The 71,908-nt window shown below is 44.1% G+C and overlaps 4 protein-coding genes and 1 long non-coding RNA gene across 6 annotated transcripts; 4 read left to right on the top strand and 1 right to left on the bottom strand.

Annotated features, from left to right (window-relative positions):
- Positions 1-30,407: 30,407 nt before the first annotated feature.
- sema4ab (sema domain, immunoglobulin domain (Ig), transmembrane domain (TM) and short cytoplasmic domain, (semaphorin) 4Ab) lies at positions 30,408-41,761 on the bottom strand. The gene is made up of 15 exons (XM_079748972.1): positions 41,517-41,761; positions 40,973-41,141; positions 39,781-39,941; positions 39,447-39,506; positions 39,175-39,273; positions 38,839-38,941; positions 38,346-38,459; positions 37,191-37,318; positions 36,705-36,886; positions 36,477-36,621; positions 35,477-35,666; positions 34,891-35,006; positions 34,039-34,202; positions 33,705-33,799; positions 30,408-32,064 (listed from the first exon to the last, which is right to left on the bottom strand). The coding sequence occupies exons 2-15, from the start codon at positions 41,067-41,069 to the stop codon at positions 31,253-31,255; spliced, it is 2,466 nt and encodes an 821-aa protein (XP_079605098.1). The 5' UTR covers positions 41,070-41,141; positions 41,517-41,761; the 3' UTR covers positions 30,408-31,252.
- Positions 41,762-44,034: 2,273 nt separating this feature from the next.
- LOC307085250 lies at positions 44,035-48,453 on the top strand. Of its 2 annotated transcripts, none has more exons than XR_013812355.1 (10): positions 44,035-44,070; positions 44,807-44,855; positions 45,106-45,146; positions 45,315-45,405; positions 45,851-45,893; positions 46,610-46,686; positions 46,981-47,026; positions 47,642-47,701; positions 48,037-48,102; positions 48,348-48,453. It is a non-coding gene; the product is annotated as an uncharacterized lncRNA (long non-coding RNA). The 2 variants fall into 2 exon arrangements; XR_013812356.1 differs by having other exon boundaries at positions 48,037-48,098; positions 48,348-48,442.
- Positions 48,454-49,748: 1,295 nt separating this feature from the next.
- On the top strand, positions 49,749-54,178 carry s100v2 (S100 calcium binding protein V2). Its single transcript, XM_079749016.1, has 3 exons — positions 49,749-49,874; positions 51,789-51,914; positions 53,198-54,178. The coding sequence occupies exons 1-3, from the start codon at positions 49,866-49,868 to the stop codon at positions 53,369-53,371; spliced, it is 309 nt and encodes a 102-aa protein (XP_079605142.1). The 5' UTR covers positions 49,749-49,865; the 3' UTR covers positions 53,372-54,178.
- Positions 54,179-55,887: 1,709 nt separating this feature from the next.
- thap7 (THAP domain containing 7) lies at positions 55,888-59,391 on the top strand. The gene is made up of 5 exons (XM_079749954.1): positions 55,888-55,897; positions 56,448-56,527; positions 56,682-56,819; positions 57,431-57,541; positions 57,864-59,391. The coding sequence occupies exons 2-5, from the start codon at positions 56,448-56,450 to the stop codon at positions 59,365-59,367; spliced, it is 1,833 nt and encodes a 610-aa protein (XP_079606080.1). The 5' UTR covers positions 55,888-55,897; the 3' UTR covers positions 59,368-59,391.
- A 957-nt stretch (positions 59,392-60,348) lies between these two features.
- On the top strand, positions 60,349-61,384 carry LOC307084599 (ras-related and estrogen-regulated growth inhibitor-like protein; the record flags this gene model as incomplete). The annotated part of the gene is made up of 4 exons (XM_079749035.1): positions 60,349-60,523; positions 60,623-60,676; positions 60,766-60,842; positions 60,941-61,384. The coding sequence occupies 4 exons, from the start codon at positions 60,349-60,351 to the stop codon at positions 61,382-61,384; spliced, it is 750 nt and encodes a 249-aa protein (XP_079605161.1).
- Between the last annotated feature and the right edge of the window lie 10,524 nt (positions 61,385-71,908).

Below are 71,908 nucleotides of genomic sequence, written 5' to 3'. Positions count from 1 at the left end.
TGTGTAGCCACACGTTCGCCCCTTCTGAACTTAAACACGCAGTTAATTTCCTTTCCTAGCTCCTCTTGTTTATGTTGGTAGCTTAGCCATTTCATGTGACGTTGTCAACATTGGATACATGGAGCAGAACATAGTGGGTCATATGTCCGATGCTTTTTGGAAACGTTTTCTTCATAAAACGTGCCAGACAGTTTTTGTATACATTTTAATCTTTAGTAATTAGCTACATGGGTATGCCGTCTTTCAGAACATTTCATTACCTGCAGTAAAGAGAGAAAAAAAGAGTGCATCCTCATTGTACCCAGCACTTCTGAAAATGCACTTCCGTTGAAGTATAAATGTTTTTTCAGTAACACAAAAACCGACCGTACAAAGATTTGTTATAGGGGACATATTATGAAAACAACACTTTTCCTGGTATTTGGGGTGTTGTTTTGGGTCTCTGGTGCTCCCACACGCATGCAAACTTTGAAAAAATTCCATACATGATTCTTTGAGTGAGATATGCATTTCTGAAAGTACCCCGCCTACAGTTACTAAACGAGCGAGTCAGTTTCGAGTCAGTTTCGAGGCAGTCCGGCTGCTCCGGCGGGTGTACTCCGGGAGCTGAACTGCCGCCGAAGCTGGCAGGTCTGGCGGGGGTAGGTCTCTGCGGCAGTCCGGCAGCTCCGGCGCGGGGAGCACGGCGGCAAGTCCGGCAGCTCAGCTCCCGGAGTACAATCCCTTTCTCCTCCATGTCGCGGTTCATGGACTTCAGAGAGTCAAGGCCAAAGTTTGTTTCCCCCAATTCCTCTCAACCATGGCTTTTCTAAATACTCAAAGATGCTTTACAAATAAGAAAGGAATACATACAGACTGTACAGACAATCAAACAAAAGGGAAAAAATAAACAACACCACAACAATAGGCAACACATTAAGAGAGCGGGAGAGAGTTGAAGATGGCAGAGGATGATTTGTCAAATGTTGTAGGTGGTCCTGAAGAGATAGGTTTTAAGTTGACTTTTGAATGAACAGTGTATCAGAGTTTCGGATATCCAGAGGGAGGGAGTTCCAGAGGGTAGGGGCGGCGATGGTGAAGGCTCTGTCCCCCAGGGTGCAATACTTGGTCTTGGTGATGGAGGTGAGAAGGTTGGCATCAGTGGAGCGTAGGCACGAGTGGGGGAGTGGCGATGGAGGGGATCTGTTATGTACAAGGGTGCAAAGTTGTTTAACACTTTGTAGGTGGTGAGGAGGATCTTGAATTTGATGCGTTGTTTTATTGGAAGCCAATGAAGTTGACGGAGGATGGGAGTAATGGGTTCTCTGGAGGGGGAGTTAGTAAGCAGTCGGGCAGCGGAGTTTTGTACATATTGCAATTTTTGAAGAATAGTGGAGGGGAGGCCATACAGAATGCTATTGCAATAGTCGAGTCTGCAAGTGATGACGGCATGGATTAGTGTTTCGGCAGCTGAGGATGAAAGAGTGGGTCAAAGGCGGGCTATGTTAAGGAGGTGGAAGAAGGATGTTTTTATGACGCTGTTTATGTGTGACTTGAAGGAGAGCGTGGGGTCCATGATGATGCCGAGGTTTCTGACCAGGGGGGAGGGAGTGACAGAGTGACCATCGATGCAAAGTTCTGGGAGGTGGAGATGATGGTTTTTGGGCCGAAGATGATCATCTCAGTTTTATTGCCGTTGAGTTTGAGGAAGTTGTGGTCCATCCAGGTTTTGATGTCAGTGAGACAGTTGGTGAGAGTGGATAGGATGGCAGGAGCAATGGCTGTGGTGGTGATGTATAGTTGGTTATCGTCGGCGTAACAGTGAAATTGAAGACCATGGCGGCGGATGATGTGACCTAGTGGGAGCATGTAGAGGATGAAGAGGATGGGGCCAAGCACTGAGCCTTGGGGACTCCGTGTGAGACAGGGATGGTGTGGGATTTGTGGTTGTTGATGGAGATGTATTGGAATCTTTCAGACAGGTAGGAGGCGAACCAGGAGAGGGCAGAGTCAGTGATGCCAATGGATTGCAGACGGCTGAGGAGGATGGAGGGATTGACATGTCGAAGGCAGCACTGAGGTCGAGGAGGAGGAGAATGGTGAGGGAGCCGGAGTCAGAGGAGAGTAGGAGGTCGTTGGTGACTTTAAGAAGGGCTGTTTCAGTACTGTGGTGGGTTCGGAAGCCGGATTGGAATGTTTCGTATGGGTTAGTGGAGAGGAGGTATTGCGAGTTGTGTTGCGACGGCTCTTTCCAGTAGTTTTGAGGGGAATGTGAGGTTGGAGATGGGTCTGAAGTTGTTCGGGTCGTCGGAGTCAAGGCCAGGTTGAGTCAAGGCCAAGACGGCTGGTCAAAAAAGCTTTTTAAAATAGGAAAGGAGCACCAAAGATCTTAAAAATAATGTTGAAAATAATGTTCAGAATGGTGTTCAGAGCGAGAAGCCGGTGAGCAGCGGCGACCCAAACGCACCAGCTTACTGTCAAGCAACTGTACGACTCCACTCATAAAACACGTAAAAAAAAAAAAAACTGGCGCACTTACAATAGGGAAAAGTGACCATATATAACTAGTAAACTTAGCTAAACTACTATAGACAAAAAAATAAAAAATGTTCAATGCATTCGTGAAAAATATTAAAAATACTGAATAAAAACAAGCCAGGCAGAGCGGCGTTAGACTCGCCAGCGTCCCCGTTACACGTCCCCGTAAGACGCAGTCTTTATGATTCATAATATCATCTGAGGCGCACATAGCTTTTGGCCGTGATATTAGATATAATATTATATAAATACCCATATATAATTGCAGCAACCCTTGGCATCAAAATAACCGGGTGCAACTTTTTATTCCGGCATTCTACTGGCGATATAGCACCGTGAAACTAGAAAAAGTAACACAAAATGGTTGCACTATTACACAAATATATTGACATCAGTGCAGTTCAATTTCCATGTTCACAAATTAAAGAAAGTTACACTAGTCTCTTAATGTTAAGATAACATTCATATTTGTGCAAACTGCGTAAACATCTGAAAGACCTTTACAATATTCACTTAAATTCAAACATTATTCCAATACAGGAAATAATGGAATGACAGAAAACATATTTCAGCTCAGCAAAGAAAACTCGTGCATTATTTGCTTCACTTTCATAAAGACACCATACTTAAACATAATCACACTTAAAGCTTACAATAAACTAACATACCTCGCTCCGCTTGCCAAGGGTGCAAGACGAGGGAAAATCAATACAGGTTGCATTCACCGGACATTCATGGGTCAGCTGCTAGCTTGCTTCACACAGTTTTCGACACGACTAGGCGCGAGACACGCATCGCCGTGATAGCTGCTGTGCGCTTCTAAAAAGGTACTGGGCAAAACATAAACAAAAGGTTCTGGGGCGCAATACAGGTGAACACACAATAGGTCTGTTACAATAATATTATTATTATTATTATTATTATTATATTATTATTATTATTATTATTATTATTATATGATATAGATATAGAGCTCCAGGATTCCGCAAATGGCAACAATCCCTTCTCCTCCATGCTGTGGTTCAGTCTGACAGCTCATTGGTCAATGGGCAGCAGCTCATTTGCATTAAAGCTAAAGACACCTGAAACAGCGCATTCTGAAGGGACTGAAACAGAGGGGAATAGCGGTGGGCGAGATATATTTATATTTATTTTTCTATTTCCAGCCAACAGCTTCAAAAACATGTTTACTGGAACTCAAATACTATGTTTACTTGTTGGGAAAACACCATAATATGTCTCCTTTAAAGCTTTTTTCACTTTTTCTATGTGCAATAATAATTTACTTCCATTATTGTTTTTTCAGCCAACTCAAACCAAAGCCAGAGGAACACTTTGTACATCAACATGATCAGGGATCGAACACGGCTCCTTTTTTCCCATTGACATAACTTGATATTGCTTCACATTGTTGTCTCTGAACAAGCTGTTGTATTTGTAATAAGATTAGTTCAACACAATGTTGTATATGTATGTTAATGTACGAGTATATTTTTGAGTATTGAGTAAAACAGAATTTACATGTATAACTGTAAATTCAACAACTGGACAAAAGGTTGTTGCAGTGTCAGCATATTTATTGTATCACATTTTTTTTAAAACTCTAGATTAGATAAAACACAATGGGAATCATAGGTGTCAACAGTTTCAAGGCCCACCCTCTTTGCCAAGCCCATGTACCAAACTAGAGGATATAATCATTCAATGGAAACACCCTATATTTGATAATATATTGTCACGTATCAAGCACGGTTCCATTCCCTGGTCTGACCAGATTTCCTTCTAACTGGCAATATTTGACTGGTTTTCTACAAGATGGGTCAACTATCGAGATGGGTATGGGGGGTCCTGCTATGCCTTACCATTTCTTCAACTCCAGGTGAGAATTTTTTTAAATATAAACGGACACAGGCTTAACTGTTGTGATATGAAACGTCTTTTTTATCTTAAAATCAAATACAAATATAACCAAGTCTCATGTTAAAAAAATGTATATGGTCTTGCTTTTCATTGCAGACAACAAAAAGACACTAATGATGATTCACAATGTTTGTCAATTCGATTGCTTTTTTTAGATTTCTTTAAAATATTTTATGATGAACCATCAATTGTTCTAGTACAGAATAATTGATGGTGATCCAATTATATTCCATCCTAACATGGGAAAACATTGAATCTATGTTGGGTTGGCAAAGTTTGGCACTGAATTTATGTTTAGTGTCTTCAGACTATAACCTCGAACAGTACACCCTTTTTACAGAGCTAAGCAGTATCTATCATAAAGCCATACTTGTGTCATCGTAGGACAAACACAGGAGCTGCACATAAAACCGTATGGCTCTGTTCCATTGATGTACCAGTGCATGGGGCAGTAGACCAAACTAGTGAAGTTAAGTCTACTACCTGTGTCCTGGTTCACAAAAGGAGCAGATCCATAAATAGTGCCTGAGCGACACCTGGGTTCGTCCTACGATGACACCTCTGGGAAAAGGGTCTATCTTTCTTGTAAAAGGTTCTCCCATGGAATGTATCATGTTGAAAAACCCAACAGAAAATCAAGTGGAAATGTGACTTCATTCTATGATATGATAATATCTCACATTCAAACCCCTCAGGTTCATCTGCAGATTTAGGAGACACTACGAACATGGCTTTGGCAATCGAGATCACCAATGTGGGCTTCGATGCCTCCCTGCTGAATAGTGAATCAGAGTTCTCCAAGAGGTTGGACGCAGAAGTGGCGACGCTGGTAAAGCCTCTAACAACAACAACAACAACAACACAGTTCTGAGATATCAGGACAAATAAAATGTCAAAAACAAATAAACAAACTCATCCATTTCGTACATTTAGAAAAAAGATACAGAGTAGATATTTAGAGACAATTATAAAGAAAAATGTAAAAGCTATGGTTCTACACATCAGCTTGTCAAATTCAGACCACATTGTGATATTTATAAGGGGATACACCGGAAGCAGAATGGTTTGAACTAGCATACATACTTTCATACGTCACATTTTTGTTCCAAATGAAAAGGTAGCTTAATTTTATCAAAGGTTCTATTGGTGCATCTTACAGCTGGATGGAATTTACAACTGTAACAAATGCGATACAAAAGCATCCTACGGAGGTGTTGAGTGCATAACCTACAGGTATTGTGACCCTCAATTATTATGTTTTTGTCTGGCTACCTTGGTTATGCTTGATTTGTGTTTTGCTTTGGTTCTATGTTGATATCTCATATTTATAGACAAAGCATTACTTTTTGATTACAAAAATCGATCAATGTAATTTTGAATTTCATTACCATTAAATGTTTTAGATTTATTTATTATTTTTATACTTCACAGCCCTGGACTGATAGCTAATGCATCTATCATCTTCAACACACCTCAAATCAACCAATATATTGTCCGTGCACTCTTTGGACAATATATTGCAACAGCCCTACTCCGAACGGAACTCAGTGTGAACAAGGAATACACAAGCAGTACGACCTTTATTTTGACACAATCTTTTGTCGACAACATCCATATATTTTGCAAATCACTACAGCTGCATACGTGTTCAGTGTTCAGTTTAATAACATTCTTACTTCTTTTTATTTGTTCTCAAGACTCCCTGCCGATCATATTGGATAAAAATTTGTGCAAGAGAACAACTTAAACTCCTGAGCCAACTACAACTCCTGAGCCAACTTCAGCTCCTTTAACTAAGTTTAAATTTTGCAATCTAGTTTGAGTCATATTTTAGTCGTCTGATTTGTTTTAGTTTTAGTCTAGCTTTAGTTGACTAAATATCATACAATTTTATTTGACTAAAATCTAACGGGTTATATTGGAAAGCATTATTTAAACTATTCTCTAGGATTTCCAAACTCATAAACTACTATACTCCTGAAACATATATTAACCTGGTATTACGGAATGCTATTAAGGTTTAACCATGCAATAAAAGACACAGACTTAACTGTTGTGATATGAAACGTCTTTATTTATCTTAAAATCAAATACAAATAAAAATCAAATACAATGAAAAGCCTTGCTTTTCATTGCAAAACAAAAAGACACCAATGATGATTCATAATATCAGTAATAATGTAATTCCGATTGCTTATTTTAGTTTTCTTAGGAACAGTCAGCCTCCAATCAACTGTATCAATCATTAAAACAAAGTCCTCATCTTCCATCATTTTGTCTGGTTATCCTGTGTCTCCAATCCATTTTTCTATGGCGTCCTCCTTGGTCTGTTGTTCTTTAGAGTCACATGAAGCGCTTAGAAGAGCTGTTTAAATATTCTGCAGGGATGCACTAGCTTTACTTGCATTCAGCGGCCCATCTTTGTTGGAGGTCTTCTGTATCTGTGAGGTAGAATAAGGGTGGGGGGGGGGGGGGGGGGATTCAAATTCAGATTTCTCTGTCTCTCATCCATTCCCGTCTCTCACTCATGCATACACTCACAACCAGCTCTATACTACATTGCTGCACCTTTCTCCCGTCATAATAACGTTACTGTATGTAAGAGTGGCTCTCTGTGGGTTGGCTTCCCTACTAAGTGGGGCTACGGCCCTATAGTCACATTAGTATGTTTAAACATTACTATTTAAAAAGTATTTCTTATGTCACAGAAACCACATAGAGTGAATCCTGTGATTCTGTGCCCCGCTGTGGTGACGACAGCATGGATCTCCAGTAACGTTGCAGGACAGCAGTGGTTTCGTTCAGCTTGTATTGTGTTTAACATTTAGCGAAAACACACCAGTTCGTGTTAGCTGATAAAATAACATTAGGTTGAAAGAAAAAAAACGTTTAAGTGTGCTTACCTTTGCATGACTTTTGGGATGACTCGTCTGCAAGAGGCGCTTCAAGTTTGTTATGTTTTTACCGGTGAGTCTTGCTCCACACAGTGGAAGTGTCAATAGATTTCATCATATCTTTTGTCATCATGATTTGATTTTTATTTAGTTATCTGTTTTTCGTCTGTGAAGATGACAACTATGATGAAAAGTTATTCGTCAACAAAATGAACACTGCTTCAACTCCTGTGCCAACTTCAACTCCTGAGCCAACTTCAACCCCTGAGCCAACTTCAACTCCTGACCCAACTTCAACTCCTGAGCCAGCTTCAACCCCTGAGCCAGCTTCAACTCCTGACCCAACTTCAACTCCTGACCCAACTTCAACTCCTGAGCCAGCTTCAACCCCTGAGCCAGCTTCAACTCCTGACCCAACTTCAACTCCTGAGCCAACTTCAACCCCTGAGCCAGCTTCAACTCCTGACCCAACTTCAACTCCTGAGCCTCTTATAACTCCTGGGACAACTACAACCCCTGCACCTACTTCAATCCCTAAGCCTACAAAGACCATTGACCTTACCAAGACCCCATACCCTAAAAATACTACTGACCTTACCAATACCCCTGACCCTACAGTGACCCCTGACCCTACCAAGACCCCTGACCTTACCAATACCCCTGACCCTACAGTGACCTCTGATCTGACCCGTGGTGGAGGAAACCGTGACGATAGAGACTTGGTGCCCGGATGGGGCATTGCCCTCCTGGTGTTAGCTGCAGCCATCCGGTTGCTTCTCATCATCCTTTTCATCCTTTTGGACAGTAATCCAGTAATCCAGAAAAGTTATTTACCGTATTTCCCGCACTATAACGCCCACCGGATTATAAGGCGCACCTTCAATGAATGACCTATTTTAGATCTTTTTTCATAAATAGGGCGCACCGGATTATAAGGCGCATAGCATAGAAGATACTGTGAGTGTGATACTGTGAGATACTGGGACTGTGAGTAAGCGCAGTAAAATGCTGTGTGCACTGACTACGATAGCCGTAATGCTGCAAGCGGTGTGGCTTTATCGTAGTCGTAGTGAAACATTTTATTATTATTATTAAATTGTTTTTATTGGTTTTTCATACTGAAACATTTTGACAGAGCGCCGTTTACAACCAGTATGGATCAACCAATTAACCAATTGATCCATATATAAGGCGCTCCGGATTATAAGGCGCGCTGTCGTTTTTTGAAAAAATTACCGGCTTTTAAGTGCGCCTTATAGTGCGGAAAATACAGTATTTTCTCATTTTTGTATTCTACTATGTTCTTATGTTCTGGTTATGTCTGGTCATCCAGCTTTAGGCGAGAAAGCAAGTAGATCAAATTGAACAGTTGGTAATCGGGTTAGAGCCACCAAATGGATAATCGTGGACTCTAACTTGCTCTCAAGTGTCCTAGACCCCAAGGTAACATGCTAACTACATCACTTCCTGTATGGCTACAACTCCCATGTTGATGATTGTAACAGTCTTTTGAATTTTTTATTTGATTGATTGTATTTATGCATTAAAAACCTTAAAAGTGGTAATTTTCTTTCGTTAATAACTTGCAATGCAAAATGAGTATGCAAAATTAACCGTTTCAAATAGACTTTTTGGCTCATATTGGTCTTTTGGGATGTATTGACAAACAACCTATTTTAACAGAGGTCAAGTGTGGTGGTTATATGAGATCACCACTTGGAGTTATGCACAGGATGAAGAGAAGGAATAGCAGAAGGAAGCATGTTCATAAATTAGTATTCAATAACTTTACTTCTCGTTGAGCAAACAAACCTACCTTTAAAAACTATGAAATTACAGGTGACAATTATAATTCCCCCACTAACTATAAATGTAGGTTCATTAGTGTCTGCAGATGCTTCTTGACCCTGAATTAATGTGAACTGAGTTTATATGTAATTTACCTTCTCAGGCCTTTAGAATGCTTAGCTTTTATTCCAAATTAAAATGTAAATCAAATAACAGGTTTTCTTGTAAATTTCATCATCATGTTTACACATGACAGCTTCAGATAGATTGATGAATCTGGCAGTACATCGGATTCTTCCAGGATTTTGGACTTTCAGGTATTTTAGGTCTCGGAATTCTATGATCTTTACGCATTGTTGAGCAGTCAGTTTACGTATGATGAATTCCTAAAGGTCTTGTGGACATGGTCTTGGTAGTCATGTTTTGTAATTACCACCACAACCAACTGTACAAAGATTTGTTCAAAGCTTTTGTCACTTTTATTTGTGCAACAATAATTTACCTTATGATCTTTCAGATAACAGAGGAACACTCCTTTGTACATCATAAGGGTCAGGGATGGAACATGGCTCCTTTTTTCACATTGACATACATTTATACTGTTTCACATTGTTGTCTCTGAACAACTTACTGTATTTGTAATTAGATATTTTCAACATGATATATATATATATATATATATGGCAATGTATCTAAAAGGCTTTGCAATAACTATAAATTCAATAATGGTACAAAGTGTTTTTGCAGTGGGTTACTTGTTTTTTTCACTCGTGATAAGATAAAACACAATGGGAATCCAGGCCCATGGCAATGAAGGTAACTAAATCCAGCCCACATTGTCTTTAAAGAGCAAAGTCAATAACCAGGTTATAGATGATGCAAAGATAGTTAATTAAATTACTGTGACTAAAAACCAATATAGAATAGTTGTCAGTAGTTTCAAAGGCCAACCTCTTTGCCAAGCCCATGGACCAACCTAGAAGATAAAATCCTTGAAAGGGAACACTATGCAACATTTGATCACATATTGTTCAACATCAACCACAGGTCCATTCCCTGGTCTGATTGGATTTCCTTTTAACTGGCAATATTTGACTGGCTTTCTACAAGATGGGTCAACCATCGAGATGGGTATGGGGGGTCCTTCTATGCCTTACCATTTCTTCAACTCCAGGTGAGAATTTGTTTAAAATATCTAATAATTAATTTAGTTCAGAACAATTGAATGTGATCCAATTATATTACATCTTAGAAATTGACTTTATGTTGGGTTATCAAAATTCTTCTATTTTTGTAAAGTGTCTTGAGATTATAACCTCGAACAGTACATCCTTTTTACAGAGGTAAACAGTATTTGGGTCTATTGATTCTTGTAAAAGGTGCGCCCATCTAATGTATCGTGTTGAAAATCCAAACAGAAACCTAACTCATGTGGAAATGTAACTTAATTATATGATGCGATAATATCTCACACTCAAACCCCTCAGGTTCATCTGCAGATTCAGTAGACCCTGCCACGTTTGGCACTACGACTATGGCTTTGGGAATCGAGATCACCAATGTGGGCTTCAATGCCTCCCTGCTGAATAGTCAATCAGAGTTCTCCAAGTGGATGGATGCAGAAGTGACAATGCTGGTAAAGCCTCTAACAACAACAACAACACCATAGTTCTGAGATATCTGGACAAATAAGATGTCAAAAAGAAATAAACAAATCCATGACTTTTTAAAAAAAAATTATTAAACAAAGATACTGAGTAGATATTTCGAATTCCAGCAAAAATGTAGTCACAATTGTTCTACACAGCTTGTCTACCTCAGACCACAGTTTGACATTTATAAGGGAGTACACTAGAAACAGAATGGTTTGAACTAGCATGCATACTTTCACGTGTCATTTTTTGTTCCAAACGAGAAGTTAGCTTAATTTAACTATTGGTGTATCTTACAGCTTGACGGCATTTACAAATGTAACCAATGCGATACAAAAGGATCCTACGGAGGTGCTGAGTGCATAACCTACAGGTATTGTGACCCTCAATAATTATGTTTTTGTCTGGATACCTTGGGTATGCTGGATTTGTGCTTTGCTTTTTTTCTATGTTGATATCTCATATTTATTGACAAAGCATTACTTTTCAATTACAAAAATCGATCACTGTCATTTTGAATGTCATTATAATTTAATGTTTTTAGATGTATTTATTATTTTTATACTTCACAGCCCTGGTCTGATAGCTAACGCGTCTATCATCTTCAACACAACTCACATCAACCCAAGTATTGTCCGTTCACTCTTTGGACATTTTCTTGCAACAGCCCTACTCCAATCGAATCTCAGTGTGAACAAGGAATACACAAGCAGTACGACCTTTATTTTGACACATTCGTTTGACAACATCCATTTATTTAGAAAATCACTACAATTGTATTCATGTTCAGTGTTAAATTACATTCTCACTTCTTTCTTTTTGTTCTCAAGACTCGCTGCCGATCATATTAGATAAAGATGCGTGCAAGAAGACCACTACAACTCCTGAGCCAACTACAACTCCTTCAACTCCTGAGCCAACTACAACTCCTTCAACTCCTGAGCCAACTACAACTCCTTCAACTCCTGAGCCAACTACAACTCCTGAGTCACCTTCAACTCCTGAGCCAACTTCAACTGCTGAGTCACCTTCAACTCCTGAGCCAACCTCGACTCCTTCAACTCCTGAGCCAACTTCAACTCCTTCAACTCCTGAGCCAACTTCAACTCCTTCAACTCCTGAGCCAACTTCAACTCCTTCAACTCCTGAGCCAACTTCAACTCCTTCAACTCCTGAGCCAACTATAACTCCTTCAACTCCTGAGCCCACTACAACTCCTTCAAATCCTGAGCCAACTACAACTCCTTCAACTCCTGAGCCAACTACAACTCCTTCAACTTCTGAGCCAACTACAACTCCTGAGCCAACTACAACTCCTTCAACTCCTGAGCCAACTATAACTCCTTCAACTTCTGAGCCAACTACAACTCCTGAGCCAACTACAACTCCTGAGCCAACTACAACTCCTTCAACTCCTGAGCCAACTATAACTACTGACCCTACAGTGACCCCTGACCTGACAAATAACCCTGACCCTACAATGACCCCTGACCTTACCAACACCACTGACCCTACCAAAACCCCTAACCATACAGCAACCCTTGACCCGGCCAATGGTGGAGGAACATCTGGCTCTCCCAGTGGTGCAGAAAACCGTGACGATAGAGACTGGGTGCCCGGATGGGGCATTGCCCTCCTGGTGTTAGCTGCAGCCATCCTGTTGCTTCTCATCATCATCTTTATCCTTTTGGTTAGTAATCCAGAACAATTATTTATTTTTTCATTTTTGTTTTCTAGTATATTCTTAAATCCTGGTTATGTCTGGAAATCCAGCCTTAGGTGAGAAAGCCAAATTGAACACTCCAGGGAGCAATGCATAAGCCTTTTTTTGAAATGACTTTGACCTATTTTCAGTGTGTTCACTATTGCCGCAAGCGCCCATCAGAGGACCCCATGGGGAAGAACCCTGACCCATACTATGAGCAGAACAAGATGCCTCCTCAAGAAATGGTGCCAGTATACTATCCATCAGCACCGACAGCAGCGCCCTCAAGTCCAATGCAGACAGAGATGGTTGTTGTAAGTACGATTTGTGTTGGTATTCCTAGATTGTCATAATGATGACTAGTTTGCAGCTTGGTTAAGAGCACTAGTGTTAGCGTCGCTCAATAAGGGGAATTCATCAGCCGAGTACTCAATTTGACAGAGTTAATCTTAACTAAAAGTCCAACTCTGTCAGTTAACTGAGGCTCATACACCATTCCATATTCTGAAACCTAAAGTTATTTTAGCAATTAATTAGTCTGTTCTTTTGTTTTAAAATACACTGTTTACAAAGAGACGACTGAAATCATTGAAATATCTTTACTTTATTCTATTGATTTAACCTGATCAAAGGCTAACTTGTTGGAATTCAACTATGGTTTGATTAAGAAAATGACATGCCAGTGGCCATCATTAACCTTATGATTTACACCTGTATTTACTAAACTATACCTCTGTAATAAAATCTAGTAGTGACCACAAACATTATACATAACCTATAGGCCTATATGTATTTGAACTGGTTTTATGTGATCATCTCAACATTGTTTTTCAACAGGGTGACACACCCAAAAAGAATCGGACAGGCTTCTATGCTGTGAATCCTTGACATGAAGGCAAATTAGCATGTTTTGCGGATTCAGGTAAGAAATGGAACCCTCTGTTCATGTAGGTTGTTTATTTTACTGAATTTATCTATTCATAAGTATTTATTCTCTCCATTGCTCACTGTCAGTCCAACTTCAAAAAAAGATCAGCCCCGGTCCACCTTTTCTGCATGTCATTAGCGTTGAGTGGAGGTGGCAGGCAGCACTGAGATTTCCTAACATGCAGCCTGGCTCTCTTTTGTACGAAAGTAGCAGAGGGGGATGGTTCCCCTTTAAGTAATATTATTACTTATCTGCATTTAGCTCACTTAAGGTAATTCGAGAGCGGGAGAGAGCGGGAGAGAGAGATAGAGAGAGAGTGAGAGAGAGAGAGAGAGAGAGAGAGAGAGAGAGAGAGAGTCTGCATCAAATTCAGCTCCAGGCAGAGTAAAGTACTGTAACAATTGCTTGAACAGCTTAGATTTCTAATCAAATCAAATGTGTGGCCTAACTAGTTTTTAGTAACTTTTTAGCTGTTGTTTGTCTTAACACCAAGTGTTAAAATTCCAATTCTATACTTGTACTTATACTTGTACTAATTAACTCCCTACTTGTACTTGCAGGTCCACAAAAGATGACCAATGAAACCTGTGTGAACAAGAGAATAGGAGGCCTTCGACCATACTGTTGATTAATGCATCAAAGGAATTTGATTTGCATGAATACTATTTATTACAGTGTTAACCATTCTGTATTACACAACTTTATTCATAGCGGAAATATATATTTTAATCGTTGTATCCTATTGTAATTATCTGTCATATATCATATTACTCATTCATGTCATTCTGTTTATAGTTTCCTGCTCATGCCCCATGTCCATGATAGGCTGGGACAGAGCTCAGAGTCTGAGCTCTGTTTGTCAAGGAGACCCATAAACGGGAATAGCTAGTAGAATAGGCGGTCAATTTAGGACCTTGTGTGCTGAGAATTCACCCACAACCACCCAGCCTCCACCTACTCTGGTTCTGCTCTGTGTTGTGTGTAACCACACTACGGTTTCCAATACCTGATGAACCCCTTGGGGGGTCGTGCTCCCTGTTGTCATGTTGGTTTGCTGTAAGTGTTCTGCACCTGGCATCTGTATGTGACGCTTTAATCCTACAGCAGGGAGCACCAGAAAAGAGTGGAACCATACCTCCAAACTAAGTTGCATTACCCTTTTATGAAATAATTGGTTCAATCTATAACCAGAGTGCTTATTGACAGGCCTACTTGTATTGTGCCAGTCCAGCGCTCTGCACACTGGCTGAAGAAAACAGCAATATATCACTTGACTCAAAATGATTGTCATTCCTTTTATTCTCAGTGGAAAATGCTACAGTTGAAGATAGCATTATAATGCATTTTTACACATAGATCAGTAGTTGTATATTATGTATAGTTCAGTATGTTTGTTAGTTAATGCCAGACCCCAGGAAACACCCAAGTGTCCTTGACACCTAGGTCATCTACTAATTGCATTACTTCTTTCAGGGATAGAGCCTCCAAATGGATAATTGTCATAGACCTTAACACCCTGATTCTTATAAAAGAGTGCAGACATCTCTGTCTTTCTCCTAAGTCATTCCATACCCCTATGGTGTATTTTTTTATTTTCTGATGACCTCTTGGTGAGGGATTGTATCACTTCTTTTCGGGTTACACAGAAAACAGACTCAAGGTCTTGAGTTGAAATTGTGGCCATCAAATTGAAATAATAAATACACAGTTTTGCTTAATAATAATACCTACAACGTAATAATTAATTAATATGCCACTATGGTGGTCTCTAACCACTAAAATGACATTATGTCCTGACTACGTTATCTTAAATGAGCAGCTGTCAGTCCCGCCTAGTGCCTTGATCAGTAGTCTCCAAGAAAGCTCTGGAGCCAACGTTATCATAGACGTGGAGCTTTTGGAAATAACTGCTTCATATGCAAGTTGTAATAAAATCGACTTTGCCTCTTAAAAGCCATTGGTCCAATTTTGGACCAATTGAGAATTCAAATCCTATACCAAACATCTCAATGGGCCAACATCAATGGCATTTTTGTGGAAACACAGTTAATGTTGAAGCCGGCTTTTTCCTCACCACGTGTGAAGGACTATTCTATTATATTAGAAAAATACCTGAGTGTGACAGTTCCCCTATCAGGCAGAAGGTCTCTGGGTCTCAGGTCTCTGGTTGCCCTCCTATCCGGTAGCAGATCAGCCGTCAGCCTCCCGCTGGGCTCAGGAAGGGGCAGGGCAGTAAGTCACCCAAAAAAATCATCATTCATAAACACGAGGCCCGATTTAAACACGCAAACGGGCTACCCAACCAAAAGTAAACACCTCAAAATGAATACATCTAACACGCCTTGCCCTTACCACGTTTGAGTTTAATTAATCACCTTTAGAAACAATCTGGGAGTACAATTCCTCTGTCCTTATGTAATCAGTCGGAGGCGGAGATCCGGAGATATCCTCTGAGCACGGCCCCCTTGTGTCCACATGAGAGGGCAGCCCTCATGTGCTCTGACACACATGGTGGAAAAGATGCAACCAGGATTGAGGTGAAACGGTGGACTGAAATCTGCACTCATGTCTAACTGGTTATTTCACTTTAAAGGCTTCCTTGTGGACTTCTACTTTTTATTACCTACTTTAATGTTTGTTTCGCTGTAATCAAATTACAATTAAAATACATTTTCCTTTTCAAAAAGTGTGCAACATAATCAAAATTGTTTCATTGTACAAGACTTAACCCTAATAACTACTAACAAAGCAGGTCTTTAGCTTCAAAAAGACATCCAGCTACTTCTTAAAAATCAATAAGCCTTTGGTTATCAGCAGTTTATATGGAAAAAAAAAGAAAAAAAATGTAACCTTTAAATTATACTTTTAACATAATTGTATCGTGAAATGGTAGCATGTATGAAGCTATAGCTATAGCCTAAAAAAATCCAAACACAGATTGGATGATGGGGCCTGGTGTCTTTTCAGCTCAGATGTTGAATCACTAGTTTATAAATGTAGATGTTATGGCGATTTATGATGAATTTGTGTTCATTTAGGTCCTTGGGAGACCCCAGATTTCTCTTCTGGGTCGCGAGGTGAAAGGTTCTGAACCCCAGCCCTCCTTCCCTCAGTGTGCAGCATCGGATCGTTTTGGATGCCTGACCCGAGATGTTTCCTTCCCCTTCTTATCATTGTCCTCAGTGTGATTAAGCGCTCATTAGCTGCTGCCCCACAGTGTTGTGCATCCACCCCTCCCTTCAGTTTCTATGGCAGCGGCGTGTCAGTGTCAAGGACTGATGGATGGGCTTTTAACCACAGGGAGCGAAGAACAAAGGTAATAGGGACACAGAGGGCAGGTCGCCTTCATAATAGAGGGAGTAACCAAATACCGATCTAATGTTAATATACACAAAGCCAAGGAGAAACAAAGAAGCATGTGTACAAACATGTGCAAACACATACGCACACACACACACATAAACAATAGTAGTACTACTTAATACACACTCTCAAATATCAATTTTTTTTGCCCATCCAATTGACCAGTTCATTTAAAGGAGTGGGAGTTGTTCCTACCACAAACAGTATCAGTGCACACGAACACACACACACACACACACACACACGCACACACACACACACACACACACACACACACGTAAACACACACAATCAAAAAAGCACAGACGTGCACGCACACAAACACATACACACACACACAAACACACACACATATACAGATACAAACAAACCGATACACACACACACATACAAATATACTCAAACACACACCAGCACAAACACATACACACACAACTAAAAATTGTGTGCGCATGAATATATTACATTACATATACATTTAAAGACACAATCACAGAGGCCATAAGATGTCATTAGGCAATGATTAAACATTTTAGAAACCTATTTTTATAAACTCCCAACTCCCAACCTTAAAACACTGACAGATTAATGCAATCTTTCTCTGGTGTAAAACACTTTCCCGCACACAGTTTAGGATGAAAGATGTTTGTTTACATTGGCCATACAAATCGAACAGGACATCTTTGAACAGACCATTTTCACCTCGCAGTACAAACACAGGTCAAAGGTCACATTCACAGCACTCACTAGGGTCTGTTCCTTTATGTACCAGGAAACGGATAGTAAACCCAACTAGTGAAGATTATATGTGATTATATGATAATATGTCATGGGGTGGTGACATCTGCATAGCAGGTGTCCTCCCAGCTCAAGGTACAATAAGATATACAGATGCCGAGCAGTTTTATTTTAATATTTTCTTATTTGTCTTATACTTCGATTTAATACTGTAGAATCATGTAAGAGGTCAAGTGGGCAGCGCAGAATACAGAGTTATGGCGCGTTCACATCGATGGGAATTACGGGGAAAAAAATTTCACGACGTCGGAAAGTTCTCATGAACAACACCTCATGAAGCACTAATGACTCTTCTTCCATTCTGCAACTGGGGCCAGATTTTGATAACAGAGTTGCCCAGCTGGTGACGTATGATTTACTAGTGATGCCCATGAACATGGCAGAACATGAATGTTTTACTCAATATAAAAGATTCAACCATCATATCACATACTTTACTATTGATTGACGTTAACGTCTGTTGGCATCGACTTTGCTCAGTTTTAAACGTTGTGTACTGGTAAACCAGCTCTGGATAAGGGCAAGTGATGCCTTCCATACAGTGGCAATACAATGTGCTTCTCATAAATAAAAGCATAAGGATAGTAGGTGATAGGCTACAAGGGAATAAAGGCCTTCGAACTTGAAACTGATCGTACTAAGTTCTATTTAGTTCTGACTGGTTTTTATCTGATTAAAAAAAAACTTGCAGTGAAGAACTTTTAGATTCCCAATGCAGTGCACATGAACGGTCGATGTCGGGAACACACGTAAGCGTGACGATGAACGCACCTTTAAGTCAATGGGAAACCCGAATTGAAGGTTGGGGATTAATAACACACATCAGTTTGACAGTATGTGAAAACATTTTTACGACAAAGGAGTTTTCCATTCTTCTCCGAGATGGAGAGAGAGAGCGCGAGAGGGAGAGAGAGTGAAACATGGAGAGAGAGAGACAGAGAGAGACAGAGAGAGAGAGGGAGAGAGAGAGAGAGAGAGAGAGAGAGAGAGAGAGAGAGAGAGAGAGAGAGAGAAAGAGAGAGACACATTGCGAGAGATAGAAGGAGGGAGAGAGAGGAAGAGAGAAAAGGGGAGAGAGAGGGAGAGAGAGAGAGAGAGAGAGAAAGAGACATGGCGAGAGATAGAAGGAGGGAAAGAGAGGAAGAGAGAAAAGGGGAGAGGGAGGGAGAGAGAGAGAGAGAGAGACATGGCGAGAGATAGAAGGAGGGAGAGAGAGGAAGAGAGAAAAGGGGAGAGTGAGGGAGAGAGAGAGTTTTAAGATATATGACCAATCCCGTCATTGGTCCCGCCCCCTGTCACTCCAAATGTATAGCAGCACGGTTCCTTATCCTCCCTAGGGTAGCCTACTACCCGTGCCAGTTCCGTGCCTACTCCTATGTTTGTACTCGAATGACGCTCTTGGAAAGGGTGTATTGACCAAGCTATATCTCCAATAGAATGTGACCTACGATAATAAAATAAAGGGCGAGGATATCTGGGCTTCATTAAACTGCATTACTCATAGTCGGTCAGCTCAAGGGTAATGGTGATCAAACATCAGCACCATAGCATTGGCACTACTCATAGCACAGTGCACAGTGAACTCTTCCAGCAGGGCGTGTGTTGATATCATTATATCCATGGCCTTGCTGAAAGATGTGCATGGGGTCTTCCAGAGACCAGAGATTTAAAGGGCCAGCGGCGGGGTAGAGGAATACACAAGAGGGCTTGAATGGTGACCCTCATGGAAAACTCTTAATCTCTCTTTCTGCTGTCTTTTATTGAACACTATAGCCAGCAGCAATGCATTTGTAACCCTATGTTAACCTTATGCAATCCTAGTCACGGATACCATATTATATGAAATCACCCTATTTAAACGGAACTATTTTCCTATTAAAACTCTATACACTTAATAGTGTAATTAGGTGTGCCGTGTAAACAAAAGAATTGGCTTACATTGAGACCAGCAGATATTTCCTTTTAAGATTAATTTATTAGTTAGAGATAATCTCACGTATATAAGTCTTATAAGTGAAGGTGTCCAACAGTTGTGAAATCAATAAAACAAACTACAAACAAAACAATACATGGAACATTGGTATATAAAACATTGATCTAAAAACATGTCCAAATGATTTGATCTGTGCAGGAATGGAAAATAAATATGCCCAATGGAAGTGTTTGAATCTCTCTCAGTTTTGCTAGAAATGTTTAGCACCATGCAACATAATAACACTGATGAACATAATGGAATCAAAACATAGCTTATGAATAAGTTATGTTTGTTCATGTGGAATTAATAAGGAAATGTATGATCACGTATCCAGGGACACTAAATGAGTTGTAAATGGTTCCTCAGGTGAGCATTACTCTGAAAAGGGCTTGACATGTGGAACCTCATGTTCTGTGGACGATGAGGATGGTTGTGTTCCAATGAAGACAGGGTCCTTCAGCACATCTTACATGCTTAGCCTAACAACTGCTGTGACTGCGTCTGCATCTGACGTTAAATAGGGAGCTCCAAAATAGCAGATACAAGAAGGTATAAATATTTACCTAGCAACACTAGCATACAACATGAACCACAGCAGTGCGATATATGTGTGAGTACACACTCAGTATGGAGCAACATGTGTACCCTAGGTTGAACAATGTGTAACACATCAGGTAGCACCGTTGTAAAGTTAGGGTAGGGAAAACAGTCGTTGATACTGTTTTCAGTCATTTGCTACTAGCATGTCACAAGTATGGGGAACAATTTCTAATTTCATTTTGGTTTAATTAAGCTTAACTTTTCTGTTTTTATGCCAAAGATTTGCCAAACAAGACTTACGTGTGACGGAATTGATCCCACATTCCTAGATCCCAAAATGGTCATTCACACAACATCTATAAACCACTTATTCACTAATTGAATACTGATTATGTGAAATGCTGTAAAAAAATAACATAAATAAAAATGGATTAATCCCACAGCAGGGACTCTGCAGGTATTAAGAAAGAAAAATGGTTCCCTCATCTACAAATTCCAACCTAGTCGTAAGTGGAAAGATATCCTACCAGCACACGGCTTGGCTTCGACTTCCACCTTGCTGACATGAAATGGAAGCACATACATGTGTGTCTGACTCCTGCCCCCTTGACAGGGTTAGATCAACGCCTGATAAAATCAGTAATTCTTGAAATATTTACTTCTAAACAGCCCTGTCCTACTCACAGAGGATGTCTGAAATGTTACAAAGAACGACTACAACAACCAAATTCTTTTTTTTTTACATTGTCAAAAATATTGAAATAATAAACAAGGAATCAGCAGTCCGGTATAATTTGATTCAAATCATTTTTCCAAATTCCCTTTTCTTCTTAATGAGGGCCCACTCTAAGAGCTATATACCCTGTGAGGCCGGTAGTAATTCATGAATAGGTTGACATAAATCTGACAGTGACCCATGGTGTTATATCCCCCCCCACCCCCCCCCCCCCCCCCCCCCCCCCAACATGAAGAGAGAAAGCAGGCTGGGTTCACGGCTCCTCGTCAGCACTGAGTATCTCGATGGGCACCACCTGGGGTTCAGTGAGGGGCGTGCTGAGGTCCTCCTCCACCTGCTCCGACTCCGGCTCCGTCACCACCACCGCCACCTGCTGGAGGGTTAAGGAACAGACAGCCGACGGATGAAGAAATGAATCATACCTGAATCCATTCTAAGAAATGCATCTTCAATTAATCTCTCTTAATCCACGGCCTGGTCCACTCTGTGACGCTGCAGTATCAGCGGTGTTCCCCGTATCTGGGCCCCGGTCTGTGAGGTACCTGGGGGCCGCTGTGGGGGACCGCGGCTACCACCGGCAGCGAGGTGGGGGCTGCAGGGACCTGTGTGATGTGCACAGGGGCCGCAGGGGGCTGGCTGTGTGGGTAGACGGGCCTCTGACCCGCGGACTGGAACAGGAAGAAAGAGAACACCATTCTTTACATCACAGAAAGCCCAATGCAGTAAAAGCTTGCATCTGAATCACCGTTCCCAGATGTATTTATGCTACCGTTGTTCTAGCCGCCTGCATTCTTTATCTGTATACTAATGTACAAGTTGAGCAGCGTTCATTTGGAGGTCAGCTTGTATCTGAGGGTATTTGAGGGAGTCAGCGAGGGGTGAGCTCGCTGGTTCTATGGCCCACTAGGCTCACTTTATAATTCAAGCCATGAGGAAATAGAAACGGTTATTGTTCGCACTTCTTTGCATTTTTGTACACTTATAAGAGGGAGAATCGTGGATAACATGCAGAAAAAAAAGATCAGAAAACGATCTATGCATCATCGGAAAAAGTGCAGAAATAAGTCTGTTGTGCATGGTTTTATATTGCATTCTGGGTAAGTTGTGCATCTTTTAGGGAACCCGATTAGGTACTAGCAGTACAAAAGGAGGACGCCCCGAATCAAAGAGTGCAGTGTACACGGAAAGCTGAGTTTGGGCCGGGGTGTGGAACTCACCTGGCTGCCTCCAGCCGACAGCACGCTGAGCCCGAACAGCATGGCTGTGATGCAGATGAGAAGCTCCAGCACCAGGAAGATCACCAGGGTGCCCAGGATCCCATCGATCAGCAGCTAGCCCGGGACAACCCACAGCAGCAATCAAAGAAGAGTAGGAACACAACGCTGCAGTACATGATAGTGATCATAGAGACACATGAATGAAACATGGTACATCTATTAAGGAGGATGGACAGCACATCTCTGGAAACATAATAAACATGGCAACTTGAATATGTTGGGAGACAGGGAGGGGGAGACAGGAAGGGGGAGACAGGGAGGGGAAGACAGGAAGGGGGAGACAGGGAGGGGGAGACAGGGAGGGGGAGACAGGGAGGGGAAGACAGGGAGGGGGAGACAGGAAGGGAGAGACAGGGAGGGGGAGACAGGAAGGGAGAGACAGGAAGGGGGAGACAGGGAGGGGGAGACAGGAAGGGGGAGACAGGGAGGGGGAGACAGGAAGGGGGAGACAGGGAGGGGGAGACAGGGAGGGGGAGACAGGGAGGGGGAGACAGGGAGGGGGAGACAGAGAGGGGGAGACAGGAAGGGGGAGACAGGGAGGGGGAGACAGGGAGGGGGAGACAGAGAGGGGAAGACAGGGAGGGGGAGACAGAGAGGGGGAGACAGGAAGGGGGAGACAGGGAGGGGGAGACAGGGAGGGGGAGACAGAGAGGGGGAGACAGGGAGGGGGAGACAGGGAGGGGGAGGGGCTTAAAGACACTATTGGTTCTGGCTTATAGTAGATAAAGATGAGTCATTAAAGGATTTATTCTAAATTACTATAGAGATGGATGTCCTTTTAAGATAATTAACAGTTTGTTTTTATCCTGCTCCAAATCGTTTTTTTGCTTGTATAATAATGAGTTCTGCAAAATTTACTGAAGAATTTTCTGACCAACATATTTACTGGGAACAGACTTTACACTACTTACTTTACACTTTTGCTCGATTAGCCCAGTGCATTTCCTGAAACAATGTTGCTGCCATGGACAGTAGACAAAAACACAATCAGAGATAATGATATTTCAAAAACATCATGTCATGTATTCTGATTCCTCAGAAGGAAAACGTACTTGGTCTTGGTCTTATTAAAGAGGTTCATTTCAATTGCCGTTTCTGATGTCTGATTGGCTCAAATGTCAATGACTTTTGAGCCATTATTATATGAACAGGAATTTCCATGGGGGTTTATTTTAGGATTTAATAGAAAATGTGTTGAATATCCTTTTACATGCTGATCACATAGAGTTAAAATAACGCCAGGTTTTGATAAAAAATATTTCACATAACGTATTTAACAAAGCTCCCCACATTAATTATTGTATACATAATTCATAGTTGCATAAGGCAATGATGCTGAATCTGTGGTCAAAGATCTGCCATTGAGACTGGAATAGATTCTTTAGTTATGTGCCTCACTGCGGAGATATTGTCTTCTGTAACTCCCATGTCTCATCAATGATACACACCGTGAACTGCTAAAATCTAATTAAACACCTTTTGGTGTTTGTTTTTGCTCTTTACAGCAACTACAAGTAAAGAGAGCAGTATTTAGTCTGCTTGTTTGAAGCAAACAACAATAACTGTATATATTGTCATGCTAGTATGAGTGGGAGCAATGTTAAAATTCTACAAACGATAATAAATGACCAAAAGCAAAGCATTGGGGAGGCTGTGGCGTAATCTGATCTGATATAACAAGTGACCATTCATATCACTCTTTTAAAAAGACCATCAGAAACACAATAAAAATTCACATGTGTGGGTTTGCTGCCAGCTAAAAATTAAGAAGTGCTTCATTTATTATAATTGTTGATGATATATTTGAGAAGAGTTAAAGGGGCCCTATTTTACCACCCTTACCCATTACAAACCAATTCAAAATCTACATGTGGCAGCATCTCCATAGCTGTACTATGGATAGATAACCCTGCCCACTCAGCCTTGTGGACAGATCGATCCAGCATACATCTAGGTGGACTCTCCCACAGTGATGGCACCAAGTCACAGGGCACATTTTGAAACAGCTTGAATTGGCTCATGGTGATCAAATAGTGGCCCTTTAAACGGTCCATATATTATTTTTGTTCATACTCTTGATGAGTTTTTTCAACTATGTGAGCCAAGATCAGAATTGCATGTGTTAAACTATTGGTAGGTTTTCGATAAGCTCACAATTATGGTCTTAATTTGTAGTGACTCTTTCATCTCTAGAGTTGATCGCTGTCGTGTGCAAACATTGTTTCATTCCAGCACTAGGCAAATGATGCATCATGCGTTTTAATCATAAGAAAGAGTGATTTAGTATACACTGATGAGACTTTTAAATTAAACCGTATCAAGTCTTTACCACCCATGAAGGCAATAATAAAGATACCAAGAACAAGAGAGACAGCAGGACGGCTAAAGTCCACATCTTTGACCACAGTAGCAGTATTAATGACACCTCCCATTCCATTAGACTTTGTGCGTTCCACCAAAATTTCTCCCCTAAAGACATCAATGAAAATGCGACACATATTCTATATATTTTGGGGAGGAAGCTACCAACACCGGCTTTAAGTGGGCTTAGACCTTTTCCAGAGTTAGTTTAACTACCAGCATCAGACCGTCTTCCCATGTGGCTGATATATACTTAGATAGATAGTTTACAATAAGACACGAAGAGCTCTGACAGGATGTGATGAGAACATAACGCCACCGAACAACACAAGCTCATATGTCCCCGTTACCCTACCCTCCGCTCCCTAAGAGGCCTGCTGCCCCCACATGACGCGTATGAACCGTCCAATCACGGAGCACCCTGATGAGGCCTCCCCACAACCTAGCCCCATAGAGCGCCCCCCCCTCGAAGTAGCTACCACAGCGTGCAGCTCCAGGCGCCGGCAGTGCTCGCAGTGGTACGAGTCCTGGCGGTAGGGCAGGTGCTTGGACATCAGGCCCAGGGCGGCTGTGGCGAACGCAGCGCTGATCAGGTGCAGAACCAGTGAGCATTTGATCTACAGAGGAATGGGAAGACGGCTCACTGAACATAACATCATGGTGTTGGGAGAAAGCTGATGCTGGTGTTCCTGATTTGCTTGAGGAGCTGTGACTTACCCAGAAGAGAGAAGGCTTCCTTCCACTGTGGACCAGCACTGAGCCGGACAGGGTCACCTGCAAGGACATCGAGCATTACAATTTCTTAAGTACTTCAGTATGATTCCTAAGAAAGAGAATTACATATATCAATGATGTGCAGGATAAACACGGTCAATTCTTAGTCAGTTAACATGTTAACACAGTTTGAGACGGTGGCATCTCGACGCCACACACCCCCACTCCATCACAACCGTTTTGGACTGCTTACTGTTACTTGAGATGCAAAAGTCGTTGATTTGTGTTAAATGAGACTCTGTAAATGGGATGGTGATTGGGAGAGGTCCTGCTGACGGTATGATGGTATGGTCACCTGGACGACCACGATGAGGAACAGGAACACGTCTTCAGTGAAGTGGACCTCGTGGATCTGGAGCACCGAGGCGCTCAGACAGAGGATCAGGGCTCCGATGATGATCTGGATCGCCTGAGGAGGAGCCACAACACAAGCAGATCCAGTCTCATTCCACTGTGTGATCAGTGGAATGATTTGACACCGGAAGCGAACACAGAGTGCCTTCTAACAAGCGGGGGGCTGGAGATATGTTGCACGTCAGTCGCTGTTTAAGGTAATTTGTGTGTGTATATACATGTTTACATAATCTAGATTCTCACATTCTTTACCCCAACAATAAAAAAAAAAGGTTCCTCTTCTTTTGACACACGCAGTCTCAACCCAAAATATTTATCTACTTTACCAGCTGGATAACTGACAAGAGTGCCAAATTGCGGTCGGTAGGGTTGCATGGTAAAGGCTATCTGCACCTTACCGATGGGACCTTTTGGATTTCTAGAATAATGAACCCCTTCCCTGTTTGTGGTTTGCGGAGCATATTCGTGAAGGGCGCGCGTTGTTCTTTCCCACACAAGGAGAGCTCACCCCCAGGGTCTTTGGCTCCATCTTGTGGTAGGACTCCACCTGCCCATGGTTGAGGTTCCCCGTGGGGGGCAGCGGGTCCTGGCTGTCGATGCCCATGATGGTCGGCTGATGTCTACACAGGATGGACCGGACAAGTACCACTAAGCATCTTCTGCTGCGTGACGTTCAGAACAATCTTACAGTAACACAAAATGCATTGTCTCGTACTCCTAACCCCGGGAAATGTGCGATGGTGTTTTATTGTCGCCAAATAGTGTCTGAAAAAATTATGACATGTATAAATATACTTTCCTTATTCAAATAATGTCCTATCTTTAGTCTGTATCTTTAGCTTTTTTTTGCAGAAATCATGAATTGTAGCCATGTAGCAATTTTTTGGAAACCATACATTTTAAACAGCTATAGAGGAATTTCAGTTTAGGAATAACACATTTACTAACCAGTATCAATTAATCACTACTAAGCGTAACATCTAAATCTACGTTATTATAAAAACATCGGTTATGTTTTTCACAGTTAAAATAGGTCCAAATATGACATCAAATGTATGTTTTCCTCCCAGTCTCTCATCACAGCAGATGAGGACACCAATACATTGTAAATCGTTACACCCAGAAGTTTACAGCATTAACAGCATCAGCCATGTCTCTTGCCAGAAATATGATCCTACATGATATCTATTGGAAGAGCAATTCGTAGCTGTGTAGCAATTGTGTGATCCATTTATATTTCAACATATCGACCCGAGGCCTTTTTAGGCTTTGACCAACCACACTCAGCACATGATCCATCCGTGGGTTTAATCACGTCCATTAATTGATCCCTGCATTGGAAGACATCAGGGGCGGCGGAACCTATGAGGCCGCGAGGCCAATGGCCACCCCACTTTTCGTGGAAAAAAATTATATATATTTTTTAGCCTGTATTGATGAAATATTTTGTTTCTTAGTAATGTTTTGGCCTATTATTGTTACTGGCCTGCTGGAGGTGGTATAGTGGGGTTAGCAGTGGGGAAACAAGTGACCGAGTGGATGATTGAATGACACGCTGAATTTTACGCTCATCTGTGCGCCAGTGCACTATAGGGAACGGAAGACGCGCGGAAGGGAAAACCTTCAGAGCACATAGGACTACAAAATATGTAATTTTTGACACTAGTCAAATCACAGGTGGAAAAGGGTAAACTTTCCGAACTGATAAGAGCTGCTGTGGGCGAGCTGTCATCATGCATTAACAAAAAAATAGCATCTGGCTGTAGCCCAGCCTGAGCCTTCTAAGAAGATGTCCTTCGTTTTGTAGGCTACGAAAGGTTAAATTAGGTATTTGGGTAAAGCTAAAGTGAGGGAGGCTGGGTCCTTTGTGCTTTATTAATTTCACCATGTAGCCTATCTGCTCCACGGAGAACGTAGCCTAAAATAGGCTACCAACTAGTTAAGTTCATTGCGCCCGGTTGAGATGGGAGATGTTGGTTTAATGCATGTTACGCCCAAAACACAGCTATGACTGACAATTGATTGTAAAGCATTATTTCTTATGGCAAAATGAATTCCATCTAGGTCAGGCTATAGTGGCGGCAGGCATGTCGCATTGCAATTTGGGGATGAATAGGACTACAGGTAATTCAATTAAAAAACGTCTTGGAGACTCCGACCCACCGCAGCTTCAGCTGTCAGCTCAGATAGGAGACTTCAAAACGTATAAAGTGCATACCTATGTCTTACATTTTGAGTAGCAGCTTGCCTAATCGGCTGATGCTTTCTCTAAGTTTTAGTAGCCTACGGACTGAGACAGTCACAAGCATCAAGAACCGAATATATAGATCTCTTTCACTTAACTCAAGTCCAACCCCCCTTTAGTTTGCGGAAACTAATTGACTGAAAGAACTGGCAATATGTTTGTGTTGGTATGCTACGCCCGAGAACGACACCAAACTTTTTTTTTGAAGCGCCCGTCCTAATGCAAGAGAGGTTTCCCCGAGGATTACTGGGCTAGTCAAAACCTCTGTTCTAGGATCATTCATTGGTCAAAACATTCTCACAGTTGGAAAAACCATGGCACTTAAGTCAGGGAATTCCCTCTCGGCATCAAAGTATCACACTGATCATCTCAGACCGTAAACATGTAGGCCTAGGCTAATTAGGCCCGGGAAACGAACCGATTGAATTATCATAGCCTGATGAGGGGTCACGCGCTGTTCGACGCATTCACCACTGGAAGTCATTAATACAAGTATTAATGATACTAATGATATTAAGCATCTGGATTAAGATAACACTTAATCACTTAAATTTAAGTGATTAAGTGTTATCTTAATCCAGATGCTTCCTTTAGTTGATTTGGAGCAGTTATGGACAACATTGAGCTGCTGCCATAAAGTTTGTCCTGCGTGCGTTCAGGTCGTTTGAAAGACGAATCTGATTTGAAATGTTGAGTAAATAAAGTATGAACGTGCTTTTCTCTTTGCGAAGCCCTCTAGGGACGACGGGGGGTGACGGGCCAGACCCGGTCCACAATGCACAACACGCCTGGCCTTGTAACCCTGGATATAACATAGGACTAATGCAGGCCTCGTCTGAAGGATCACCAGTTTTATTTTAATAAAACAAATGCCTTTAAAATCCGCTATCCAAATATCCCAAAAAAAATCGGGTTCAGGGATAGCTTTAATCATGCAATAAAAATACATTGATTCACGATGAAGACCACTGCCAGTAAACGTTATTTTCTGTTTGTCAAACGGAGGTTCTTTAGAATAAAACCAAAAGTCGTTTCAGAGACACACACAATCTATTCCGCAGCGGCTAGCCTACATGTATGTGGCCTTGCAGAAGTTCAGAGAGCAGGCGCAGCTCCTGGCGCGACTCCAGGCGTACTGCGGCATCAAGTCAGACTACAGTGATCCGCACCCTGCATCATGCAGGTACCAGACAACTCCAACATCAGCATCCACCAGACACCTCCAACATCAGCATCCACACACTCAGCATCGCATGCATGCTGCACTACCGAGCCTCGGGTGGACCTGGGTGTCATAACAGCTGTATCTCGATAAAAACACATCCACTACTCCCCGGTACCTGATATCAAGGGTAGGCTAGTCATCTCAGAGGACGTCACGTCCCGTCACCGCTCGCTATACTTTTCCATGCGGGACAACACGGGTCTTACCTCCACCTGGAATCGACCGTCGTCCGATTTGTTTGTTTTTTTACGATGGCGCGCTCTTATCCGACTTGTTTGGTTTGATTTGGGCTCGAAATTACGATGGAGAGATGCGGGGCTTGTAGCCGGTGTGTGGGGCGGGCCGGGCTGCAGGGGAACGGGAGACGCGCGGAGTGCAGCAGGATGCTGCTGAGGACGTCTCGTGACTCAGGACTATTTTTGCTGGCGCTGCAGTGCCGACGCAGCAGACCCACTCACACCTCAAACACATCACAGTCCATGAAATACATTGGAACGGCGCCCTCATATTACAATACGAAAAAAAATGAAGTGGTGGATTCATCTGCAATGTTGCACCCTTTTTTTTTTTTTTACTGTATGACCATTGTGATTGTGTCATACTTAAATAATCGTGTACTGTTCAAAATATGCTCCATGCTGTAAACTTTGCACATTACCATAATCTATTAACAAGAAAGCCTGTATGTCTAGTCCAAGTCATCAATTGTGGGTCAAATAATATTTGATGGTGCTTTTAATAAAAGTAAAGACTGTTTGAATTGAAATAGTATGTTAAAGTAAAAAAAAAAAAAATTAATTAATTGAATCAAAAGTAATTGATTCAATTAAATGCAGATTAGGTCATATTCAAGGTTTTATGCATTGGATACAGAGAAATGTAACCGGTATCTGAAAAATACATGGATTCGTTTTCACAGGGACTTAATAATACAAAGGATATGCTCTGATTGACCGAGGGGATTCCTATGAGACATAAAACATGTTATTCCCTCAATGTTATTGTTCAAAGGCTCCCACTTGTTTATGACAGCAAAATAGCCAATTATAATGAAACAGTTGTTCATAAATCTATAATCCTAATCAATAACTGCATCTAGGAATTAAGCATAGTTAAAAAACAAATGTAAAATGAAAGTTAGCTATTTAGGCGCCAAATGCTGTGTAAAATTTACCCAATTCTTAATTCTTACGTCTTAACAAAGCCTTGATGCCAGCGATTACTGCACGACTAATACAGAGCGACCTAAAATGTTGGTAATTTTTATTTATTTTTAAGTGGCATCCTAGCTAATGCAAAATGTTGCAACCTGTAATATGATCAACAACACAGGAGGACAACGTTTATGTGGAATGTCATTTATTTGGATTGTGCAAAAGTGACCGAACTGGCTAGCCACCACAGGCGGAACAGAACCATGCTGATTGGTTAATGCCAGCTTTGACAAGTCGTCATCAGACACGAGCTGTAAAAGGTAGTTAAATTCACATTTTTTATACAATATTATTTTTCGGCACACTTTGATCTGTTGAGTAAGAACATTATGACTGGGGATGAGTTAACATGCTGAATTTACATCTCGTGGGTGCATTGTTCTTTAATGGTTTCTACTCAAGCACTACACATGGTCAATGTGCACACAGCGGTACGGCCAATGGGAAATGGATGTGACTGCGGTCCAGCATGTCTGAAATCCATCTCCCAGTCTAACCTGAAGCGTCTAAAACAACTAAATAACAACATGGTAGTGGTCATAGATCAGATGAGTAGTGTGGTGGTTCATCACTAGTGAAATGCTTCTGGAAAGTGGTTGGTCCATTGTACATTCATGGGAATTGGAATTTCCTTAAAAAATGCCATTTAAAAATAAAATGATATATATATATATATTTGTACCACCTTTGTCAAAGAAAATACCATGGAAAGCCTCTTCCTTTATAAAATCCCCGTCTATTCAGTGGATCCCCTTTTGGAAATGTGGACAAATTCTTTTTTATAATAGCATCGTTCACTGTGTTGACCGATATGTACACAACAACATCACGTACGCGTACCGTCAGAGAAGCAGCAAGTCTTGGTTTGAGTACCGCTTTCCCAAGGGGGAAGGAAGCATTGGTCCTTCACAGGAGCACGTACCGTGTCCCCCGACAGGAGAGTGTCCCCACACCGGGGGGGGGGGGGGGGGGGGGGGGGGGGGTGCTCAGATGGGCGTGTTGGGAAGGTGACCGTTGGAGCCCTTGGGCGCGGCGCTGCCCACCTGCCCGTTGCTCTGGCTGCCGTGCGCTCCGTGCCCGATACAGCGTTTGCCCTTGGCGCGTGGCGAGGGCTCCCCGCGGAGAGCCTCCCTCTCGCCCGGGCCCCCCCTGCCGTCGCAGGCCTGGGGGGCCGTGCGCTTGCGGCAGCGCTGCCTGATGCCGAACAGCGCCACGGTGAGGAGCAGGCCCAGGCACAGCGCCAGCAGCACCGACACCACCACCAGCTCCTTCAGGTAGCTGGGGGGCCGCGCCAGCAGCAGCCGGTCCCCGTCCTTCAGCCCCAGGTCCCGGGGCCAGCCGCCGAGGCCCACCGCCCCGGGGCTGGCGGGCCGCAGAGCCTCCGGCGCCGTGCTGGGCGCTGACACGTCCTCCATGTGCCGCCTCACCTCCGCACTGATCTCGGACCACAGCCCCGTGGTGGAGGCCAGATTCAGTCCTCCCGGCGTGACCGCCGTCGAGGTGGGCGGGGCTTGGGTGGTGCGGGGCCGGGCGGGGGCGCTGGGGGTCGGCGGCGCGGTCTTCTGCCTGACGTGGTAGACGGCCAGGGTCTGCTGGTGGCCGCTCTCCGTGGACAGGCAGAGGTACTTGCCCAGCGTGGCCGGGGTCACCACGAAGCGCAGGCTGCCGTCCCCCAGGTGCAGGTAGAGGTGGGCGGAGATGCGGCTGTCGGGGCGCTCCCAGGTGCGCTGGGCGTGGCGGGACGTCCCGGGACACTGCAGCTGCACCACCTCGTTCAGGGACACGGACACCGTCTCACCTGGGGACGGGAGGGTTGGGTCTACACTTCAGTACGATCAGCTGGCGGTTGGGAGCCAGCGCTGGAGGAGCATGCTGCTATGGATGCTAGGTTAGTTGGGACAAATGTTACAACTAGGGGTGTTAACGGTACACGAGAGTCACGGTTCGGTACGCACCTCGGTTTTTAAGTCACGGTACGGTACGGTTCATAGTCAAGGGGATTTTTTTTTTAAAAAACTGCTTGTTTGTCAACAACGGAGAATGGCCGTAGATCAGCAGCAATGAAAACACCAATAAACTTGGTTATGGCATTTGCATTTCTGAATTCCCAGACTTTCTGAATTCCCAGATTGCCGTTTTTTTTTTTTCCACAGCAACAGTGATAGTAACACCTGGATGGTGCCTTTTCAAACGCTAGGGATGTGCATTTCTGGCAAAAATACTATTCGATATTCGCTGAGAAGTATTCGAATAATATTCGAAAATCGCTCAATCAAGAACCCCCCACGCACGCACGCACCTCGGATACACGCACACACAATGACACAGGGAGAGGCTTTTATGATTTGTACGTGTGGGGGGACGTGCGACGTCTGGCCTGCAGGGGGAGTATGGGCAGGTTGGGAGCGCACGGGATTGGCTGGGGGGATTGGACCTGATTGCGAGCAGGTGTCTGCACTCAGGCCAATCAGGGAGTGTGTACTTATGTGCCTGCTTTGTGTTGTAGCGGGAGAGACCAAAACCCAGGAGTGAACGGACCACGGAGGTCCGGAGCGAGTGGAACCTACCCCGATCCACCGAGAGACGGCTCTGAACGGACCTTTTTGTTGTACTTTGAGTATTTCTGTTCCCAGTTAAATCGAATAAACCGATCTCCCGCTGAGAGAACGACAACCCTGCCTGCTCGCATTACACCGAACCCGTTACAGTATGAAATCCATCTGTTTATTTCAACAACTGCGCCATCAACATTCAACAACAAAAATATTTCAACGTGGGCTTAGGCAGATAGACCTACATGCGCCGAAAACGGATCGCTATTTATTTTATTTATTTATTTTACTGAACACAGCCTGCATGACGGTGAACTAGACACGTCAAAAATATAACTTTGCACGGTGTGTCTTTTTACAATTTATTTGTTACCATCATTCGTAGTGTTGATCAGCAGAGAAATAGTCCGCCAAAGACGTTGACGTCGCTTAGCAACCGAGGACGCTATTCACCACTGGAAGTTGTGACGGCCCATGCAAGTCAACGGAGCGTTCAACAGCATTGAGAAGAGCCGTGTAATAAATAGCGATAGTCACATTCATTATTCGATATTCTACGTGACTCCAACTATTCGACTATTCGACGATCGTTGCCCGCTATGTACGCCACATTTACGTACACCTCTGTAACCGCTCCGAAGTGCCTGTGCCATGACGGTTCCGTACAAATACGTGTACCGTTACACCCCTAGTTACAACATTAGAGTTTGTTTTATTTTTGTCAGGGAAAATAAACAAGGTTTTAGCCCTGATTATCCATCATTACAAAATGAATTGAGGGGGGCGGTGGAAGACACCGCAAAACCAAAAGAATCCATGCATGAGTTTCCGCGTGGTGGAAGTCTATTTGAAGCCTGTTTGAGGGGCCGGCTGCAGGCGAACCCACCTGTCGTCAGTTGGTCCAGTCCAAAGCGAGTCCTTGGGGATAAAGATGCTGTACTGCAGACCTGCTCCACGTTTCCCTCATCCACATCCTGACCTCTGGGGGGAAAACAATAAGAAACAATAAATAAAACGAGAAACAATAAATAAAAAGAGATGGGAACATATCAAACCTTCAATAATTAAATTCAACTCCTCCTGCGCTCCCATCCTGTTGTCCAAGGACAACAGGATGGGAAGAAGCCCAGAAGCCCATTCACCACATTCACCTTAAAAGGACGGTGTCCTAGTTTGACCAAGCCTTATGACTTCAGTCCGAGAGGTGCTGCGGTACTTACAGGCTGCCCGGGCTGGCAGAGACCGCCACACAGGCCCTGCCCAGGTGGTCCCAGCCGCAGAGGGGGTCCCGGGCGAGCACACACTGGGCACAGCTCGGGTAGAAGGAGCAGTTGGCCACCGGCACCCGGACCACGCCCTCAGACGTGCCCACGAACACCACGCCCTGTGGGGGGGCAACACGCTTTAGAGGCCATCAGGAGGACTAACCGTAACACACATGCCCTACCAACAACAAGCTAGGGATGCCTTGTCTTTTATGTATAATAATTATAATAATAATTATTATATCGTGTTAGTCAGGTTCTCGGTGAGCTACGCATGTTCACCAAAATAAGCAACATTTAACATACTTATTTCACTCTCTTTCTGCATTGACCACCATATACACAAGGACACAACAATATAAAGCAAAAACAAAAGTAAACATCACAAAGAAGTTAATTATCGTATTTGAAGGTGCTTACTGTAAGTCACTTTGGGGAAAAGCTTAAGCTACATGAATGCACTGTAAAAGTGTAGAATAAAACAAAGCAGGCATGCTGTTTCAAAGAAGAAGCAAACCCCAAACACCGGTGGCCTGGCCTGCATCAGGGGACGCCCTGGCTAGGTGCTGCCCTGACCTGAGAACCGCTTTCAGATGGAGCGTGATGCACGGGGGTCATATAGCGGCGATATTAACTGATCCAACTGATCCTAGAATAAGATGCAAATATAGACTCACATCGCCCTCTACAGGTTAAACACAAGGCTGATGCATGCGTTTACTCTCACACACACACTCACACACGCACGCACACACACACGCGCGCACACACACACACACACACACACACACACACGCGCGCGCACACCTTGGAGACGGAGAGCTGCATGCCCACGGTGGACTGGTGCTGCTCAAAGACCTGGACCTCCTCTATGATGTGTGACCCCTGCTCCAGCAGCACTGCCTTGTGGAGGTACCCCGAGTCTGGACGGGAGGTCAAAGGGATCAGGGTTAACACCGGCCTTGTTGAACACCGACCGGCCTTGGTGAGGTGATCATCGAAAGAGTGATGTTAGCGATTTGAAGACACTAATTATTTCATTCAAATTTTTGTGGAAAAGCAACATTGCTGTGGAAAGGCTCTAGAATAAGGTTACCATACAATAGTTTCCTTCCTCATGAGCCACTATAGTTATCTACCTGTAAGTAGGAGCAGTATTGTGTAGTCCCTGTGGTTAGCTACCTGTGAGTAGGAGCAGTATTGTGCAGTGTGGTTAGCTAACTGTGAGTAGAGACAGTACTGTGTAGTCCCTGTGGTTATCTACCTGTGAGTAGAGACAGTATTGTGTAGTCCCTGTGGTTATCTACCTGTGAGTAGAGACAGTACTGTGTAGTCCCTGTGGTTATCTACCTGTGAGTAGAGACAGTACTGTGTAGTCCCTGTGGTTATCTACCTGTGAGTAGGAACAGTACTGTGTAGTCCCTGTGGTTGGCGGCCCGGACACGCTGGGCAGCGAGATGGCTGTATTTCTGGTCATGTGACACCATAGTCAGGCTCCTCCCAACTGGCTGTACGCTGTCGTCTGCTAGGAAGTTGTCTTTGACAAAACGAAGCGTGTTGTCTGATGCATTGTGAAGACCACACTGTGGGAAACGGGCCGATCAGAGCAAAACGCATGAACCAAAGAGCATGAAGGTGGGCAGGCAATTAACATCATTAATCCATTATTATAATTATGTCCTACCTTATCTCCTAAACGTTGCAGGCCTATTCTTTGTAACCTCTCAAAGAAAAGCATTGCTTGTTCCGCCTTAATATTTGTTCAACTTGATAGGCCTGCTAGACTCCATCGTGATTTACAAATATGACTGTAATGTTGGTCAATCCAAAGTCAAAATCAGCCATGTACTGTACAGTACTAAAAATAATGCTTTGCCAGCAGTCATAACTATTTCATCACTACACAACTTGCAAATAAAATAACCGATAAGAAGCACACCACAGCATGCACGTCACGGTCCAATGAGGGAGGAGGTGGAGCTGGGTGGAGGTGTCTCCACGGGGGGCCCATGTACCTGCAGCACACTGGTATTCACACAGTTCAGCCCTCGCACAGTGTGGGCCACACGATCATTCATTCACACAGAGAGTCATCCCCTTCCTAAGATGAGTGGATGTTTTGGACCACCAAAAGTATGTAATGTAATGTACGCACTTATTGTGCGCACTTATTTAAAGTACTTAATTGTGTAGCATCTGCAGTAGCTGCTATCACTGCTGTACACAGGGAATGGGTTAGCCTAGCGGTTGCTAGTACTTGCACTTGGTTCTCTGAACATCTTTACTGTACTGACTTCTTATGACAAATGTACTTATTGTAAGTCGCTTTGGATAAAAGCGTCTGCTAAATGCCCTAAATGTAAAATGTAAACGTAAAAGGAAAAGCCACGTACCTCTCCTGGATTGGCGACCTTCTCCTGGACCCGTGTGCTCCAGCGGAGGGTGTCCCGGTTCAACACCTTGTAGTTCCTGGAGAACGTCGCCTTGATGTCGCCCAGGCGGAAGGCACACACTGCCGATTGGCCAGAATTCACCGACCTAACAAACATCAACAATCACTTTGATTATTCCTAAAGTGTGAAGCTCCCAGGAATAAAAACGGGGCAGTCTGATCGACCGACCATTGGGAGGTAAAGATGCCGTAGAACAAGGTGTCGTCTGCAGGGGCTCCCTCTGGTGGCGGGAGGTCGATGATGTCCTGGACCACGTTGTAGGGGAGCTCGCTGCTGGCCTGGCACAGCAGCTGAGCTTTAGCGAAGGTGGTCCAGCGCCGCTGGAGGGTCCTCTGGCCGCCTACGTCGCTCTGAGACCAACCAGGTCCATAAGAAGAGACACTTAGGACCAGACAACACCACTACTACTACTGATGCTTTGGGCTCAAAGTTCATTCATATTACACTTTTCAGCTACTTGCATGTATGCAAAATGAAATTACTTCACGAGTCTATCTTCCTTTGCACACCTCGATAATTAATACAAACTGAACTAATCAACAATGTGGGGCAAAGGAATTGGTTAAATGAACTGTAGATGGCTGCATGCCAACAAAGCTTCCCCTCTATGCATCATACAAGGAATGATGGTTTCCTCATCACACTGCCCCTTACCGTGCAGATCTGAGCCACGCGGGAAACGATGAATTTGTCGATGAAGTCGTACTCTCTGCCCACTTCGCTGAAGAAGAAGTAGATTTTCTCCTCGCTGGGGATGAAGCTGGAGCTGACAAAAGTGGGATCTAAAGAAAGGGAACAGAAATGAGATATAATCCATTCATTTGCCTCTCGCTTAAAGCTTGCTTGATGGTTCAGAAACTGTTGTTGTCCCACAGATTCAAAAAAGTTCAAAAGATCTTTATCGGTCACATACACAGAGTATATAATACAATGTGTATTGAAATGCACCTTAGGCCCTCCTAGATCAGTTTAAAGCTTGTTAGATTTAAAAATAAAAACAGATAATGTTTACAATGTTAGTGGAAAGTGGGGCTGGCCAAAAGGTTTTCTACCTCGTTGATTCAGGCCTTCTGGTTGCTTCAGTGATAAGGCCCTTCCAATACGGTGTCGTCTGCACACTATGACGGAGGTGGTGGGGTGTGTGGTAGGTGTGTATGGAGTTCAGCAGGGGCCTCAGGACAGACCGTGGGGGGCTCCTGGCTGACTGTGATGCTGCTAGAGGGGCACCACACCACTTTCACCCCCCTGAAATCAGCTGCTCAGGAGGTCTAGGACCCAGTGGCAGTGGGAGTGGTTGATACCACGTCCCTGAGCTTGCTGGCCAGACTGAGGGTCAATATTTAGTTGAACGCCGAACTATAGCGACTGCGTTTGAGGTTTTTCCCCCTGCTGCTTCATACGTTTCTCTTCTAGCCTGTATTTTAAGTTCTTCTTTCAGCTGTCCACTCTTCTGTGGATACTGCGGATAAGGGATAGGGTTAGGAGTTGGATCCTCCCCTGGCATCTTCGCTGTGTTGTAAACAAAACACTGGGACTTGCGCTGCATACTTTCTGCATCACATCCTGCCTCCTACACGCTCCACCCAGGCACCACCAAGTGCACGGAGGATTTGTGAACTGTTGTGTGTTGCTAGTGTCAAAGGGGCAACTGCTGATGATCTCCGGACCTGATTCTCCTGAGATAATCAAGAGTTCATGTGTGAATGGCCCATTGGCTGAAATGGGTCAGGTTTCCATTGAGGGCAATTCATGGTCCTCGTCTCATGCATACAGGACAAGACACGCACACCCCAATATAACCCTGCTCACCCTCCAGCCAGCCCAGTGTGTCGTCCAGCTTGAGGTCCACAGGGCTGAGGTGTCTTGAGATGACGGGCCGGTTGCCCCTGTAGTCCGCAACCGTGGCCGTGTACAGCTCTCCGTCTGAATCACAGCACAGGGGCAGTCCTCAGCAAACATCACGTCACATGCTGAACTCTGCTCTAATAACACAGGCTTGTGCACTTGGGATGAACACAACTGAGAGTGACAAAGTACTACTGCTGAGTTCACGCAAATTAAAAGGGTATTCAGGCATGGCAACACATCAATGCCTTTCTGTCGAGAGTTTCATGACATAATATTTTTCTCTGAATGCAGAACTAGTGTCCTCATGTTGTACATTTTGCATAAAAAAATGTTGTCTGTGACAATGCCAAGAACATCAGACCAGTTAAAAACATGAAACAGATGTCCTGCATACAAGGTTTCTAGATAAGCCAATAGCGGACCCCTGAACGGAGCGACTGGAGCGGGTGTTTACCGACGGTGATGGCGGTGTTGCGCTGATAGGGGTCGTAGGGGCAGCGACCCCGTCCTTCCTCAGGCTTGCTGCTCTGGCTCGTCTTAGTCAGGTTCTCGGTGAGCTACGCATGTTCACCGAAATAAGCAACATTTAACAAAACAACAAAACAAAGACCACCGAACGGCAAAGTGTGGACAGGCAGAATATAAACGGGGTGAATCCATTAAAAGCTATGGGGCAAAAGTCAGAGCTCCGTAATCTGTTAGAGGCTCAGGTTAACCAGACACAGGGGGTTGGGTGCTACATACCAGGGCAACAATGTCACTCGTTAGTGCTACATAATGTTCCACTTACCATGTAGGTGCAACGCGGGCTGAAGGCATACGTCCCACAGGCGTACATGTGCGTGGTGTTCAGAAACTGCAGCACACGTATGAAGTTCGGACAATCCATCTAAACAGAATAAAATAAACCCCTGGTAAGTCAAGATCGTTTCAAAACAACAGCCAAGTTATACCTAAAGCGTACATTTAATTGAGATAGGGGGGAAATCGTATGTTTCCACATAGTTTTCTAGGGAGAAAGCAGACATCCTGAGAAGGAGCGATTTGTTTCCAAACACTTACCATCTCCTTGCCTTTCATTGAACATTGCTGAAGGTCATTTTCTGATGGAGACCAGTCCAGCTGAAAAGAAAAAAGGTGAGAGACATTTGTTTAACAGCTGTTTTACTTTGAATCACCAGTATCAACAAGTTGAATTGGTTATATAAAGAGTAGATGATGTAGTTTAACCCAAAACTAAATAGTTTCACTCAAACGCACAGATATATTTTTGGGCCATCAGGCAGGCAGCTCTCTACTTAACTTAATCAATAGTTATTTGAAATATTATTTACAAAAAATGAATAACTGCAAACTGGGTGGATGGGCGCAGATCCTTGTGTAATATTGCCCCTACCTGACTCCTAAGCCCCATAGCCCCTTCCTGGCTCACATCCAGAGACAACACGGCATCACGCGCCCCAACAAACAGCGTGTCCCCGTCCTCGCTGAGCAGCAGCAGCGTGGTGTTGCCCACGTCTGGCCTGTGGAGGCGGACCAGAGGCCTCCCGGGGGAACCTGCACGGCCGGGGAGACTACAACGTTAAGCCTGCACATTAAGGAGTAGTCAATTGTGGACACGTCGCTAGACACCACACTCAAAAACATTCCCACTGCTAAATGCAAGGGCAGAGGTTTTAGTAGGGAGGGATATGTCCCTACCAATATGTGCACAGTATCAGGAAACCAGTGATACCAAAAGGCGTAATGAAGCTGAACATTTATTTATAGGGACAGTGACAGTGAAAAAGGGGTCGCGTTCTTCAGTCCCTCCTGGGCCCAGGAGGGCACCCTGGCCAGAGTTTAGAGTGGGTTACCGTCAGCACAGCAAATTTTCTTTCAAAACAATATTAGTCATGATTTCTCAGTAGAAACTTGGTCTTTCGTAATCGGTGTCCGATTGGCTATCATGGCCACGCCACCGGGCAAAAAATAAAACATGTTGCACTGAAAGTTGTTTCAGCAGCCGTATCGCTCTGCTCGGTTTGTGATCCAAACTTGTTCGAAGCAAAGGGGTTGATGGGCTGTCCCTGTGAAAACAGGAGCAGGAGAGAGCCTAGGCCCCTGTCTACCATGGGACATTCGTTTGGAAAGATAGATTGGAAACCAATTATTTTCTGATCCCGTTTGAATTGTGCCATCCATTTCCCAATATGTTTGTCCATTCCTTTTTTGATTTTGCAATTCAAGAAATGTTTAAATAAGGCTATGAGCCAAGTTTCGGTTCTTTTTATTTGTTTAAACTACAGGGCTTTTGTTGCTACTCATAAAAACAGTGCAGAATGTCCTTCTTTTGTTTTAGAATACGTTTATGGACAGAGAGAGAGAATTCAGAGAGAATTTCTATTATTGAGAGTGCATCCTTTCGAATAGAAAACATATGCAAGATATTCCCAAACTCCTTTTAGGCCTGTTTTTTTTTCTAGATTTGCTGCAATTGTTTTAAGTAGGTAATGAATAAATATACTTATACATATCAGCCAACATGACTGTATAGTGTCTAAATAAAAATAAACCACACTTAACCGTCCCATTCACCATCCACTTACCTTGTGGAAAGGAGATGCGGGGAGTCAGCCATGCAGAACACGGAACCAACACAGCCCACCACACCATGGGGAGCCACGCTATGCCCTGTTGTGCCATTCCCAAGAGATGCACAGCCTCAAAACAGGTGAGGATCCAGCCACAGTAAAAGCGCCCTGTCAGTCATTGTATCTGTGAAAATTAAATGTTGACAACATGGGAGTATGGCAGACCTTTTAGTGTCACAGGTGAGATTCTGGTATTAACAAAAACCAATGGGAATGGCCAATATCAGTCCTTCAGTAATAATGTAACAGTTGAAACAGCATACTCGGATATTGACCGTGTGCACGGTATTTGAGACGATATGAAACCGTATGACACACGGCCAATGCAGTTCAAACTCGTAGCCTGAAGAGCATGTAAACAGTTCAGTCGATTCATACACCAACCCAATAGTGTTCAATACCCAGGTGGTCGCCTTGCCAAAGACGCTTCGTCTGTGATGTTGATACTCGCACTGGGGGATCATGTCATGTTATTATCACCAACACAGGTTTCCCTTACCGTGCTGTTTAATGAAGCATGGGAGCACAGTCTGCAGCATGTCAATCCTTTACATGACTCTCAGCACTTTGTCTTTCACTCGGACGGCTCATTGTTTGAAAGCGTTTCAATGGCGCCTAATATGCTATTATCATCAGCAAAGTTATGAACTAGCGGATGATAACGGAAAAGCACTTTTAACGTTTCGCCTTGACGGTTTCCGAAGAACAAAAACAAGAAATCCGTGCTTCCTCTCGCCAGCAACAGTTGTCGACCCCTACGCGCATGCGCCATCTACAGGCCGTGGCGAAAACAGCGCGAACGCGCCGAGGGTTTGAGTCACGTGGGTGATAGTGTGTACGCTCGTAGACTTTGGGAGGCAAGATTTGTTTTTAACCCAAAGGCCAAGGTGAGAGATGTCTTAGTATAGGGGTTTTCATAATGGCATCCGTTAGACACACTGCAATGATAAACTATTTACGGGCCATGAACATTGTTCACTATATAATATGCAAAGTGTGTCCACTGAGGGGAATTGGATTCATGCATTTAACCCATATCTGCAGCAAGTTGGCTCAGTGCCTAGGTCCACTAGCAGGAGCAACATGCTGGCTTATACATTCTGTGTGGGAGGAAATCCAGGTGATACGGGGAGAGCATACATACTCATCACAGAGCGGCAACAGCGTACACTGTCACATTCTTACTCCTATCTGATTAGCCAAACTACATGAGGTAGCCTACGACCAGTGACTTTCATCTTTTACTTTTTCTTACTTTTTATTTCGATCTTGAGGCGGGTTCAAGGTGGGGAGTGAGGAGGGATCTCCTCTCCGCTGCAGGTCCGTTCTGTTGCTTAATGTCTCAAGTCCCGTTAATTCGCCTGCGCTCTCGTTCTGAACCAATCGACAGCTGTCTACTTTCTAACTGGTATAGTTATTGACCAAATGCATTTAGTAAAATGTATTGTTTCCTAAACTGAATTTCTAATTGACCTTAAACTTTACAAGAAGGGTCGTTGGTGTTGATCTTGAGCAGCAGAGAAAGGAGCAGGTCGCCTGTCAGAGAAAAGCAGATTTGAAGGGCTTAGCAGAGACGTCACAGGAGCCCTGAGTACACAGCCGCCGCGGTGAACTCTGGGCTGGAAGGATGAGGGAGGGATGCGGGCCGGGTAGTACAGGTCAGTCCATGGAGCACGCTCCGACTAGAAGCATACTGATGGGGCTAGTGGTCATGCCTATGCTTTATTAGGCAACCATATACTTAATTTGGCTACCTTTTAAAAACGGTTTGGACCTGAGATAGGCTTCTTTTCAAGGTACTGTTATAATTTACCAAATATATTATATAACCGCGGGGTATGTTTGAAGGTAGCTGCCCTGACCTCAAGGCCTACATTTAAGTTAATAAAAGTATTTTTATTTAAAATATTTAAACTCTTTGGTTTCTTTGAAGTAGATATAATTATGAAGGTCATATTGTCAAAACATGTAACATTAAAAAAAAACGTGATGCCAACCAACAAGGTACTGTGTTTTATTCGAGACATTGGGACATTTTTTGTTGTGGAACCAATCCTATTTATTCATCCATGTTACCTACAAGCCAATCAGGAGGCAGCATCAGCAGCAGGAGCACCGCTTCATTCAGGTGTGAAGTCAATGATCTGAAGCTGGTCATGGCCAAGGGCGCTGCAGCCTCACAGACCGATCAGGCCTGAGCAGCAGTGTTTGGGACACATCAAGCTAGTTTTGTAAAATAACTACGTCTTGTTTTGTCTATGTTGATCTAGATCAGGGGTCTCAAACTCAACTTACCTGGGGGCCGCTGGAGGTAGAGTCTGGGTCAGGCTGGGCCGCATCAATTATTTCACAGAAAAAAGGAGCAAGACTGATCCAATCTAAAATAATGATCGGGCTATAATTAGATCACGTTGGCTATGTAATCGCTGACAACAGGGGACATTTCATAGTGGTTGGTGGTAACCGGGACATTTTAGCGTCCTTTGGCTTTTGTCGGGACTCAGGACACGCAACTCAAAATTGGGACTGTCTGTTCACCCTATCACAAGTGATAAAAAAGCGTGGCAAGCCACATAGCAAAAATGTGCGTTTGACAACTAACTAACACTTAACTTTGATGTCAAGTAGGGGGCCACAAAATATCATCCCGCGGGCCTCAATTGGCCCCCTGGCCGTGAGTTTGGGACCCCTGATCTAGATTTTTCGATCATCCATTTCATTGTTATAACACAGAGGTAACTTACCAGATATATTATATATATAATAATAATAATTTCAGGAAGGAGAAATTCATACAAGTGAACGTTTTCGTGTTCATTCATAAATCCATATAAATTTGATATGCATACGTCTAGTAGGCCTATTCAACTTATTGCCTGTCGAAAAATCTCCAAGCGGAAATGCATGCACCATTATTGTGAAAGGTATACCGGCCGGAACTGCGTTTGCCGTAAGAAGGTAAAGTGTCGTAATTCAGGGTATAAATAGTACACCGACGCCTATAAGGAAGTCCTTCTCGACTGTCTTCGATGTTGTGCAGTCATATCGCCACGGTGAGCTCAGTATTCTGATTCTTGCAGGTGACCATCGTTTAGCATAGTAAAATGCATGTATTCATACCTAAATGAATTCCATTCTTAGAATGGTTGAACGATGTACTTATTGTATTCTGTAACTGCTATGCATGCAGAGACTCGTATCACCACGTGGTGATCTTAAGGAAAGGTACATACTCCATTTGTGTTAATCTAGTTAATCCATCAGGGCAGTAATGCATCTTGTGTAAAAATGCTGCGCATTTGTGGAGTACCTACTCCACAACTTTTCTTATTTATCATTGTGAACTTGAGGCTAAGGCTAGCTACCCACGATGCTAGATCCCTGGCGTTAGCGAGAACTGCTCATAGAGCACATTTTTATAGTTGCATGGATTGCATTTGCATATTTGCCTTACCCACTTCTTTAAATCAATATCATACAAATGAATGGCCATATTTTCACTTTTTCAAAATCAAGTTTTCATGGGTGTTTCATTCTACTCCCAAGCAACAGAAATATAGATCTCTGTAGTTCGGTAGTACACTGGAGGGCCACTCAGTTTAGGAATGTCCATTCCCATTGGTCAATACCATAACTGCCGTGGCTAGACTGACTCAGGTTTAGCTTTCACTACGGCGCTTCAGTTGCTGTATCGTGACAATGAGGCCTGGCACATGCTAATTAGGTCAGCTGCGACTTGTTGCATTATTTAACTTGCGTTATGTTAAAGTGTTGCCCTTGTCTTTTCAGGATATTTTTGGAATTTGCGATGATTCCCAGAAGTTTGGGTGAAAGCCATGTAAGTATTGAACCCATGTTTGCTTAAATTTGTAGATTTGCGTGCTGCGCTCAAGTTGGGCCTTGATTCAGTGGGCTTACCTGACGTTGCTGTGCACAGATTAATCTCATCTCCTGCAACCCACTGCTGTGTCAATCAACAGCAGTGTTACTAAGAAGAGTTGACAATGATGTTCTTGTATTTTTTTCTTCATTCGGCCACGGCATCTTAAGAATTAAGATAACATTTTTGTATTTTCTTTTGTCTTTAGATCAACATGCAAGGTTCCCCTGGTAGTCATCTGACATGTTGGTAAGTTGCATGAAGTATGCAAGAAGGATGTTGTGTCGTAATGATTAGCTGAAATAGTTCAACTGCTCTGAGCTCGTGAATGACACTTATTTCTATGAACGACGCAGCCAAAATGTTGCTCTTCATATTCTTAAGAAATGTGTAATTTAGCATGCTCTTGTTCTGCAGGTCCCTTGATGACCAGGTCTGATGCCATGTGGAGCATCTCCTTTGAGCGGCCTTCTGGAAGCAGGAGTGCCATTGTCCAAGAGGCTTCATGGTAATTATGGAATGCTCAATATTTCATCCAAGTCTATGGTTGTAATAGGATTTATAAAGCACTATTTTTTTGGAGGTCCCTCAAAGACAGTTTACATCATATACAATACATATAGAAATCAAAATGCATAAATTCAAAACAAGGTTTGGAATAGGCAGGTGTGGTATGGGTGGGGAACGTAGATGAGTGATATAGGCTAACTCTCCATTCCTCATACTCTCTATTCTCTGTACTGAGGCCTATCCCGATGGACCCTCTACCATAGGGCCGTATCGTTGGAAATGCCTCACAGACTAAGCTGTAGTTTGCTTTACCCATGTGGTGACTATAATTTACCAGGTGGGATAAAACGACAGAACAATACAACTCCTTTTCCAGGAACGACACTCTTTGCTTTGTGCCAGGGGGTGCTTATGTATTAATTCTGCTTTCAACTTGTTTTTAGGGTCCCTGACGCAGGGAAATCAAGATGAAGTCTAATGGCCCAGGTGAGTGAACTACTTCTGGGCTCTTGTTCCTGAGTAAAGCACTGCAGTATCTGCAGACAGTTGCTTCTCCAACTGGTCTGTTCAAAAGTCGGTGCGAGAAGAACGCAGTATTGGCATCGTTGGTCTCCCTGCTGCCAATGCTTGGAGTCCTGGTAAACTTGCTGCAACACAAACTATGTAGGCAACCAATCTAGTAACTTCTATAAATTTATATGAAAGATGGCTGAAAATATGATATATTTGCACAGGCTTTGGACGACTGCATGTATATAGTCAAACAATAAGCTAATTTGGGTTGGTTGAATTGATTTAACAGCCAACCTGGATAAATTTGGTGTCTTGAGCATTTAACATTTCAATGAGTTGGGATGTAGTCGCAGCAAACTGATTTCAAAAGTGAATGGCCTACCCTTTCTTTAATTTGACATTTCTTAAATTTAAACAGTTTTAATGTCGAACATAATTTGCAAATGATTGCTTTAATGTCACTTCTCTATAGATGTCATGATACAAGTAAATATGGTACAGACTTGCTCAATTAGTTTATATTAAGATTTATGTTTTGTATACATGCTGAATTTTTAGTTAAATGAAAGCACTATCTGCTATCTGCAGCCAGGCGTGGCTTGGATTTTTATGTTCAAAGGTGTAACGGTTGAAATGTAGCGCATCATATTCTTGATCGATGTGTAATTTAGAATGTTTTTGTTCCTCAGGTCCATTGATGAACAGGTCAGACATGTGGTGCGTCTCCTTTAAGCAGCCTAGTGGAGGCAGCAGTGCTGTTCTCCAGGTGAGACCTTGGTTGAGAACTTGGCTGAGTGAGGTTTTTTTTTTTTTTCCATTCCTCACTATAATCTCTTATTCTCTGTACTGAGGCCTATCCCGATGGACCCTCTACCATAGGGTCGTATCGTTGGAAATGCCTCACAGACTAAAGCTGTAGTTTGCTTTACCCATGTGGTGACTATAATTTACCAGGTGGGATAAAACAACAGAACAGGTCAACTCCTTTTCCAGGAACGACACTCTTTGCTTTGTGCAAGGGGGCGCTTATGTATTAATTCTGCTTTCAACTTGTTTCTAGGGTCCCTGACGCAGGGAAATCAAGATGAAGTCGACTAATGGCCCAGGTGAGTGAACTACTTCTGGGCTCTTGTTCCTGAGTAAAGCGCTGCAGTATCTGCAGACAGTTGCTTCTCCAACTGGTCTGTTCAAAAGTCGGTGCGAGAAGAACGCAGTATTGGCATCGTTGGTCTCCCTGCTGCCAGTGCTTGGAGTCCTGGTAAACTTGCTGCAACACAAACTATGTAGGCAACCAATCTAGTAACCTCTATAAATTATACCAAAGATGGCCGAAAATATGATATTCATCCCTACATAGTTGATGCCTGGCCTATGAACTTTTGGAAGCATTTTTAATTAATCTTAGAAATTAGTCTTTGAAGTTTAAATGTTGTTCAATTTGAAACTGGAAAAATTCCCAACACCCTCAAATGTATGACTAGTACACTGGATTTAGCGATGGGTCTGCCTAGCCTTCGATGAATTGGGCATGTGTAATGAGTGCATGGACAGAGGCACACATGTAGTCGTCCAACAAAATAATTTAAGCAGATTGAAATAATTACAGGCTTATTAGTCAGATGGTTGCATTTAGTGTTTTTTTTTTTTTAGCCTTTTACTTTTGAATTGTGTTGGGCTGTAGTCGTGACAATGTGGCTGATCTGCTTCTTCTGGACCAACAGGCACAGCTACGGATTCACCCTCCACTGTGGAAGGAACACATGCTGGTGGCCGTCCTTCAGGTATTGAACACTTATCTTAATTCAAACCTAAGCACTGCATAGTCGAAAATACATGAAGACTCATCTGGAGGGTCTTAGTTTGAACTTTGTATTGGTCATTTACCAAGGCATTTAGGATCCTTGTTCCCATCTTGCTGTGGATATGACCATAAAGCAGATCTATTCCAGTGGGTTCCGCTAGCAACACTGCTGTGGACACCTGCTGGGAACATCTTATCTCAACGCAGTGTCCTCGACTGGCGTTCAGCCGTATGAGATGGCATGTCTGTCTAAGTGATTACTGATGAGCAACTTGTATTTAGTTTTAAATATTAAACATGAATGTGTTATTACAGGTGGTGTCCAGACTGACATACAACACGTGGATCGTGGCTGCACCGTCATAGCAGTTCTAGATGTAGGTATGAGATGGTATTCTGAGTCCTGAACACCGGACCATTTTTCAAAGAGGGACAGTGACTATCCCAAGTCTGTTCCTTACGCAATGGTCCCAAAGCAATTGCTCTCTGCTGATGGTTGTACATTGGCTTTATATAGCTTATTTCTCATCTTCAGGAGCAACAATATTTACAGTTTAAGTGACTCAAATGTATACCCTTCATGGCTTTGTATGTGTTCTTAATGTGCATATCTTCACATTTTGCAGCTTTCGTTGATGCTTGAAGAGCAGACCAAGAAATGAAAAGATCGACTAATTCTCTACAAAATGATCATGTCATGTTTCTGTCAGTTACAATAAAATGAAATGGAACCAAAACGTGGCCTTATTTTCTGATTCACTTCAAGTATAATGCAATTTTCCTGAGAACTTGTTTGTTTTGCTGAAATGAACTTCTGCATGACTGAGTACAGGTCACAGCATGTCGTTATTTCTTAGCATGGTGAAGGGGCATTTGGAATTCGATGCTTAATGCAAAGGGTTCATTAATTCATTTGTTCGGTTACATCATTTGTTCGGGCTGGCGAAGAAGGCTGGGTGACTTCCGTGATCTAAAGCAAGTTGCTTTAAGTCAGTCCTGATGACGGCACCTTGAGTTGAGTACATGGACGGCAACCTGGGGTAGCGTCTTGAGTTTTAAAATATGCCAATGAGGTGCAGGGCGCTTCTTTCTGTAATACAGTCTGCATTTAATGCTAGACTATTTGAGACATTCAAAATTAACTGCGCCAATTCAAAGCCTTGATGGCGTCATTGGGGTGCCTGCTTCGCTCAACGGGGTGCGGCCGCCTACGTGTCGCTTTTCAGGGAATCTGCGTCTCGTTGCCCTGGCAGAAGGACATGGGCGTCTCAGACATCGACATGAGCGTCTGACACACCTACACTCAGACGTGGACCTGAGCGTCTCAGGACAAGGATTTGCTTGTCTCGCTATAAACGACTTGTAGCAACGTCCGCCAAGCCGCAGATAACCACCAAATCGTTGTGCAATGATTTGGTGTTTTAATATAAGGAGCAGATTAAGATTATTCAGACATGCCTCTCCTATGGAAACACCATTTGCGCTCAAAGAGCTGATCCCTCGTGTACACAATCTCACTCAAAGTCAGAAAACCGGATTGCGAGAACCTGTTTTCTCGCCGACCCCACCCCACCCAGGGGCGGGTTGGGCTGGGCATGCACACGCAGCTCTGTGGCGTCATCAAACCCCTATCACACACGGTTTAGGCCATTCAACTGCAGGGAAGATGTGCAAACACAGAACAATGGATAAAATATTGCATCGTAAACACAGGGCACTTAACATAACCGTCCAAAGCAGAGCTCCCCCCCCCCCCCCCCCCCATGCAGATCTAGGGTGGGCTTTAGTGCAAAAAACACGTGTCAACTTTTGAGCTCATAAATATTTCCAGATGTGGAAATTATTGCTCGTCCTCTATAAATATATATCCATAACAAAAGACAATCAGGATATGGTGTAAATAACATTGGCAAGGTCGAATGTTCTTATATGTAAGGTCCCATAAGGTGTTAGTCTGTGATCTGGTCCCTAAGCTCTTCCTGACTGACGCGGATCAAGTTTTTTCTTTCTCCAGCTTGAGGGAGTATCTAGGAATGCAGCCAGCCAGTCACAGAGGAATGGGAAACTGAAGAGAGAAGGAACATTTCGCTCACGGAGAAAGAAGGACGGTTCAGACTCCAAGCTAAAACAACCCAACATCCAACATGGTTCAGGTAAGGATTCAATCTTTATTCGTAGTAAACTAATAGGAGGATTGGTCCGGTTGAAGTACTTCTAGTTACAGTCATTTCCTGGTACTTGTGCTACTATTTAACAACTTTATCCCTTGAAGTAGCCGAAGTTAAACGACTTCACACTCCACCCAAGTTTGGTTTGGAAAGATTTCATGAACGCAACATGAGTTTCTCAGTGCAGAATATTAAGCCCATTACAGTTTATCGCGTCGACGTTAGATCATCTTTTATTTCTCAATAATTAGATTTGGTCTGCTTAATCCAGCTGAACCAAGACTACATAATAAGTGACTGTGCGCCAGCGTGTGGACGAGGAGACGGTCCTAGTGTGACTAGGGTTCTGAGCTGCAGGTCAGATCTTCTTCAGGACAGAACCGGGCGGAGGTCCTAAAGCAGACCGAGGCTCCACCGCCTGCGTGGAGTTTCACTCCAGGACGTCCCGAGACGTCCTAGCTACCGATGGTCACAATGTGACAGACCCCTCACAACAACACTGCTGTCAGAAACAGTATTTTATTCAGAGAACAAACACATGGCGATAATTGATTTGGATAGCAAACTTAAGGATCAGCAGAGGCCTGCTCTCCAGCCTCACCCCAGGTTAGGGCCACCAGGCTGTCTAGTAAACCTGAGCTCACAATGCAGAATACACTCAGGGATTCGCTGATGAATCGATGGAGCTCCTCATCTGAACTATTACATTAGTAACCCAGCATTTTGGGTGTTTTAATGACTTTACAGTGTGCACCGTCTGAAATGTCCTCACAGGATGTTGTTCAATGGGATGGGATTTGAAGCATCAACAGAAAACTATTTATCACAAAAGGCCTAGCTCTGTACATACTAAGTGTTAGTTATGCACAACTGTATTTCATAGGCCTAATAAAAGCCATGTTGGACATGCCAGATCCCCTATTAAAAGTGGAATTGCCAACTGACTAATAACCCCACAGCAGCAGTTTACTTTTTAACCTGTTATACAAGTATGGATTACATATGAGGAGGGTGGGGCCGAGGTTAAATTAGAGTTTTTGATACCTTGGGAACTGCCTTGTAAAACCTAAGCCTAAGATTAATACACCCATGTGGATTTTCTCATGCCAATCCATACGTTCAATAAAGCGTGGTTTATGGGTCTGGAAGTACATTAAAAGAGTAGGTTCGCCCTTATTGATCCCACGTAATCTAATACACTGGCCATCTACATTTTTAGACCACAAAGTTGCTGAACTGAACATAATGCTATGTGTTAAGGTAATTATTTAGTCTATTGAAGATGGTCATCAACCATCTAGCTAATCAGGGTTCTGATTAGTTGCAGATATATTTAACTCAATGTTGACAACAGAGACAGCGTCCAATCAAAAACAACATTTAATGATGGCATTAGCACAATTGTCGAGTAAAAGTATTTTATTCTACAAAGTTGGTAGCCTACAGACTCTTTGACCTAGTGTGTGCATGCGCATGTGTGTGCGTGCGTGTGTGTGTAGAGGCTTTTGACTGTCATTCACATTCTATAGTTCCGAGTCATACCAGAAAGGAACACAGAGATGGACCATTGTTGCTTGTGCATCAAACGTGCATCAATCAAATATTATTATATATAACAGATTAATGTTATTATTTATTACATTATTAAGTACATGGTCATGGGAGTAAAATTGCAGGTGTGCTCACTTTGTCATCAGATCCGTTGGTTTGTGTTAGCTTGTGCGAAAGCCCACTTAAACATCGCTATGTTTGAATGGAATGCGGCCGGTCTTTTTGCGTTGGTGCGGCTTGTTTCCAAACTTAAAGTCACCCACATCCTGCTGCATCCAACACTACGGGCTCTTCTTCTGGAATCATCCTTTTTAACCACTCATCTTCTGCTTCTTCACCTCTCCGTAGTTCACAGATCTCGAGAAGGCCATCTCTACAATGGTGGACGAGTTCCACAAGGCTGGCAGTGGAGCCACTCTGAAGGCGGATGAGTTCAAAGGACTGGTCTCCTCCCAGATGCCCACATTGGCCAAGGTAAACCTCGTCACCTCACCCCCCGGTGCCTGAACAACAGGTCAAATAGGCCTTTTCTAGACCCAGGTCTGACGCACCATTATGTCTATGTCATAGCTGAATTGAATGGTGTGAATCTTTATTTGTATTGTATTTAGTCCCCTCTTTCACAAGCAAGAACCGATGAATACAGCAACATCATCATCTTAACATAATTAAGAACACTGACACAGTTCAATGGCGAAACTAAGCAGAGCCAACTAAATAATGATCACAACCCTATAACTACGATACCTCAAAAGTCATGGGTCAATGGGTTTAGCCTGAAGATCGAGTAGTGTGTCTGCGTTGGCGTCGGTGTCGGTGTCTGTGTCTGTGTCTGTCTGTGTGAGACACAATGAGAGCACCAAGGTGTGGTTTTCAATTGCGCAACACCCTGTCTTCCCCTCTCCTTTAAGCATGTGCGTTGGCCTGGCTCCGCCTACCACTGATCCCAGCTGTAGGGTGTGGTCTGACATCTTCTGCACCGCTAACACCCAGCTTATGGGAGCTGCACTCACAGATGGACTCTGATGTTTGAAAAGTAGTATATTTAAGGAGCAGTACAATGGCAGAATACATTCAAACACTACTCCAGAGAATGGAGATTCAGAGGGACATATTGGAGACATTTTAATACCCTCAAGTATCAAAACAGAGTGTACATTCTCAATATGAGCCCACTTCATGCTTAGTGCATGATCCTGTTTGGGTTCATCTCAAACAGCCGTGGTTTTAGTTGTCCGGAGCTGCTGTAGATACGATTCAACTGTTGGAAAGAGAGAGCAGAAGAGAGAGGGAGATACTGAGACTAAACCAAAAGACGTCCCCTCCCTCTCTACTCCCTCCCTCCCTTTGTCCTCCCCCATTGAAGTCTTGAGTTTCACTCACCTTAGATTGACTGGTAAGCAGGTTCTCCTGAACCTATTGTGGAGGAGAAATCCTGGGTAGTCAGAAATGGAGCGGAAGCGGTCTAAAATTGAGGTAGTCTCATACAGAGGCGGGCACAGTCGAATCGAAACAGATGTTCTCACTGTGCATTTCACTGACTAATAGCTGACAGATGGCTATGCTATTTCAAAGGAATCAATCAAATAATAACTCTTAAATCTTAGCTTATCAACTTTTTAGGAACACTATTAATGTTGGATCTCGTAGTTGACACACAAATAAGTAATATTGTTTGGTTAGTTTTGGAGTTTAGGGTGTCAACCTTTTATTAAGCTTTGTTTTATAAATTGAACACCCCACCCTGTTCCCTACAGACCGTTGGCACGGACGCAGGATGGAGCGACATCCTCCAGAAAATGGGCGTGTCTGGCGACGGGGAGGGCGTGTCCTTTGAGCGCTTCTGGAGTCTGATCCAATCACAAGCCACCCAGCAGCACGGTCTGCTCAGCCTTGACAAGGTGTCCAAATGCAGTTGCATCGTGCTGTAAGGGCCCGGGATCCGGCACCTTTACCATCTATTCATCTCGGCTTAGCCATCCCAGCCTTTAACCATCAGGCCGTCGGCAGGGCAGCAGTAACCCATTAGTCCCAGGAGAGGACTAGCTCCCTGCTAGAGCCTGTACAATTTGCCCTTTCTGATTTGCAATAGTGAATGGAACCAGTTTCAGATGTTTACAATTTTAAATTTCCAAAAACACAAAAACCCAATTTACAAGAAATTACAACATGTATTGCAACAAACTGTATTTAACCAGAGAGAGCCATTCCTGTGGTATAGTTTTGTTTGGTTTCTCTATAATGCAGGCTTCCAGCATCATGAACTACACCCTTTCTCCGTCCACCCTTTCAGCGACTACAATTTCTTTACATAAACATATCTGAAGTAAGCATTCTGGTTAATTTGAGGCAAACCTTTGCATTACATGTTCATTAAATGACATCCAGCAATAATCAAGTTTACAGTATTTTCTTTACTTGAGCATTAAAGCTTTAAGATAGAGGTATATTGTGATGAACCCTGACGAAATAAACAACAGATCATGCATATTGGAGTTCAACTCAAATGCAATTTGGGATTATCTCATTTAAGTGTTAGAACTTGATTGAAAGGCTAACTAATTCCTTCGCCAAATTTGTGTACAATAGAAAGTTTTGATTTGCATTGTGTTTGTTCTTTTGCTCCTCAATATGACTTTTAATCTGTATTTATACAACAATGTTATCTGTGTACTGGCCAATGTGACACCATAGGATACCTTACAACATTTATTAAATAAACATTTGAAGAAAGTAAAGTAGCCCAAAGAATTTATTTTTGGTTTAAATGATATGGATGTCTTCAAGCTTTATCATTTCATCAAATGTGGCAATATGAAGATATTACTGCAAAGGTTTCGTACAACACTCGATACTTGTAGACATGCCTGAATATTACAGTTTGGGCAAATTTGCATTTTTGTATTGTTTATACAGTTTCTTGATATCCAACCTTTCTTTTAATACTCAATTACATCCTGCACCTTTATTTCATTAAAGACACACACACACACAATAATATTTTTGTAATCTTATATACTGTGTTTACAAATGCATAAGTCTCACCATACAAGTTATCGTTTCACTTATTTAAACGTCATAATGCATCAGGTGCTTATTTAAAAGCCCCAGCCTCACAAGAAACATTGCATACATGTCTGACAGATATATCAGACATGAGCTGGTAGTGGTATGTAATCCAAACCGTATCATACAGAGGCGAAAACATTAAACTGCAACACGTATTCTCACTAAGCATTTCATTCATTAATAGGTAATGGAAGGCTAGGCCATTTCCAACCAATAACACTTAAATAAGAACTCTAAGTATGTATAGAGTTAATCAATAACGTGATCCAATCTGGCAACATCAAAACTGTTCATTCACAACAAAAAAAACGTTTTTTTTATTCAATGGCCAGGGCTTGTCTGTTTCCATGGTCATCATTGACAGGGAGGATGACCGCCCCATGTGTCCCACCTACCTCCAAAGGTGGGGTCTCAGAGGAGAAAGGCAGGCTGCTTATGTTGACCACCGCCACTAAAAGTAGTGACCTGTGGTTGCCACGTCACTGCTGTTGCAACTGTGACGTCTGCTAGAAGAGTCCTTGAACTTTGACGGATTCAAACGCGATTCGTCCCTCGAGGGAGGACACAGCCTGTGGATGCTGCCGAGAATATGTGTGTTTGTGTGTTTAGTGTGGGTTCCGTGGAGTGTGTCATGAAATACTCTCTCCTCTGCGTTTTGTAAAAGCAGTCATTTGGAACATAGCGAAGGCCTGACTCAGCTTCCTGCCCACCAGTGGCAGCGTCTCCAGTTTCTATGAGCACATCATCAAGAATGATTTGTTAGAATGCCTTTGGTCTCAGGTTCTACTGTCAGCCAAATTGTTTTCATGTGCGTCTCATAGTCCTCTGGGATAAAATCAGGAGCACGCCTTCTTTCATTCTCTTGAAGTAAAAGCACCAAGGGATTCTTTCGTTCACGTATTGTGGCCACGATTCTTGGGGGAAAACATGTGTTGTTATGACTGTCCTACCATGTTTGACTCATGTTTGATGTGGTCAAACTGGGATTCATTTAAATAGCTAATCAATAATTCTGAAATTGCAATTGCACATTCTCAAATATCCTAACATGAATCTGAAGCTGTACTGGCCTGTCAGCTTAAATGAAGAGATTGTGTGCCAATGTCTCATTCAGGGAGTTGCTGTTGTGTAGGCCAGATACTCATTGCACACCATCTACATTTATTCCAACAATAATACGAGGGGGTTATACACAATATCGGGCAAGGGGTTAGTATTTTCTTCTTTTTTGTTGTTCTTGATAACAGTGGGGGTGGGTGCATATTTAAATTTCGACACTAGATGGCGATAATGGGATTTAGGCCGGCTAATTGCACCGTAGAGGAAGAAGCCCTGGAGCGGAAGAGAAGAACCGCCATCTTCGTGAGGTCCAGAGCGTCAGCGCAAAGGTCTTTACTGCAATATTCTCACCTAGATATCCGTTGTAGTTTCAGTAGTTTCCGTTCATGTTTGACTGTATGTGACAGAGCGTTGCGTCCAACCCATAAATATATCAGGTACCACGAAAAGCCTAGTGTGGGTCATGTTATTGCTCATTAACAGTGAGCTAAACCATTGTACCAGCACTAAGATGGAGACCACGACGTAACATGTTGGTCATTACACATTTATGTCGAACCGTCACATATTAATGGTCAATTTCAAAATATCCAATAGCTAATAGTTTCTCAAGTGCAAGTTATTTCACTGAAAATGAGCACTGGGCGACCATCGGCCAACTAGACAACCGGTACCAACATGCAGACAACCAGTACCACCATCATGTGTCATTATCCTGGGTCACTGCAAGTCAGGTCATTTCCTTAAAGGAGACACAGCAACGAATATCTTTTGGTTGTGACTTTGATTTTTTTCAGTTGAATGTCTCTGTTTTAGCTAATAATTAACCTAGTAGCTAATTGTATTGAATCACACGTTGTGTTCTACGTTGGATTGCAGATGCCTCGACATTGCTCAGCTGGAGGCTGCAAATCTCGCGATAACCGTGAAACTCGCAAGGCTGGCATTACTTTTCACAAGTAAGAACTATGAAAAATGAAAACCCTTGGATAACATCTGTTATCATTTATGTATCCATAATTTAGAGAAGTGCTATTTAATGTGTTCTGTGGATCTCCACAGTTAGAAATGACAATTTAATATGGTCAATAACTTTATTTTTGTTCTGTCTAGATTGCCCAAGGGAGCCAGCCGAAGGAATTTATGGATTACAAATTCACACCGCAAGGGTCTTTGGGATCCCCAAACAGACTTTGTTTACTTCTGCTCAAAACACTTTACTCCAGAAAACTTTGAGCTCACTGGTTACAGGTCTGTGATTTTCAGATTAATATGTCATTTTGAATTGTGTAAAGTTTGAATTGTGAGGAACTATTGCTAAAGCCTCATGAGATCGTCCCAGTTTTGCGAGTTCACATTCTGTTTCTCTGGCGGTCTGGCCTCCATTTTGTTTAAAGCCCTCTCCATCCAACTGGCTCATCACGAGATGCACCATGCTGCATTTTCTTGTTCAACTTACTATTAAAAAAAGCAGCTTGCTGCGCGTTTTTCATTTATTTTTACTAGGCAACCACCAGGTCACAGTTCTCAGACGAGTTGCCTCTTAATAAGTGATTGGACAAGGGAAAAAATGTGAATAAACGCTTCACTCTCATTGAAAACGCCCCCAGGCTACAGAACATATTCTGCCTAATCAGAGACCAATAATGTTACAAGAAGAGCAGAAATCTGCATAGACGACTTTTCTCAGATTACAAAATGTTTCTGCTTTACTTTCAACCAGATTCGGCCAGTTTACTAGCAATACTCTGATTGTCTGAATCTCTGAACAAGTTACTCATATTTGAATATCAGGATGGTCTCATGAGGCTACTATTGCTGGGACATTTAGTCAAATGTATCTGCCGTGGTTATCCTCACAGTGGAATCCGCAGGCTGAGAGAGGATGCCTTCCCTACCGTGTTTGATGCGTCGCTGGGGCCCAAACGCAAAGGGCCCGGCCGCCCTCGGAAGAAGGAAGCGCTTCATCTCAGGTCCATATACTTTGGTTTCTTCCTAAAAGTGTGGTCTCGTTTCATTTGTTCTCAAACGTTTATGAAAATGTTCAAGTAAACGCCTCAATCGTGGTCACGCCTAGCCTATAGTCAAATGCAGATGTTTAATTTTGAAAACTGACAATATGAACAAAGAGGTTCAGGGACAACAGAGTGTAAGTGTAATCCTATGACTATGCAGAGAGGCTTTTTGTTCCTGTCCGTTATTGAGCGGTCGTAGCAGTGGCTCATGGGGAATAATTCCACACGCCCTGAATCGTTTGTGGTTGTAACTCTACGAGCTCGCTATTCTATCTTCCAGACAGAAGCCACCGGTCGCAATCAAAGAGGACCGCGTGGAGGCTGAGAACGGGGAGGACATCCGAGACCCCCCTCCGTTGAAGCAGGAGAAGGCCGGTCTGTGTGCGGAGGCCGATGTCTTCCACCCGCCGGCCTGTTCGGACGAGGCCGTCTCCGAGGCCCAGCCCGTCTCCTTGACTGACAGCCGTCCCTCTCCTCCGCTTCCCCCGCCCGTCTCCCGTCCCGAGAGCTGTCCCTCTCCTCCGGTCCCCCGAGAGTCCCCGCCCGCCGAGGGCCCCGCCTCCCCGTCCCGCTACATGCGGCGCCTGCCCCCTGCCCCCGGGTTCTACCTGCGGAGGGAGCACAGCTACGCCCAGCTGTGTCCCCTGCTGTGGCGGCGGCGCTGCGAGCGCGCGGTGGACTGCCTGGAGAAGGCCCTGCGGCAGCTGAGCGCGGCGCGGCGCCGGGAGAACCGGCTGCGGAGCACGCTGTCCCGGCTCCGGGAGAAGCGGCTGCGGGCCGCCGGGCCGGACGACGGGCCGAGGGCCAGGAGGGGCTGGCTGGGCGGCGGGCGGCTGAGGAGGGCCGGCGCCCAGGCCGGGGCCGACGACTCGCTCTGGGCCCAGCCGGAGGAGAGCGAAGGGGAGATGGAGAGCGAGGAGGCCGGGCTCGGGGAGCACGCCGGCGGGGAGCCCACGGAGGACGAGGACGTGGGGGAGTACTGTTTCAGCTGCAACAGAGCAGGGGACGGCTGCTGCGACAGAGAGCCGCGCCCTGTTTCCAGGGCTGCAGATAGAAGGGAGCGCTCCGGTGCGCGCAATGGCGTGGCGAGGTCTCAAGAGGAGGGCTGCAATTGGCTGCCGCTCCTCAAACCACCCGGAGGTCACAAGGACAGGTTTATAAATGGCGACGGGCAAGCCCTCATTCATGAACACCAATTGAGTTCTCCAGAGTTAGTGGTGAGCACTGACCATGTGCAGCTCATGGTTCTGGAGGGACCGCTCGGGGACAGGTTTAAAACGAGCCATCTACAAAGTGCCTTGAAGCTGCCCCCCTCCCGGAGCCTGCTGCCGAGCCAGGCTCAGGCGGGCCTCCAGCGGGTGTTCTCGGGCGGGGAGCCGCTGCATAGCTCCCAGGGCCCTGACCCACAGCCGGCTCTGGCAGACTTCGGTGCCGTGGTGGGTCAAACCGAGGGTGCGGCGTTTTACAAGGAGCCCTGCCAGCAAGTGTTTTTTGTGCAGGAGAGCACAGAGGGACAGCTGTTGCTCGTGCCCGCCACCACCCAGGACGGATTGAAAGGTGTGGACAGCACTGAGGATGGGGCTGGAAATATGCAAACTATACTGGAGCCACACCTGACCTTCCAGACGGATTTAGGGGTGGTTCCAGAAGACATGCCGAACAGAGGCTTGGAGCCGTCCAACGGGAATGTTCTAGGTACAGTCGTGAGAGAAGATGTGAGGGAAAAACTAAAAGAACATTTGGAAGGTTTTCAGCTACAGCTCAGTACTGAGTACATCACTTGAAGAAACATGGCATTGTCAGTTTCATATGGAGCCCATTATTTTTTTGTTTACTATATGATAAATGATAGGATATATGTATATATTTATGTATGTATGAAATATTTAATGAATGTTTGAGTGTTTCTGAGATGTTTGCAAATAATTGACCTAATAAACCTGAAATTAATGCCAAAATCAATGTTATGTTTCATGCTACACCAATTATAAAGTAAATGGAAATGTTTGACAAAAATGGGTTTGCTTCGTGTTCTGAAGCAGCTCTCCAATCGATCATGGCAAGAAATTGTTGAGATTGAATCCCCAGCGACCCCTGTGGTGTTGCTCGTGGTAGGAAGTGTCAAGGCAGTCACCTGGAGAAGGGTTGAGTTCATGGTAAATAACATCAATAGGGAACCTGTGTTCAAGCTCTTCAGAACAGGAGCGTGATTTGAGGACCAAGGATGTTTTTAACAGCGATCCTCAACAGATATGTTAGGTTCCAGGAATACAGTACCGGCTTAAAGGAACCGGGTTCGAGCCTGCGTTTCCACAGCCTCCCTCTCGTCCTTTTCAGCAAGGTTTCTCACCCCATCCTCTGGATGCATTTAATTGAATTGGTCCCATTGAACTAAAGGGTCTGCTAAAATAAATTGCTCAATAGCAGACTAAACAGGATATGTTAAATATTGTTATCCTTTGTGATATTATTATTGTAATACCATTTTATATTTAAAGTACAAATAAAACGCCTTCAATATGATTTGTAAATACTGTTGGGATATAGGTTTGGAGTAGAATTGGTCTGAAAACTCTACTCTTCAGGACAACTATGATGTGACCAACCGTCCAATCATCCACCAGGACACGTGCTGCAGGTCAGTCGGGGTTTGACGTCAGACGTGGGGGCTCCCTCCCACCTGTCCTCCCGAAGGTCCGCCCTCCATGCGTGTCCACAGTGGATAGGCATCCCTGCTGCTCGGGGTTGCAGGCATTCGGGTCGAAATGGTGGTCAGAGAGAGCCAGCGTCCCGGTACCAAGAGGAGTAGAGCCGTGGAGGGGCTTCAGAGGGGCAGAACTATGGAGGGGACTCCTCCGAGGAGCAGAACTATGGAGGGGCCTCCTCAGAGAGTCGACGCGAACATCGCCCTGATTGGAGCAGAAGACGTGGGGAAATCTGGTAAGTTAAAACATGCATGCATTCTTTAACCAAAAGAACGAAAAGTGTTTCAGCGACCCATGAACATCGTCACTAAGCCATGTGTGTTTCCATCCTCAGCGCTCACCGTGCGGTTCTTAACCAGAAGATTTATCGGAGAATATGGAGACATCGGTACGTTCTACTTCAGTACATTGCCTATTTCATAACTGACTGTAAACTGACTATCTTAACTCACCTTCACTGTGAAATCCTTCACACAGAGTCGATACACAGCCACTGCGACATGATCGATGGACGAGAGATCTGTTTCAACATCTGGGACTCCGTGTGTCCTCAGGTGAGTCTCGAGGATCCGGCCTCCAAAAGGACCCCTTATAGACGGTCCCAAATCGAAGTCACTGGTTACATGTCCGACCACATCTTTCTTCATTGTAGAATGAGGGCATTGCCGATCACAACATCACCAAACAGCTTCAGTGGGCGGACGGGTTCATCCTGGTCTACAGCATCTGCGATCGCTCCAGCTTCTCCGTGGTGGAGCAGCAGGTGCGGCGTCTCAGGGGACAGGCCCGGACCAGGGGGGGTCCCGGCGCAACGCCCCCCATCATTATCGTGGGAAACAAGCGGGACCTGCGGCACCGCCGCACGGTGTCCAGCGAGGAGGGCCGGCTCCTGGCCCTCACGGCCGACTGCGGCTTCTTCGAGATCTCCGCCGCGGAGAACTACCACGGCGCGCTGCTGGCCTTCCACGGCATGCTGGAACTGATCCGGGAGACCAGGGCCCTGAAGAAGGGTCCTGCGGGCATCAAGGGCATCGTGAGGAGCGTGTCTGCGGTGTTTGGGAGGAGACGGAACGACGCGAAAGACGCGCAAGACTGAGCTGGGATCCGATTCAATATGACCGGACAATTTGAGGCCGTGGGGATCCCGAAATGTAAAAAGTGAGAATGAAAAATGGAACTTTTCCGCCAGTGAAGACACTATGGAGTTTACGCCGACCCGCTGTTGCCGTTGTTCATAACACCTGCTGATCCCGTGGGCCCTGACTTGTAAATATCGACCATCTTCCAAACCCTCATCAATCATCAATCATCAAAACCCTTCCGAAAGAAAGACTGTTTTAACTCCTATCCTTCTCAACAACGACTTCTAAACATATAAAGACGCATCATGAAATGAACATTTAGCCTATGACAATGTTTTAACAATGTTCGAATTTTATAAGACGCAATTTTTCCTTATTTTTTTGTAAAAACCAGGCATACAAAATGTGAATCTGTCAAATGTTTGTTTATTTATTTTTTGAAAATTTGACCCAGTCCTGTTCAAATACAAATAAAGAATAATAATGCATGTTTTTGCTTTGAAAGTATTTGAACATTAAAAGATTACTCGAGCCAGCCATATAGCCTGCATGCCTTCACTAACTCGTTGTTCTCATTTGGAGAGTGGCCATGCAAAGACCTCATGTGCACAACAATACCACCTTGTATTTGACTATGTGAGCTGAAAGCTGGTCCTCTGTGCAGCAGTCAGGATGACCGCCCATTCATTCATCACCCCACTGTAAGCACAGGTGCATGGAAATCTCCAACAGCTGTATCCATTGGAGCTGTTCAGCTCGCTGTTTGGTTTGAGCAGCTATGCTGCAAGGAGCCCACCAGGCCTTCAGGCTGCAGATGGTACCATACAAGAAGAGGAGTTCTAATTATCTCCTTGCCTTACCTCTGAGAATACTTAACCAGGGGCGTCCTGGACAGACAGCTGGACAGCCTCTGTTGGGCACTTCTCTTTTGTATTTTCTTAAATGGTTAGCCCTGAACCGTACCAGATAACACTCAAGTCTTGTGGCAGTATAGATTTCCACTCCTGGGTGAACTGCAACAGGCCCACTCCCAGAAGGGTCATCAGAGGACAGGACACAGGCGCTCAGAACACATATGAGCCTGCTACACCCTGGTTGGTCCTCCGATGACCCCTCGATAACAACCGACTCCAACTGGGAGCTAACTGGTCCCACTGGGAGTAGGTTGATTCCATCCTATTCAAAGTTGAATTACCACCATGGCTTTTATCTTTGTACATCTGCTGAAGCAAGACAATATAACATAAGAAAACAGCATTCAATACATGGAGACAACTCGGCACAACTCATTTAACTACATTAGATAATACTGTAAATAAAGTCAATGAGAAAGCTGCATTTTTGGCAAACACGTGCAGCCAGTGAAGAGTTATTATCACCAATACTCTCGAGAGTTTTCAAAAAAATTCAACAATATTGTCAAAAGGTTGGTTAGGAATATTTAGCAAGTACTGCAAGGCAAAGGTTGACTGAGTTCTGGACCCCAAGCAGAGAAGCTAATTATTAAACTCTGTATTTAACACACAATAGATAGCTGAAAGTGTGACCTGATTATATTGACAATGTTGGTGGTGTAGTAGGTCTGATTATATTAACCATGTTGGTGGAGGGTGTAGGAGTATGTATCTATGTATGTTGGCTTCATCACGTTAAATAAATATGTTCAATTTAGGTTTTTGGAAAATAAATCACATCAACTATGGGTTAAAGATTACTCTACCAAGGCAAAACGTAAATGTCATCTCTGGCGTATTAAATGATATGACACATAATATGTGTAAACATTGTTTATAGAACACAGTGAATGTACTCCTATTTTGAGGACTTCAGTGCTTTAATAATTCACTATTTACCCCTAAGCCAATTTTATTTTGTATCTGAAGAGCTGATGACTTTAAAGTCCACACAAATTGTTCTAAAATTAGAACCTGATTCTAACTGAATTCAGCAAATCCAGTGGTTCACATTGTGTGACAATTGTGTGATTGGTCTGTCTGTCTGTCTGTCTGTCTGTCTGTCTGTCTGTCTGTCTATCTATCTATCTATCTATCTATCTATCTATCTAGCTGTCTGTCTGTCTGTCTGTCTGTCTATCTATATATAGATATCTATATATAGATATATCTATTTCTATATAAATCTATATCTATATTACACCTATCTATCTTTTTATCTGTGTATGATGTATGTCTCTTTCATTCTTTCTTCCTTTCTTTCTTCTCTCTGCAGGCCATAGCCAAAATAAAACCCTTTAGGAGTACAGTCCTACGGTGTTTTCTTTAAGAATGGCCGCTTGTCCGCTATGACTAACTTGTTGACAAATCGACCCCCTGGAGAGCTACAGGTTCTTACAGTTAAACATTAGACAGCTGGTTAGTTATACAAACACAACAAGGACCCCACCGGCAGGTGGAAACATTCAAGCAATGTGAGACAGTAACAATGTAGGACAGACAGTATTGTGAGACAGACATCATGTAAGACAGAAACCATGCAGGACAGACAGCATGTGAAACAGACACCATGTAGGACAGACACCTTGTAGGACAGACAGAATGTAGGACAGACACCTTGTAGGACAGACAGAATGTAGGACAGACATCTTGTAGGACAGACACCATGTAGGACAGACAGCATGTGAGACAGACAGAATGTAGGACAGACACCTTGTAGGACAGACACCATGTAGGACAGACAGCATGTGAGAAAGACACCATGTGAGAACTTCATGTGAGACAGACAGCATATGAGACAGACAGCATGTAAGACATACATCATGTGAGACAGACCGCATGTGAGACAGACACCATGTAAGACAGACAGCATGTGAGACAGACACCATGTAAGATGGACAGAATGTTAGACAGACACCTTGTCAGACACATCAGGAATGCAACGCTGTAAACAACCCACTGGTCTCTGAGGTCACCAGGGCCCTAAGAGGGCAGAGATTCCTGGCGTTCCAGCACACATCTCGCAATCTGGCACCCGGCATTCCAGGCATAGCAGCCCCCCCCCCCCCCCCCCCCGGGCGGCTGGATAACGTGCGGCCCGAGAACACAGAGGCAGTATAGGTGGAGCACCTGCGCTCCTTACTGGCAGGGCGAGCTGGGCTTCCATCAACACCTGCCGCTTGTCCGAGAGAGGTACACCTCCCCGGACCATCAGCTGCTCTCCCTGTACGCTGGCGCTAGACGTGGAGTCAGTTCATTATTTCATTCAACAATTTGGAACCTGTGACCGTCTGTCGATTAAGCTCTTGATTGAGTCTCATCATTCTCACGTGTTTGTTGGTCGTTGATCCAAATGCAGGAGCACCATTTGACCCAATTTGAACCCAATCGAATCATAAGAAAGCGGACCAGGGAAAAACCGCTGGCAGCAGTTGACTCATGAATCAGGACAGAAGCTAAAATCTTTCCTTAGTCATTTGTGATACTGTCAGGTGTCATTCCTTTTTTATTTTCCATATAGATAAACCATCAACCACATAGATATTGTACGGTTGCATTATTAGGGTTGCAAGGAAACCTTAGAACCTACCTGAAGGTTCTACTGCTCTCGGCTGTTACAACTACACTAACACTATCTAAAGGCTAGGAAAAATAGTAGTTAATCACATGTCCCTGTTAGGAGTCCCCGCGACTGTGCGCACTTCAGGTCTGTATATGAGGTGGTGGCCGGAAGTAGTATTATGGCCCACTGTGTCGTGTGTGTGTGTATATGTGTGTGTGTGTGTGTGTTGCAATCGACAGGAGACGGTGATGTCAGACGTCTCAATACAATCAACAGTTACCTCATGGGTGACACTCCCACAGTAGGGGGTGGCTAACACTAAGTATGCAAGGCTCAAGATGTCTATGAAAGTTAAAAGTGTTAAAAGGGACGTTTTATCGAATATATTATTCTATGAATCCTCTTAATATGACTATTTCATAATGAGAGCATTGTTTTTATATGAAAAAACACTATAGTTGGTGGTAACACTAACACTAGCTGGTAAATGTGGTTCACCAATGGTCCAGAGGGAAACCTGTTCTAAAAAGGCACACATTTTAAAAAGACAGATCTCACAGATGACTAGCTATTATGAACCTGTGATACTATTCTATTAATTAAGACTTTTATCGGTCGCTACAATTGTTAAGGGGTATGAACATAATTTACAACAGTAAATGGAAATGAAACCGTGGAGGCCATCTACAGACTTGAATTTTCTTTTGCTGGGGCTCATGGTTTTATTTATAGTTGACAATTATAGTTTACACCAATAGAGAAGAAAAAAAAAAAACGTTATTTAAACATGCATTTTAAGAAAAGTTTTTAAGTCCAGTTTAACAAGACAATCCCCAAACGACAATGACATAATCAACGCAATAATCTGGTCCTCATAAACCTTTCCACATTATCATGCAGTACTGTCAACTGTGCTGCCAGCGACTTCACAGCCATGGCTTTAAACCGCAAACGCTGTTTCTTTTAACCGGAATTTACGCAGTATATTTGCAGCAACCAAGGTCTCCCGTGCTGCCCGTGCCTTGATAGCCCAGGCGTTACGCTGGGCGCTGGCAAAACTGGCCTGGTCGGGCTAAGCCTTCCCCCCTCCCCGGTAAGAAGTCAGAGAACTCGGTGAGGGGGGAACTCTCCGGCTCCTCCGGGGGATCGTGTTGCTCGGGCGCTGTGAGGGTTTCCGGGCTGGGGTCCCGGCGACCCGGACCGGACGGGCCCACCCCGTGTGGATCGGGGACCCCGGTGGAGAGGGACCATTCCCCTCGGACTCCTGGTCCTCTGCCGTCAACTCTCCGGGGGACGACGGGAACCGTGTGGCCCCATAGGCCTGCCGAGGTCCCCTCGCCCCTCTGCGGGGAGGCTCTCTCCTGCTCCGGGATTCTCGTGCCGGGTCCCAAAGCCGGTGGAATATCGGGCAATCCCTCCCGATCAACAGCGGCACCGGGAGGTGGGGTACAATCCCCGCCCGAGCCATGAACACCCCGTGTGGTGTCCGGACGACCACGTGGCAGGTCTCGTAGGTTCGGGTGTCCCTGTGCACACAGGCCACCTCCATGGGTCTCCCTTCCCTTCCTCCCGCAAAGTTGGGGCGGAGAAGGGTGACCACGCTGCCGGTGTCCAGTAGGGCCTGCGTGTCCTGGTTCATGACCCGCGCAGGTATGGTCGGGCTCCCGGACGTCCCCTGCGGCCAACAGGTTGCCAGCCTGCAGGGCCGGCCCGTCCCCTTGTCCGCGTAGGCCGACGGCATCGACACGTCCCGGTCTCCAGGGCAGTAGCGGGCTATGTGGCCGGGCTGGCCGCACTCGTAGCACCGCCTCCCCTTGCGACTCTCCTGGGTCACGATCGGTGGGTCGGGTGAGGGTGCCGAGGCCCCGGTAAGGGGTCCCTGTCGGTCTCGGCGGATCTCGGCGGGTCGTGGGGTGGTGCCGGTACTGGCGCTCAGTTGCTGGGCCACCTGCCAGTTCTCCAGTTGTCTGACCAGGTCATCCACTGTGTCAGGATGGTGGTGGGCCAGTACCCGTCGGGCGCCCGGCGGGAGCTGTCGTATGGTATTGTCTATTAGAACCCTGTCGATAGGGCTGGGTCCTTCTCCGGTCGCTAGCCACCTCTTCACTAACCGACCGTGCTGTGCGATCTGCGTCCGTACCGCACCCCGGACGTTGAATCGCCAGTCGTGGAAGCGTTGAGCGCGGGCCGCAAGGTTGTGACCGTAGGAGGCCAGGATCGCCTGCTTGAGGGCGGGGTACTGTCGGGCGGTCTCCGCTGGTAGGTCTTGGCTCGCCTGCCACGATGTGGGCCCACTGCTCCTCTGGCCAGTTCTCCCTCTGGGCGGTCCGCTCGAAGACTTTCAGGTATGCCTCCACGTCGTCATCGGGCCCCAGCTTGGTGAGCCGGCTGGTTGGGGTGGCGGTCAGGGCGTCGCGGACAGCGTGTTGGGTGAGCCGTAGTACGGCTTCGCGGAGCAGGGCAATGCTCTCCGTGGTCTCCCGCTGTTGATGCTGGGCGGCGGCGGCCGCGGTCCCGTCCGGGTTCTGCATGCAGGATTGGTGGATAGTCTACCTTGGTGTTGTAGGGGGGTTCTTCAGGTTGCCTGCGTTCTCCACCATATGTTGTAGCCGCTCCTCGATGTCTCGGGGTTCAAAGTACGTATCACGCTTCAGAGTCGGGGTTAAGCCACACTCTGCATTTATTACAATTATCTTTCACCATAGGGAACAAATGCACTCTACATAGGGTCTCCGTGAGCCTCTATTTGGTTGTGGTCTCGAGCGCTTCCCCCGTGTCACTCGCTCTTGTTCTCCCGTTCTGGTGCTCCTTTTAAGATGGCTCCTGGGCCTTTTCCTGACTCTGGCCAGGTGTCCCCTATCTCGCTGATTGGGGGGAGAGAAGTGATGCTCTCTGTCGCCGGTTAGTGGGTGGCGACGGTATACGCCGTCCACCACTGATCCTCGGACCCGCCCGGGCCAAGGTTTAAGGGGCGGGATGCCACAGTGTGTGTGTGTGTGTGTGTGTGTTTGTGTGTGTGTGTGTGTGTGGGGGGGGGGGGGGGGGGGGTTAACAGGTTGGGTTAATCTGTGTCTAAAGTCTGGTGGGGGCCAGACTGTGGGAGCCAGGATGCGAGTTAGGAATAGAGAGCAATAAAAAGTATCTGGCTTTTGTGTTATAAAAAGGCACACATATTAAAAAGACAGATCTCACAGATGACTAGCTATGAAACCATGTTACTATTCTATTAATTAAGACAGCTTTTATCAGTTGCTACTATTTTTAGTGGTATTAACTTGCTCATTTACAAAAGTAAATGTAAATGACACCTTGGAGGTGGGGTGTGTGAACACCCACCCCTGACGGAGGTAAGGGAAGCCCTGTGTCTATTGGCTAGGGCCCGATGACTCAGGGGGTGGGGGTGGGGGTAATGCTTAGCATACCAGCAAGTCTTTTTTGGAAGCAGTGACCCATCCGACGACAACATGCTGGCTGGTTGTAAGTATTTCTTAGACCCTTACAATATTTCAGATATATCATGACTATGACAATGTATGACTGTTTTTATATCTGACTGATGAATAGTATGTTATTAGTGAATCCAAGAGATGCTGAGGGTAGTGTGAACCACCAACCGGACCCACGACCATGTATGTTATGTGGTAGGTCTGTCTGATACGGGGTCTCCAAGGAATAGGCAAAGAACAGCTGTTGGTAATCTGAACAACGTGGGGCCGGGACCAGCAGTTGTAAGCTATTAAAAAATGTATAAAGAATATATGTATATTGTGGTAGCCCGCTTCCCAAGGTGCCAGGTTTCAGGTACGAATCACGCGTTCAACAAGGGTTAAGCCGCACTCGGCATTTATTCAACAATGGTCAGAAGTACAGGTGCTCGGTCTAGGGTCTCCGTGAGCCTCTAGTCCACGGGCGTGTCGAGTAATCCCTTCGTGTCGCTCTCGTCCCGTCTCCCACTCTGTGGTCCTTTTTAAGATGGCTCCGGGGCTTTCTCCTCCCTGCGGCCAGGTGTCCCCCGTCTCGCTGATTGGGGGGAGAGACGTGGTGCTCTCTGTCGCCCGTTGGTGGGTGGCGGCGGTATACCCCGTCCACCACTGATCCTCGGACCCGCCCGGGCCGAGGTTTAAGGGGCGGGTTGCCACAATATCTATTCTTTGTGTCTCATCACTATCACTACATAGAAAACCGGATGGGTTTCTTTGGCAACAACTATGGTTGTGAATATTGCTACAAGATCAATGCGCCCCCCGCTGTACCATAAATGTCCATTCTTCTGTAATGTGTGTTTACAGTTTATGTTGTTAGGTGCAATGATCATGACAAGTGGCATATTTATGGGAGTAAGGAATAGAGTACAAGATTAATAGTCCTTGAATATTTCAAAGATGCGATATGGGATCTATTGTGTGTGTGTGTTTGTGTGTGTGTGTGTGTGTGTGTGTGTGTGTGTAAAATTTAATTACATGTACTCAAATAAGAATAACAAAACCACAAAAGAATGTATTTGTTGACAGTATATAGTATATATATCCCAGAGGGCCGCAGCCTCCTGGGATAATGGATGTGAGAAAAGGAAATGGGTGATGGACATGGGGGGGAACCAGAGGAAAAGGTACCGCATGACACGGGATGAAGACTATTCTTAACAATAACATAATAATTATCCTGCACCCATTTATTTTTTAGCTGTAAGCTAACTATTTTCTTACAATGACATTGTTTTGCACAAAATATCAAATTTCACAGATCTATTGTCTTGTGAATACTCTCTGCATCCCTGCTGTTATATTATTTTGGTAATGTTATTTCATTCAGACGTCTTAATCTGTTTCTTCCATCACATATTAAGTATAGGAAGGAAGATCCGTATAATGTTGTATGCAAGAAGGCAGGGACGATGTACGAATCACTTCAGACCAGTGATAGGTTTAAAGACAAGGCTTCCAAAAACCAAGGCAAAGATCTTGTTATTTTAACATGTAACAAAAGAGCTATTAGTTAGCATTTTCCATGCCACAAAATGACTGAGATTGACATTGAAACCCTGGCAATTATGTACATCAGTGCAGGAAGGAACCAGACAATCACCAGAAGCAGTAAGGACAAAAAGGAAAATCATGGAGAGATGGTAATATTTGATGTGAAAACAACTGGCGGTACTAACATTCTTACTAAGGTTATGAACAATTTTGGGCTGAGAAGGTTAGTGGATGAGGTAACTGTGTATGGATACAAAGGTCAAACAGTGAGAGAAGCGCAAGAGCAAGATGGACGTTTTAGTGACGAGGTATTACAAATCTATTATTTTCTGCAGGACACAAAGGATGGTAAACGTACGGAAATGTCCACCACTGCAGATTTTCTTGATGGTAGATGTTTCAAGATAACAAGAGGTTACTGCTTAAAAACGCCATGGTAGTTAAACGTCTGTGCGTGGTTTACAATAAACGTAGGGTCTTTCATGATTACACCACGCTTACTTACAGATATTAGCTATTAGGCTATCACCCGTAGTGATAAAGAAGGGGTACGAGTTTGTTAATGTGTTAATTAAGAATGTCATATATCGTATGTTAAATGTCAAATGTTTAATGGTTTTTGTCACAAAGTATCCATCCCATCAGAGGGGCAAGAAGGGTGGTAAGATGGCTTTGGGGAACAATTTGTTTGACCCCTTCAACACCCGTTCAGGTAGTATCAGGACCATCAAACAGCGGCAAAACCTACTTTGTCGAAACAGTTATTGAAAATATGATGGTCTATTTTCAGAAAAGATTGACAATATAGTATATATTTATTCATGCTGGCCACCTATATATGACGAATTGGTTAAAATGAGGTGCATTAACTTTGTGGAAGGGATCCCTAAATCTCCAATGCTAGAAATCTTCTCATTATTGATGACTTGATGAATGATGCTTGCAATAATTTAGAGGTTCAGCATGTTTTTACCAAATATGTACACCATCGTAACCTCAGTTGTATGTATCTGGTACAGAATTTATTTATGCAAGGTAAAACCAGCCGAACAATAAATACAAATTACATGGTTTTGTTTAACAACCCTCGTGACAAATATCAGATTTTGTTGATAGCCAGACAGATGTTTCCGTGTAAGACAAAGCATTTTCTAAACTCCTTTAACGATACTACTAGTATGCCGTATGGATATCTGCTTGTAGACTTTAAAGCCACGACCCCTGACAATATGAGACTTAGAACAGCAATTTTATCAGACCGAAAAGTTGTCTACACCCAGAGAGCAAAGTGAGGCCATGTTGTCACGTATAAGCAGAAATCGAGACCACCTTAAAAATAATAATAATAATTGTTCTGTTTTTTATAGCGCTTTTCTAAGTACTCAAAGATGCTTTACAAATAAGAAAGGAATACATACAGACAGTACAGACAATCAAACAAAAGGGAACATGAATAAATAAACCACACCACAACAATAGGCAACACATTAAGAGAGCGGGAGAGAGTGGAAGATGGCGGAGGATGATTTGCCAAATGTTGTAGGTGGTCCTGAAGAGATAGGTTTTTAGTTGTCTTTTGAATGAACAGTGTATCAGAGTACTTAAGCTACTATGTAGAGCACCACCTGCCCTGCGTAAAGTTATTTGTGTGTGGGATATGCCTAGATGGGGGAGTGAGAGTTGGAGTCTGTGAACGTTAAAGTGTTAAAAGGGGTGTTTTATCTATGATATGAAATACTATAGTTATCCGTATAGTAACATGTCAAATGAGTGTGGGGGGAAAAGATGGGATGGTATATACGAGATATGTTCACCAATATAAATGTATATTAAAGTGTGTAGTATGCATGTAACCTATTTCGATGGCTGGCATTGTGCATTATGGTTTATCTACCACCAGGACAGGCAATTGCTAACAGGATGTCTGACAGCCCTGAGGTGGTCTGTGGTCAAAGGTAGGGTCAATCCCCAAGGCTGTTCCACTGGCACTAGGGAAACAAAAGCTAGATAGATAGAAATACAGATAGTTAGATATGGATTTATGGA

This window comes from Pollachius pollachius (genome assembly GCF_949987615.1).
Source record: "Pollachius pollachius genome assembly, chromosome: 13".
Lineage (NCBI taxonomy): Eukaryota > Metazoa > Chordata > Actinopteri > Gadiformes > Gadidae > Pollachius > Pollachius pollachius.
The sequence above is the reverse complement of the archived record's forward strand: the minus strand, read 5'-3'. Positions and strand labels throughout refer to the sequence as shown.

Excerpts from the sequence above, each read along its gene's own strand:
- s100v2 (XM_079749016.1), top strand. Across the intron at positions 51,915-53,197 it reads AGATGCCCACATTGGCCAAG|ACCGTTGGCACGGACGCAGG; the intron begins GTAAACCTCGTC and ends TGTTCCCTACAG.
- thap7 (XM_079749954.1), top strand. The coding sequence starts at position 56,448 with ATGCCTCGACATTGCTCAGCTGGAGGCTGCAAATCTCGCGATAACCGT. Across the intron at positions 56,528-56,681 it reads GCTGGCATTACTTTTCACAA|ATTGCCCAAGGGAGCCAGCC; the intron begins GTAAGAACTATG and ends TGTTCTGTCTAG. Across the intron at positions 56,820-57,430 it reads TTTGAGCTCACTGGTTACAG|TGGAATCCGCAGGCTGAGAG; the intron begins GTCTGTGATTTT and ends TTATCCTCACAG.
- sema4ab (XM_079748972.1), bottom strand. The coding sequence starts at position 41,069 with ATGGCACAACAGGGCATAGCGTGGCTCCCCATGGTGTGGTGGGCTGTG. Across the intron at positions 39,942-40,972 it reads CCGCATCTCCTTTCCACAAG|GTTCCCCCGGGAGGCCTCTG; the intron begins GTAAGTGGATGG and ends CCGGCCGTGCAG. Across the intron at positions 33,800-34,038 it reads TCTGCCAGCCCGGGCAGCCT|AGGTCAGGATGTGGATGAGG; the intron begins GTAAGTACCGCA and ends TTTTCCCCCCAG.